The sequence below is a fragment of the Raphanus sativus genome, chromosome 4 (genome assembly GCF_000801105.2).
Source record: "Raphanus sativus cultivar WK10039 chromosome 4, ASM80110v3, whole genome shotgun sequence".
Taxonomy (NCBI): domain Eukaryota; kingdom Viridiplantae; phylum Streptophyta; class Magnoliopsida; order Brassicales; family Brassicaceae; genus Raphanus; species Raphanus sativus.
This window is the reverse complement of record NC_079514.1, coordinates 34,056,757-34,126,927: the sequence shown is the minus strand read 5'-3', so window position 1 is coordinate 34,126,927 and position 70,171 is coordinate 34,056,757. Positions and strand designations below refer to the sequence as shown.

General features: G+C 32.1%; 10 protein-coding genes, 3 long non-coding RNA genes and 1 pseudogene across 17 annotated transcripts in view; 7 read left to right on the top strand and 7 right to left on the bottom strand.

The window, feature by feature from the left end:
• Positions 1-590, bottom strand: part of LOC108849425 (cinnamoyl-CoA reductase-like SNL6) — a 2,276-nt gene extending 1,686 nt beyond the window's left edge. Inside the window, exons 1-2 of the mRNA XM_018622978.2 lie at positions 365-590; positions 65-222 (exon numbers count right to left, since the gene is read on the bottom strand). Of these exons, the coding sequence (XP_018478480.1) occupies positions 65-222; positions 365-488 (282 nt within the window). The 5' untranslated portion in view covers positions 489-590. The remainder of the gene's footprint in view (positions 1-64; positions 223-364) is intronic.
• A 1,423-nt stretch (positions 591-2,013) lies between these two features.
• On the bottom strand, positions 2,014-3,699 carry LOC108853614 (uncharacterized). 4 transcript variants are annotated; one of them, XR_008944695.1, is made up of 7 exons: positions 3,479-3,698; positions 3,219-3,385; positions 3,031-3,124; positions 2,886-2,958; positions 2,639-2,754; positions 2,508-2,552; positions 2,014-2,388 (listed from the first exon to the last, which is right to left on the bottom strand). It is a non-coding gene; the product is annotated as an uncharacterized LOC108853614 (long non-coding RNA). The 4 variants fall into 4 exon arrangements; XR_008944694.1 differs by having other exon boundaries at positions 3,053-3,124; XR_001949747.2 differs by having other exon boundaries at positions 3,031-3,385; positions 3,479-3,699.
• Positions 3,700-14,186: 10,487 nt separating this feature from the next.
• On the bottom strand, positions 14,187-16,151 carry LOC108852436 (probable polygalacturonase). Its single transcript, XM_018625943.2, has 5 exons — positions 16,090-16,151; positions 15,633-15,977; positions 15,416-15,536; positions 15,078-15,326; positions 14,187-14,933 (listed from the first exon to the last, which is right to left on the bottom strand). Exons 1-5 carry the CDS (start codon positions 16,120-16,122, stop codon positions 14,248-14,250), a joined length of 1,434 nt encoding a protein of 477 aa, XP_018481445.1. The 5' UTR covers positions 16,123-16,151; the 3' UTR covers positions 14,187-14,247.
• A 1,985-nt stretch (positions 16,152-18,136) lies between these two features.
• Positions 18,137-21,347, bottom strand: LOC108848851 (uncharacterized). Its single transcript, XM_018622305.2, has 14 exons — positions 21,170-21,347; positions 21,031-21,067; positions 20,757-20,963; positions 20,542-20,678; positions 20,328-20,477; positions 20,149-20,250; positions 19,919-20,083; positions 19,715-19,825; positions 19,523-19,620; positions 19,286-19,409; positions 19,112-19,201; positions 18,977-19,021; positions 18,487-18,807; positions 18,137-18,395 (listed from the first exon to the last, which is right to left on the bottom strand). The coding sequence occupies exons 1-14, from the start codon at positions 21,212-21,214 to the stop codon at positions 18,369-18,371; spliced, it is 1,659 nt and encodes a 552-aa protein (XP_018477807.2). The 5' UTR covers positions 21,215-21,347; the 3' UTR covers positions 18,137-18,368.
• A 1,057-nt stretch (positions 21,348-22,404) lies between these two features.
• On the bottom strand, positions 22,405-24,248 carry LOC108852023 (uncharacterized). The gene is made up of 7 exons (XM_018625508.2): positions 23,943-24,248; positions 23,397-23,521; positions 23,277-23,314; positions 23,083-23,193; positions 22,852-22,968; positions 22,712-22,753; positions 22,405-22,635 (listed from the first exon to the last, which is right to left on the bottom strand). Exons 1-7 carry the CDS (start codon positions 24,219-24,221, stop codon positions 22,562-22,564), a joined length of 786 nt encoding a protein of 261 aa, XP_018481010.1. The 5' UTR covers positions 24,222-24,248; the 3' UTR covers positions 22,405-22,561.
• A 478-nt stretch (positions 24,249-24,726) lies between these two features.
• On the top strand, positions 24,727-26,828 carry LOC108850785 (ethylene-responsive transcription factor RAP2-3-like; annotated as a pseudogene).
• Positions 26,829-28,152: 1,324 nt separating this feature from the next.
• LOC108852551 (uncharacterized) lies at positions 28,153-28,693 on the top strand. Its single transcript, XM_018626053.2, has one exon. It carries the CDS (start codon positions 28,218-28,220, stop codon positions 28,518-28,520), a length of 303 nt encoding a protein of 100 aa, XP_018481555.1. The 5' UTR covers positions 28,153-28,217; the 3' UTR covers positions 28,521-28,693.
• Positions 28,694-38,608: 9,915 nt separating this feature from the next.
• Positions 38,609-39,539, bottom strand: LOC108838782 (uncharacterized). 2 transcript variants are annotated; one of them, XR_001947571.2, is made up of 3 exons: positions 39,291-39,539; positions 39,134-39,206; positions 38,609-39,029 (listed from the first exon to the last, which is right to left on the bottom strand). It is a non-coding gene; the product is annotated as an uncharacterized LOC108838782 (long non-coding RNA). The 2 variants fall into 2 exon arrangements; XR_008944427.1 differs by having other exon boundaries at positions 39,134-39,539.
• A 5,522-nt stretch (positions 39,540-45,061) lies between these two features.
• Positions 45,062-48,066, top strand: LOC108852366 (ankyrin repeat-containing protein At5g02620-like). Its single transcript, XM_018625861.2, has 3 exons — positions 45,062-45,559; positions 45,644-46,080; positions 46,826-48,066. Exons 1-3 carry the CDS (start codon positions 45,127-45,129, stop codon positions 47,801-47,803), a joined length of 1,848 nt encoding a protein of 615 aa, XP_018481363.1. The 5' UTR covers positions 45,062-45,126; the 3' UTR covers positions 47,804-48,066.
• Positions 48,067-53,996: 5,930 nt separating this feature from the next.
• LOC108814483 (uncharacterized) lies at positions 53,997-55,386 on the bottom strand. Its single transcript, XR_001943657.2, has 4 exons — positions 55,189-55,386; positions 54,966-55,083; positions 54,600-54,822; positions 53,997-54,303 (listed from the first exon to the last, which is right to left on the bottom strand). It is a non-coding gene; the product is annotated as an uncharacterized LOC108814483 (long non-coding RNA).
• A 4,712-nt stretch (positions 55,387-60,098) lies between these two features.
• LOC108839194 (calcium uniporter protein 2, mitochondrial-like) lies at positions 60,099-62,429 on the top strand. The gene is made up of 2 exons (XM_057009339.1): positions 60,099-60,830; positions 61,678-62,429. Exons 1-2 carry the CDS (start codon positions 60,306-60,308, stop codon positions 62,134-62,136), a joined length of 984 nt encoding a protein of 327 aa, XP_056865319.1. The 5' UTR covers positions 60,099-60,305; the 3' UTR covers positions 62,137-62,429.
• A 1,445-nt stretch (positions 62,430-63,874) lies between these two features.
• Positions 63,875-65,128, top strand: LOC108829908 (uncharacterized). The gene is made up of 2 exons (XM_018603501.2): positions 63,875-64,015; positions 64,229-65,128. Exon 2 carries the CDS (start codon positions 64,249-64,251, stop codon positions 64,945-64,947), a length of 699 nt encoding a protein of 232 aa, XP_018459003.2. The 5' UTR covers positions 63,875-64,015; positions 64,229-64,248; the 3' UTR covers positions 64,948-65,128.
• A 1,143-nt stretch (positions 65,129-66,271) lies between these two features.
• LOC108829910 (lysM domain receptor-like kinase 4) lies at positions 66,272-68,356 on the top strand. Its single transcript, XM_018603505.2, has one exon. The coding sequence runs from the start codon at positions 66,300-66,302 to the stop codon at positions 68,121-68,123; it is 1,824 nt and encodes a 607-aa protein (XP_018459007.2). The 5' UTR covers positions 66,272-66,299; the 3' UTR covers positions 68,124-68,356.
• Positions 68,357-68,658: 302 nt separating this feature from the next.
• Positions 68,659-69,773, top strand: LOC108829911 (lysM domain receptor-like kinase 4; the record flags this gene model as incomplete). Its single annotated transcript, XM_018603506.2, has 1 exon — positions 68,659-69,773. A coding segment is annotated over one exon (978 nt), but the record flags the coding sequence as incomplete, so codon positions are not given.
• Between the last annotated feature and the right edge of the window lie 398 nt (positions 69,774-70,171).

Genomic DNA, 70,171 nt, shown 5'->3' with positions numbered 1-70,171 from the left:
CAGAAACAATATAGATAAGATTTTAAAGAAGTGCTTGAGTGATAATTAACAGTACAAAACTCACATCGTACCCTTCAGGATTATCCAAGCAACAGAACACAGCGTTACAGTTGTTGAGAGAAACAAGGATGCTCTGGTAATCCAACACATCCACATCGTAAACCACTAATCTCTCCTCTGTGGCTTGCATGTTCCTGATTTTCTCCTCAAGCATACTCTCCCCTGTTACCAAAGTCCTCATTAAATTAAACCATGAATTGACAATAGAAGAAGAAACAGAGCTCTTTCCCACGATATTCTCATATCAAATCGAAAAATATTAACTTTGATTGTACCCATAAGAGAATTGATTGAAGAATTTTACCGTTTTTACGGATGGCTGCACGAACAGAGTAGCCTCTGTTGAGCAATTTCTTGAGAATCCAGAAACCCACATAAGTGGAAGCATCAAGAACACAGCAACAAGACATGGCTTTCTCTTGACTCATCAGTTTGTTCTGATTTATTGTTGATTTCCTTTTGTTTTGTAAAGGGAGAATATGCAGATGATTGAATATGCCTTTATAGATGAGGAGAGACGTGTGGGAATGAGAGGTAGAAGGAGAAAGAAAGTAGTAAATAGAAGAAAGGTAGGTGCACTATTGCAATGTTACACGCTCCCCCAGCTACCAGCTTCACATTTTTACTGTGGATTGTTTCTTTTATCAAATACTAGGGTCGGCCCGCCCTACGGGCGGGATAGTTTTACCGTCTCAAATCCTGACATTACATTTATAGTGGTTGATTATTTTATGTTGAATAGTTCGGTAGACAACCCTCTTTCTTTGTGATATAGGGGATTGTTTGTGCTTCGTGCAGGATTGGTAATTTTATATTTGTGTTTTGGTTTGGTCTAGCTTATTTTACAAATGGGGTTATTCAGGTTCTCATTGTGTGACAAATGTGTTCCATAGAACTATATGTATATTTTGGGATGAGTTGTAACAGAACATGTGCTATATGAACATATTTTCAAACGTCTTTAGTTTGAGATGTTTAAAGTGATTGATCATAAGTAGAACGTGGAACATGTGATGAAAATTTATGCTCGAAATCTGGTTCTCAAATTTGAATAATTTGTCCATTGTATTTGTGTGGGTGTATTGAAGTGATGTTTTGTGTCAAATAAACCAATATGCTCGTGGAGTTTGGTGAGTTGTGTGGGCTGCTTCATGCATTTATCTATAGCTGATATTTGTTTGGGTCTCGTAATCAGGAATGTGGGCCATCCAATGCTTTCAATTGGGTTGTAAAACCAGTTGACTTGCATCGCAAGTGTAGAACATGAAGTTAAGAAATTTTAGTCTGCTATTATTTTATCAGTAACAGATATAAAGTGAAAGCAGAGAGAAGCAAATGCTGATTGGGGAGAATCTCGACGTGAGTACTCTGCAAAGTTGGAAGTTTTCTTGGAGGAAGAGTAAGTTGTAGAAGATGTGAAGATAAGGTGTGGAATGTTTCGAGAAGCGTTGCATCGAGAGAGAGAGTAATGTTGTGTGTTTCTAATACTTAAAATGCTATATAGTCATATACCAATCACTAATTTTTGAGCAAATGTATTAAGAGTGTTGTTGGTTCAAGAAGTGAAAATATAAAGCCGGATATGGCACTACGTAGTGTTCAGTGACCCCGCCACAGTTAGTGATGGTGGTCGCACATTTGAATTTGATATTTATAAAATTGTAAATGGGATTACCTCACAGTAGTTGTTTTGCTACGGTGGTGGTTATTTTTTCTTAACGCTGAAAGTTTATTAAGCCACCAAGACAAAGGATCTCACAAAAAGTATATATAAAAAACCAAGCAACACGAAATAAACACACCAGTAACAGAGAGAGATAAAAAAGAACAGGGTAATGCAGCACATAGTTACGGTGGGTGGTTAAGTTAACCAATAAGATTGAACGTAAAAAGGTGGATTGATAAATAATAAATTCTGAAATTTTTTAAAGTGCACATTACTAAGAACCTGTAGAACCTAATAATAATTTATATCTTAAAATATCAAAGGATTGAAAAAGCTACAGAACCAGAATTGCAACAAACGTATTTAAAGAAAATGGTGGACTAAGTGTCCAAACCCTTATTTGCCTAGACATAAAGTGAGAATCTAGGATTAAGCATGGTGGAAAGCATGGGTGGTTTCTTGATAATGCTTCACTGATAATACTAAGCTTTGCGGACCTTCTTGGCTTGGTTGATTTTGCTGAACCTTGTGTTTCAGCAGGATTGCGGAAGTCTGCTTTGTAGTGACTAATATTGGATGCACCCACTATTTTTCTCCACCTAGAGGGCTCTCAGGAGAAGCACATGTTGTTTCATATCATTTCCAGGAGTGTTATCCCCACCCTGTCCACAACCAACCAAAGTTATTAGTCCCAGTTGGATAAGGAGAATGAAGAGTGCGCTAGAAAACACTACAGGCCGTATTATAAGACATATTTACATAAAGTTTCTAAATCCATCACCTAGCTCAGGTTTGTTTGGAACTCCTCCAACGTTTACCGCAAAACCTGGCACAGTAACAACAAACGGTTAGTTAGTGTTCTGTGTGATGAATAAAACAGAGTTCTGAGAACTTTGGAGAGTTTTATACAACCTCTGGTGATGATTGATAGAGAAAAGAAACTTGATGGAAACAAAGGAGAGGTAAAAGAGCTTCGTGGAACATTTTTCTTTCACTCTTGGAAATACTTATTCTCCATGTGAAATAACCTGAGATGCATGTAAATGTTCAATCTTAAGAGTAGGTTCATGAAACGAAAAAGTTAATACATAGATAATGAGAGAATGCGAAGAGTGTTCTATAAGAAGGCTTGAGGATATATATATATATATAGCTTTACCGTCGCTGCAAGTTGACATGCTATTTTGGGAACCCTCTATCATCCAGCATCTGTTTCTTCACAGCAAATCCAGCTGTCGTCCAATAAGAAAATGACCATTCATATACAACTATAAAAAGCCTTCTAATAAAGGAAATCATTATACATCGAATCCACTTAGCTCATACTTCGGATTCCGAATGAGGAATTCTTTTAAAAGTGTTTAGCATGTGGTCGGTGACAGAGGCTTGGATGGGAGACTCATGTTGCAATGAAAGAGTTGATTATGATTTATGAGTTTGCAAAATACCAATCATTGTAAAGATATTTACGAAAAGACAATAATAGACCAACCTTATCACTCAGAAGTCATATCGACGCCCATGATTTCAACAGCGGAGGAGGAGGCGAAGACAACGATCTGAGAACAAATGCCAGGCTTCAAATCGGACAGCTATAGCCATGACTCTTCCATCTTTGCAGGAGTCTATTGAGAGGAAGAGAGGAAGAGTGTACTGAATCTGTGAGAATCATCGAGGTGGAGGGTGCTATTCATAAGATTATTGTGTTGTGAAAACGGAATGAGGAGATGTTTTTCAAGCAGGAAAGTATACCTTTTTATAGTAGCAATTCCACCGCCTCCCAGAAGCTAAGATCGCATTCAATAGAGATCATGGGGTATGGATTAAAGAAGAACTTGAAGAGGGTTAACCTGTAACCGGTATCATTCAAATCGATAGGAAGAAGATGAACGAATCACTCTTTGAATTCAGTTACAGAGGATGGCGGAGAAACACACGGGTTCAACCCTAATACCAAAACGCCAATTAAGCTGCGTTTTCGCTTAATCAAGTTATGGACGGGCCACAAACGATACGTGTAAAACACAGGCGAGCCCAACACGCCCCACACAGACGCATCTGCTACGCATCGTTTCATTAAACATGGACACATGTCACGCCGTCGACGCTCGAGTTTGTGAGCTGTCATCCTACGTGGCACAACAGGAGAGAAGGAAACTGTACTTTATATATAAAGATTTTTTTACTATGGATTATGTACTTTTATTATATAGGTATAAAACTGTTGAAAACGGAAGATGAACATCTTCAACGTCCATTCCATTTTTTTAAAATGGAGTTTAAAGTAAAGTATTTCCTAACTTTCAAAAGATTATTTAAAAAATCATTTTATAATTTCATTTTATTCATGATTTCATTTTTACTGTAAAATGATTATGAGTGGTGTGAAACTCAACTCTGTTATAAATTTTATCTATTTTAAATATAAAATATAATAATTCATTAGATATATGAAAAACACATTTTAAACTTTTTTAAAAAATATATAAATTTTCTTCTCAACAATCAATTTTAGGCATTGTTTTATGCATCTAAATGTAACATATAAATACAATTTTCAGATTTTTTTCTTGAATATTTTTTAATATTTAAATGTTATATCTAGATACATTTTCTTGATTTTCAAAACTTCTTTTTTGTTTTGAACTTTTAATTTTCAAAACCTAAAAGAACAAGAACTCACAAGAGTCTTCCAAAATGACAAAGACGAAAAAACTAACAATTCAGAAGACTCACGGACTCAACACTCTTCAAGAAGACAAAATACTTTCAAAAGTACAAAGATTCATGATCAAGAAGAGCAATTAAGCAAGATGGAGACAGGACTAACAACAAAATTTTCTTCCAAGTGAAGTGAATGATAAATTATGCAAAAACTAATCGACACATACAACATCCACGCATTCAAGACATGCATCACTCATTCAGGAATCAGGACTGCTCAAGACACGTCCAAAGTTCTCATGCAAGACTAAAAGAGTCAACAACTATAGAAAGTTTGCAGAGGGTAACAATATTCTCTTTAGTGCATTTTCTTCCGGTATATCAAGTAGTATTTGATAACTCATTTGTCATCATACAAAATTTTCAGTGTTTTCATTTACATATTTCGATTGTTAATTTAATATATACACGCCGGGTCGTTCGTAGCCAAGTGGCTACTGAGCTCTGCCTTCAGGCTCTGGCGTGAAGGATTCGACCCTTTCTTACTTCAGTTTGAGGATTAAAGGTCCAAAGTGACCAAAATTGACAAAAAAAAATTAATATATACACAATTAATAATTATTATTTAGCCTTGGATTTTAAGAAATAAATCCTTCATTTTTATAGGAAATATCACATATATATTTGGTGAACCTTTAGAACACTTTTGTACCACTTTCAACAGATTACATACCATTAGAACAATTCCAATGGCAAGTTGTAGAGGGATTTCTTACCAATTAAAGAAAACCAAAAACAATTAAAATTGGAAAAAGAACAAAGAAAAGTTCTTAACAAAATGTTTTTAACAACCGGTTCTAAAGTCCAAATGACATATGTCACTTAACTTATCTTCGAATTTGTATTGCAGAACTAAAACATAATCAAATTAACATAATCAGTAGCGGATCCAGAACTAATTTTTAGTGGGGTCAAAAATATTTAAACAAAAATATTATTAATTTTAATAGTATTTTATATAATAAATAATATTTTAAACTATTTATAAAAAGGAAATATCATTACAAAATACATTTTTAGACTTCGCTATTATTTGTATACACAATTAATAATTTTTTTTTAAACAGCATAAAAATATTGTTTTAGTTTGCTGCATGTTAATTTATTACTATATATATTTATCAATCAAAAATATATAATATATATGATGAATGGATCAATATTATATTAAATTATCCTTGTAAAAAGGTTTTAGTACGTATATTACATTCAAACAGTTAACTTTACAGAAAATATTTTACAGATTTAATTACTAAAAATAATTTAGTGGACAAAATATAAGAAAAACACGAGTTAGTGCAAGTAAATCTACTTGAGTGGACAAAATTTAATTAAAAAGAAACGTAACGAAGAAAAAAAAGAGCAGTGGAGGCAAGAGAAACATTTTATGTGGGGGGCAAGAACTTTTACACTTGATAAAATGCATTGAATATTTCTTTATTGGGGGTGGCTGCCCCCTTCTCAGCCAACGTGCATCCACCACTGATTATAGTAGTTTTTTTTTCTTTAGAAACTGGTAGAGGTTGTAACTGATAGTTTTTTTTTAAATATGATGTACATGTCCGATTACGATTAGTCTTCTCCATCGTTGTGCTTCCTGGTCCTAATCTGTGATCCCGATGAACCTCAGCCCAGTCTAATTACGGTTAGTCTTCTCTTTCACCATGAATCAAGACGACCAAACTTGTCCTCCTCCAAGTCGTGCTCTGTAACTCATCCACCATGCACTGTGACAGTATGTTGTGGTGGTTGTGATAGTCGGAATCTACTGTGGTGTCTCACGGTGAAACTCGAGCAACAATTGAGTTTTTCTCACATTTTCACACATTTGGTCTTTTGTTTGTTAGGTTATTAACAATTTGATTTAAACTATCAAATTTTCAGATTTATCCTTTTTAATTGTCCAATTTTTTTAAATTGTTCAATCAAATCTCTAAAATATGCAAATATGAATTTAAAAAGTAATATAACAAATATGTACACAAAATTGACATATGTACACGAAATGGACCTTATCCACATGTACAACAATTTACATGTACAATAGTGAAACCTTAAAATAGTACTAGATTTTGACCCGCCTTTCAAAGGACGGGTATATTTTTGTTTTATATTTTTTTTAGAAATTTTAATTTCATGTTTGTGTATTCTTTGTAAATCATATTTGTATTTTCTGTGTTCATATTTGTGTAAATATTACTTTTTAAAAAGCTCAGTAAAAGATTTTGATAGTTATATTGAATTTGTGATTTTTCATAACTATAAACACTTCTATCATAGTCATTTCATATATTAATTGTACTTTATTTCTAACAGCTATAATTTTTTTATTTTTCTTAAATAACAAAGTAATATTATTTTTGATCCACGTTTTCAAAGTGCAAATTTATTTGCCGAAAAAAATTAAATTTATTGAATATAAATTTATATTTCTGACTATTTATTTACATTTAAATGTTACAAAGAAAGCATTATATATGTGAATATTATAATAGGTTTAACGTTTTAATAAAAATAATTTTGATGATGAAATATATAATCAGGTTTAAATAAAATCAGAATATTGTGGTATTTATTAGCATTTTGAATTATACACGCAATTAAATATTCGTACTCGAAAAACCAATATAGAATCTATCCCATAAGTCTAGGCCTCGAATCTGATTAAATTGGACCTATATATTAAAATATTAATTTATTATATTTATCCAAATTTTGCTAAATTTAATTTATGATATAGTTTTAGTATATTTTCATATATGATATGAATCCACGGCACCAGTGGTAAATCTAGTGATCTACGTTGAATTCAGCTTAGATTTTGAATTAAATTATAAAATTTCTATTTAGAAATCCCATACGATTAAAAATCCATCAAATTTTCATTTATCCGTGATTTTGTAATGGTTGACCAGAAAGATTGAGATAAATTTAATTATCTTTTAATTATTTAATTTCATGATAATTATTATTTATCGGCAAAATCCTAATTTTGTAGATATATTTGTTAAATAAATTTGTATTTCATGAATTGGAATAAAAATCTAATTATTTTTATTTTATATTAACTTTTTCAATGGTAAATAATATTATATTAATTATTTATTTTATTAAAAGGTCAGGGTTAGTAAATATAAAGCATAAACTTAGATTTTAAATATTAGTAGTCATAATAGTAAGAATAAAGGTGGTTATTAATTTGGATTAATTAATGTATTATTGTTGATTAATAACATATATTTTCCGTAACAAAATGTGCATATATTTTCAAAAAAAGTGCTGTAATTATTATACATATTTAAATCGACATATATCAATAATTTATTTGTACATTTTCATAAATGTTGCAGTTATGGATCCTAGAATATAGGAATTATAGGAAAACAGTTATAAAATATTTGGTTTTTTTTAATAAGTCCCAACCATTATGGAGTTAAAAGGTGGTTACAAAATATTTATTTAGATTCAGTTATAGAATCTATGGTTTTTTTATTGTGAAAAAAATAATTGTTGGACATAACCTCATATCAATTGGACATGTTGAAGAATTAATAGTATTGATTTTTGGTTAAATCATATTCCCTAGTTGAAAATACATAATCCACAAAAATATCAAGTTTACGTTAAAATTACATTTGCTGTTTCCAAATTATTGTAATTTTGTTTTAGTTGTAATCTTGTATGGAATTGTGGTGCAATTTGTTTATATCTAAAAACAAATGAATTGTACACATATACACTTTGAAGTTGATGTACACTATAAAATAGATGTATGTATACAATATGAGCACTTGGACGTTACTATTGCATCTTAATTAGTTAATTTAGATTATTTGAGTAGCATTTAATTGTTAACATTGTATTTGCGTATATAATTCCATAACTAGGATCTGGAATAGATACATGTGTGCATGTGTACATGTTTACATGTGTACGTATGTATATGTTTATATATGTACATGTGTACATGTTTATATGTGTTTATGTGCACATCTTCACTTGTGTAGATTGTATATTATTAAATCAGAGAAAAAATATGTGTATCTGTAAATGTTTGGGACAAAATCATGATTAATCAAAAGTTAAAGCACCAAATCATAATAAGAAGAAAGTTGGATCAATCATGGCCAACGAATTGCGACTGAACATAGATTAATCGTGAATGAACTCTGGTGCGATTCGCCCGGCATAGAAGGAGCAGAGCACAACGGCGGAGAAGAAGACTTATACGGTGATCTCACGATGGCTTAGAGTTTTGATTATGGTGGATAGGAACTTCATGGAGGTTTTAATCATGGAGAAGGAGAGAATTGACTTGGAGTTGATCGATCCATAGTTGTTGACCGGAACTCGCCGCATGAAAGAGCTTCGACTTTGGCAGCGAATGAAAGAGTGAACGGAGACTGGAACTCGCCGCAACCATAGTCGTTGACGTCACCGTATACATTGCAATTACACCACCATCAGAAATATAGTTTCACATATCTTAAAAGTTAAATTGAATAATAAATGTCCCGATTAAATACATGTTTTCTATTAAAAAAATCTGAAAAACATCTATTTTATAAAAAAAAATTACGAATCCAAGAAAAAAATGGAAAAAATAAAGAAGAAAGAGAAATATAAAACCTATTTTATTTTGTTTGCTAGAAAAAAAACGCATAAGTTCATTGGAAATCAGATATAATACTTAATTAGGGTAAATATCATTTCATTACAAACTTGTTTAGTTTGTTTATAGCTAGAAAATGGTTTGATAAAAAAAAACTGTCTTAGGATGTAAGTTTGAAAAGTGCCTTAGGATGTAACTATTTCTTAATTTTAAGAGTAAATTCATGTCAATATTTTGTTGAGTAAGTAATTATTTGCGTATAAAGGTCAGAAAACTATTATTTATTATAGCAATTTAGGAATTGTTTATTTTACCCAAAAAATTGGAATTGTTATATGATACTAATAAAAAACAGATAATATCTAAAGCACACAAAAAGAACAAAAAGCAAAAAGGTAAGGTAGAAGTTGAAGGTGCACAAAAAAAAAGGTAGAAGTTGACACCCGACATTGACGACAAGATTGTTAGTTGGTTACTACAGCCAAGTAGTCGCCAAGTAGGTAGCGATTGTGGTGGGAAGATGATTTACGATGACATTCTAGATTCCACTTAGTGAGTGAAGACAGGGTCGAAGGAGTAAGATCAAACAATATAACAATTTTTCTTTTGCCAAATACAAAATTTACGTATTGTACGATTATCGAATCCCCTATATATTAATCTAATCATCGAGTATTATAACATGTTTTTGTAGCCAAATATCATTAGGTAGATGATTCTATGAATCCTTAGAAAAACAATTTGATCTATATAAATATATTATATTTTTATTAAATTAACTATCAAAGTGATTATTAGTGTACAAAAAAATACTTCAATTATTTTCTTAAATCAAAGTTACAAAATTACATAATATGATCAATTTATATATGACAATTAGTGATTATGAATCATACATATTTGATAACAATTTTTTATCATCTCTCTTTTTGTTTAATTTTTATTATTAAAAATAAATTAAATAATCACATTAGTGATAAAATAAAAATTTAGATTTTTCATATATTTTATATTTTGAATTTTAAAAAGACTATAAACTACTAAAATGGTTAAATTCCACACTGAAAATTTTATGATCAATGATTTATTTTTTTTTGTTCAAATAAGATACAAATGATCATAAATCATATGAATATGAAAATTTTCATTAATAGATATTCATATTATATACATATACATATCATTTAAGTTAAATTATCTACTATATAAAATATGTTAATTTCAATATTTACGCAAAATGATTGAATTCTTAATATTTTAATTTAAAAAATTTGTATTGAAAAATTTCACATTAATTTTTTTGTGATTAACAGTTTCAATTTTTGTTACAGCAAATATCTAAATGTTAATAAATTGTATGAGTAGGAAGTGTCAATAATAAATATTTATATTAAAATGTACTATATATCTATCTAGTCAATATCACTAAAGTTTAATTATATACCATGTAAAATAAATAAAATAATTTATTTATTATTTTCAAAAACATGATTGTAAATAAAAAAAAGTATTGGTTTTAATTTATGTGCTTACACTTCTTCAAACAAAAGGTATAAATTGTATACAAATTATTTTTTAAATATTTGATTTCTAATATGTTATTTGATCCTGAAAATCTCAGAAATACACTTCTTCAAATCGAAGTGATTTTTAATATTGGAAGCACTATATATATATATATATATATACATTCATATTAAATAATTTAGTCTTGATTTTTATTCCTAAAAAATTAATAAAATATCATAACAATATTCCAATTAACTCCTTTTGAGTTTGTTCGAAGGATGAGAGATTTGAACATTTGTCTAATATTTGTTTCTCCTTAATATCCTAGCTAACTATTATAATTGTAAGAATGAGAGATTTGAACTATTTATTATAAGTTTTTTGGTTTATCATTTAATAAATCAAACAGTGCTTAGTTTATACAATAGTTTACATATATTTTTATCCATGATTTTATGATCAATGATTTGTTTGTTTTTTTGTTCAAATAAGATACAAATGATCATAAATCATATGAATATGAATATGAAATTTCATTAATAGATATTCATATTATATACATATACATATCATTTAAGTTAAATTATCTACTATATATAATATGTTACTTTCAAAATTTACGCAAAATGATTGAATTCTTAATATTTTAATTTTTAAAATTTGTATTGAAAAATTTCACATTGATTTTTTGTGATTAACAGTTTCAATTTTTTTTATAGCAAATATCTAAATGCTAATAAAATTGTATGAGTAGGAAGTGTCAATAATAAATATTTATATTAAAATGTACTATATATCTATCTAGTCAATATCACTAAAGTTTAATTATATACCATATAAAATAAATAAAATAATTTCTTTATTATTTTCAAAAATAGGACTGTAAATAAAAAAGTATTGGTTTTAATTTATGTGCTTACACTTCTTCAAACAAAAGGTATAAATTGTATACAAATTATTTTTTTAAATATTTGATTTCTAATATGTTATTTGATCCTGAAAATCTCAGAAATACACTTATTCAAATCGGAGTGATTTTTAATATTGGAAGCACTATATATATATATACATATATAATTATATATATTATTTCATTCATATTAAATAATTTAGTCTTGATTTAATAAAATATCATAACAATATTCCAATTAACTCCTTTTGAGTTTGTTCGAAGGATGAGAGATTTGAACATTTGTCTAATATTTGTTTCTCCTTAATATCCTACCTAGCTATTATAATTGTAAGAATGAGAGATTTGAACTATTTATTATAAGTTTTTTGGTTTATCATTTAATAAATCAAACAGTTCTTAGTTTATACAATATTTTACATATATTTTTATCGATATACTCTTAAATAACTAAACCTCAAAAGCGTAGATTAATAAAATAAGTAATTTGTTTTGTTATTTTAGAATTAGATGATTTTTAGACCAAACTGGTGAACCTATAGTAGATATTTATTTTTTTATAACAGCTTGATATATTAGATTTGAACACTAATATCTGAATACAGTTTGCTGGTGATTTTCTTCAAAAAATTGATTTTTAGATATGTATCTGGAGTGAAACTATTTTTTTAAAGATGTCTATCTTTTTAAATTGTGACTTATGTAATTCACTGAATTCACAAAATAAGTTAAAAAAAAACAAAATCATATTAGTGAAACAAAAACGAGAACGAAAGCACAATTTTATAGATGTAGAAAAGGAAATCACTTATGGAGAGTTAATAGTAAGCAAATCGAAAACATAAAACATAATCCCTTTTTGCTATTTTAAAATCGATGTTGCCTATATGATTTTACATATATGTATGTTTAGAACTCCAATTAGATATCCCTATTGGAGGTGGTCTTATAATTTGCCATGTAACATACCTTTTTGCAGTCTGCTTCTTAACTTGCACCTTTTGCAATCTACTCCGTAACTTGTACATTAATTTGTAGTATGTTGTGTTACCTTAAATCTTTTGCAGTATGTTGTGTTAGCTTAACACAATTATGTAGTATTCTGTTAAGACTTGCGTTCCTGTAACTAACAATTTGAAAGTACATCAACAAGTGTTTTTCGAAAGAACTGGTGTTGTTAGAGTGAAGACTTAACTTTTCTCATAATATAGTTTCTTTTTGTTATACTCCAGATAGTGAATTCGTTTTTTTTCTTTTGATTAACATACTTTTGATTAACATAGTCTACTTATTGCTTTTGTATAGCAAGGATCTATGAATATCTAAAATAAGAGTTGCATAAATAGAAAATATTTTAGCAAAAAAAAAAAAAAAAAAAGAGTTGCATAAATCAAATCATGGTCTTCCCCCGGTGTGAAAGCAGTTGGTTATAAACAGTGTACTTGTCGAATTATTTCGGCCATAGAAACTCGAGTGATTATGTGAACAGTTCAATACTACCTAAATAGAGATGCACATCACCTTTTTAGATCACTTTTCTTATCTCACATAATAATTCGATCCTGGACAAACCAAGACCGCTGAGTACAGGAGGATCCGTAAATAGACGATGAACATGTTCTCAAATGTTTATAATCATGTATTAATTAATTAAGGAACTTAATAATTCCACAAAGCTAACTATATATAACTTCGTTTAGTATAGTAAAACCATTAATGCATGAACCTATCAGCTTTATACAATACAGTAGCAGCTGGGCCATGTTCTCTAAAATATCTATTCTATTAAAAGGGGAGTACAAAATTAGATTAACCTTTAGTTTTCCACTATATTTACTTTGTCATGCCGTTAAAGTATTAAATGAAGCTATATTTAAGTATGTTTGTCTTTTCCTAATTTAAATAATATATTTAGGCATTTAATATTTTTTCCTAATTTATACAATAGATTTCCTTAATAAAATCTTAACCAAAACGGATTTCCTAATATATTTCGTATTAACATATTAAATATTTTTGATATTTATTAGTAATAAATAATAAAATAAAATATCACACATCATAATCAATTTATATAACATATAAATAAAATATAAAATAATTTATTCATATATTATTAGCATAATGATTTCATAATATAAGTCCAATTAGTTATAAATATAAAATTTGCTTATATGATACACAGTGATATAATAGACGATTAAATCACAAAAAATATTTAAAGTAATAATAAAATAGTTATGTTTTAAAATATTATATTAACAGTTATGTAATACATTTTAATTTACAAATATATATATATATAGTATACTATTAGTACATAGAAAAAAAATTAAAGTGAAAGAAAATATTTATAAGGTCACGGGTCAAGCTCTTGAAATAAACAAAAACAGCGCAAGATTATTTTTCTTTAACAAATTTATTTTAATAAACATTATAGTTCCAAATATGTTTATATATTTTATGTATATATAAATTTATTTTCTTTGTTTTAGAGGGATGTTAAGATTTTGAATTGGAAAAGTTATGACCCAATTTTATATTATTTTAATTAAGAAATTTAAAATTTATATCAGAATATTTTATTAAAATTATAATTTTAATTTTTATTGTAACTGAAAAGATTAAATTTCAATCTAAATTTGTATTTAAATATTACAAATACATCATTGAATATTTAAATAATAAATAAATAAACGGGCGGGTCAAAATCTAGTATATATTATATGATGATGAAATTAAAAAATATGATATCCGCAACATTCTCTAAGCAGAGCATTTGTTCAGGACAACAGATTCAATAGGAATCTTATCAACAGGAAAAGCACAGTCAATGGGAGATTTCTCCGGTAACAAGCTACACGGTTTTGGCGTCACCTTGCTCGAAATTCCGGAGATGGCCGTACAATTCCACAGCAACTTCTTGGGCTCAGCAGCCAAAGCAATGTTTATATTCGACATACATATCTTTGTGAAAGGATCGTTGGTGAACCCATCGAGCCTAGCGGGCTGCGTAACGTTATCCGCGGTCATGTCACGGTAATTAATATTTGTAATCTCGGGCATAGCCTTGGGGTCATAACCCGAAGCAGGGTGTTGGTTATAGGCACCACTCATCCAGAAAACGTATTTCATTGTCTTCATTGTGAACCTTCGAGCAAAGATATCTTTAACGTAACCTCCACGACCAACAGCTGTTTTGATTCGGATAGCGGATTGTGTCTGAAGCAACGTTATGTCTTCCATCCTAACGTCTTTGATTCCACCGGACATTTCACTTCCGAGTGCTATTCCAGCACTATCAGGAGATATGCATGTGAGTCTTCGGATAGAGAGCTGCTGAGTTGGCATTCCGACTTTGATACCGAACTGATCCCAACCGCTCTTGACGGCGATGCAATCGTCTCCGGAGACTACGAAACAGTCTTCGATCAACGTGTTGGTGCAAGAATCTGATAAAAGAGTACAGTCAACAGTGAAACAAAAGAGTATGAAAAACAAATAAAATTATGTTAAAATATTATAATATAGAAACGCAAACAACTAACTATTGATAAAACTTCGATATTGCTATGCAACGTGGGACATGTACGTACCAGGGTTGATTCCATCGGTGTTAGGAGAATCGATAGGAGCGAGAATGGTAACACCTTTAACGATGACGTTAGTGCAATACACTGGATGAATATTCCATGCAGGCGAATCGATGATCGTGATGTTCGAGATCTGAACGTCTTTAGAGAACATGATCTCTAGTGTGTAAGGCCTCGTGATATTCTTAAATCCACCACTTCTATACTTCACCCACCAGTATTTTCCTTGTCCGTTGATTGTTCCGTTGTTACCTTACCAGATGAATATTAAACAACACACATTATTCAAGATGCTAAACAATGATTCTTGGGACTGATATTTTTATTATATTATTGCTTACCGGTGATAACAACATCGGTTAGGTTTGTGCCAGAAATTAAACTAGCAAATGTTGGCCCAGCTGCATCTCTTCCTTGTCCATACGATGGCAATGGCGCAACCACTGGATATTCAGATTCATCCTAAGGAAAAAAAAATCTTATAAATGAATAATTTCTTGCACAATTTTTTATCAAAATTATAATGACTCTTTTCTAGAATGGAAATCATAGTCATACCTGAGAAGCAAGAATAGTTGCATCTTTCTGGATGAACAAAGTAAAATGGCTGGTCAGGTTGAAACTTCCGGTAAGCCATTTTCCCGGTGGAACAATGAGCTGCACTCCACCGTCGGCCGCCTTAGGAGCAAGCTTGGTAATGGCTTCCTTAAACGCTTTTGTGTTTGATGTTTTTCCATCACCCACGGCTCCAAATTCGGTTATAACTGCGCTATGTTTTCGACAATTAATCGCGTTATATTGAATATTTGCCTGCACCTTGTTGGCTAGACCTGGAGATGATTCCATCATCTGAAAACTGCTGATTGCTAAAACTACTACTATGACAAAACTTGTCCGAGTCATCTGTTGGAAAAAAAAAATCACGTCAGATTCTCTCTCGAATTTGATATCACTACAAAAAGGTTTAGAAGCATGACATTGTTAAAATAGCATTGAATAAATCAAGAGAAACCACCTTTAGAGTTGAAGGTTTTAGAGAGAACTCCATTTTATTTGACTATTGTTTTATTTATTTATTTTAGATATTTTCTAATTCTTCTTAGCACAGTAATTTATAGAAGACAGAAAATAGTAAATATAGAAAAAAACAAAAATCCTACTTCAATGCTTGACCTTAAATTAATCTCCCAGAATAGGCAGAGCTAAAAAAAGGAGCCTATTATCACATACCAATCCTTTTCACGTAAAACAATCTAATATTCCCGTTTTAGAAGAAAACAATCTAATATTCTCTATGTATATGAATAATTAATTTTAAAAGATATTTTCACGTAAATTAAGAGAAAACATCTTTTAGTCAATACTTTCAGTTTTTCATTTATTTAATTTTTATTTGTTTCTTAATAGAGTTATATCATTTATATATTATATTATATTAGTATTAATTTTAGTCGAGGTAAAAAACATTCATATCCCTAAGGTATACTTGTCACCTTTTAATGATTTTTTTAGTAATTTTCCCGTTTTATGTTCTTTTGGTCAAAAATGTTTTAAAATCGTTTGGGGAGATTTTTTATAAAATCTAAAACATCAATTTTAAGAAAAAACAACAAATATAAAATTTAGATTTTGAATGGTAACGTTTCTACTTGCATCACAACGCAACTAATAGTAATAAAAAACTTTACATATCCTATATGTTTTTGACTATTAGAATCGCATAGTAGTTATTCTGCAAGTGCTTTATTATATCTTGCAAGTTGTTTTGGTCTAATGATAAAGGACTCACGGCTGTGAGTACCGTCTTGGGTTCGAGTTTCTTTGGTCACCTGGACTGCTTTAAATAATAAGAATACGCGGAGTATCGTGAATCTCATGGATTAGTTTTTGGACCTAAAAAATCTTTAGAAAACCTATAGTTAAAAAAAAAGAATTAAGTTGGTTGACTAGAGTAACTTTAACTTAGAACATGTGCATTGGTTCATCACCAAAAAAGAGGTGATGGAAGCTGAGAGATGGATTTCTTATTGGAGAGACTCAAACACATGTTTAAGAGATTTACGAAACTAATAGTAATAAAAAACTTTTATTTCACATGCTAGTGTCCCAAATACGGAAACAAAATATCACACTATAAAAATGTACCACCTAGTACCATGGGGGTTTGTTAAACTAAGGTAATGACTGTAAAGCACTTCTAGAGTTAACAAGTTTGTCAATAAAAAAAAATTATTTATGTATTTTTCTCCAATTACTATTTAGATAGCGTAAAACATACACACAACTTTACTTTTTCATATATAAGGTCAACATATTTACTCTAGTTTCTTCTCTTTCCCATTATTATTTTCTCTCTTTTTGACCTAATTATTTTTCTCCCATTTACTATAGAATATCTAATAACACTCTAAATCAAAAAGATAATTGACTACAATTAGCTAGTATCATGAAGATAATTGACTACAATTAGCCAGTATTATGTTGACTATATTACTTTTATATTAATATAGTAAATATTTAACTAATTTTAACCTGTTGTTATTAATGTTTTAATACTAGTCTTGTTTGCTTAATCAAACTGAACAATTCGGTTGACCACTGTAGCTGTTTTTCATCCTCAAGAGCTTGGGAACAGCTGAGGGTTCATAAGGAAGGGAGGTGGGGGTAAAGTTACTTGGTTTGCCCAAGGTGTCCGTCCGTCGCTTTGCCTTTATAGCTTGGCTGGCTGTTCGGGATAGACTTGCAACATGTTCTCGAATACCAAATTGGGGTTTAACACATGCTTGCCTATCCTGTGCAGGACCGATTGAAAGCAAAGATCACTCGTTCTTTCCATGTTCCTACTTTTCTTTGCTTGCTCCTACTTTTATCATTTGGATGGCTGTTGAGGTGATCTTCTCTAAGCGGAGTCTGACCCTGATCTCTTAACCACTGTGCTTGGTGTTTCAGACATCGATCTATGCTCATATTCATATGATTCTTTCTGTATATAGCCTCATCATATTTAATATCAATTTTTATTTCACCAAAAAATCAAAAATCCAAAAAAAAAATCAAGAATAGATTCCGTTATCATAGCTTCCTTTATTTTCAAGTGTTTGCCACCTTAATGTTATGCAAACGAATGATCTAATAATTTGACACAAGAATCATTAGCAAAGGCAGGAACAGGAATCCGAGATCTAATTAGTAAACCCTTTTTGCTGTCCTCTGCCACTTGGAAAACCTAAAAGTTTCTTTCTTAATCGATTCTTCATCGATTTGCAACTCTTCATACAAGGCTGAAACTTATTCTCAGGTGTTGAAAAGGCTTGAAGCCACCTGAAAGAATTGGTTTGGTTTCGGTTAATCTAAAGTTGGCAAGTAGAATCCATCAATAACAACTCAAAATGTGGCTCTTGCTTTTGCATACCTTGACATGATGTGGCATGATCTTGATATCGTAAGGCACGTGAAGCCAAGCTTCGGGCCTGTAGAACATAAAGTTCTCAGGCTTGCTGGTGTAAACGTCTGCGTATTGGTGGATGTGATAAGAGAATGCTGATTCTTGACCAGTGTCTGTCACAAATGTAGCTCCGAACGATCTGTTGAACATTTGTTTCATCGCCTCTCGTGCTTTCTGTCTCGCCATGTTCAGCTCATCCAAGAGAGATTGGCATGCCTCACTTCTCTCATTGTTTGATACACTCGCATGAAATTTACCGAGCAGTTCTTGGATAATATTGAATTTTGCCTGAATTTAAGCAGAAGCATTGTCTTGTAAAAATAGGTAACCAATAGACATGTCTCTGCTTTTAAATATAAAACCTACGTTCTAACTTATACTGCATCTCAAGTAATTACTTGTGGTAGAAAGCTAATTCTGAAAGACAACAAAGAAGAAGAGAAAGCTAAGGATATACCTGCTCAAACCGGTAGCCATCTTCATTTTGTATCTGTATCTCGCGCTGATCCAACAAGTGTCAAGAGAGTTCAATGTTAAGATCTTTTAGAGAATACAATAAGCTAAAGGCTATCATCAAGTATGGTAAACTAACCTCAAGCTCGTGAATTATGGCAACAGTTCGCCAACCAGCCTTTGAAGGACCTCTCAAGTCACTAAATAAGTGATCTCCAAAATAAATAACCTATGAAGAGAACATGTTGTAGTCCTCTTTAAATGCATTCCGAAGCTTAAAATTGGAATAATATCACCTTGGTTTAAAGCCTACCTCGGGGCCACGCCACTTCGTGATTTGAAGGAACGATTTAAGGCAACCATGGTAGTATATTTTATCTGGGTGAAATGAATCCACTTTTGTAAACGCCAAAGTATCCCTCTCCGCATCATAGCAACTGTAAGGGCATTACATACAAGTGCTTAAACCGACAGGAACATAGCAAAAGCGTAGCTTCATAACATATCTTAGTTTCTGTGAGAGAGAATTCAGGAGTGAATAAACACAAACCGGAAAGGGTGCTCAGATGTGTAAAAGTCTGGTTTATTTGCTTTAGCAATCACAACATCGAAAAGGTCCCGCCATGAGTCTCTGAGGCCAAAAGATTCCTAATGAAAAACGGAGCACAAACATATAGAGATTATGATCCATTTTCAATTGAAAAAAAAACATTTGAAAGGCTAAATGAATAATGTGAATCACCTCCATCAGATAGCGCATTCCACCATCGACAAAATGGTAGGGAGAGTTGGTCATCAAAAAAAGCTTCTTCCCTTTATCTTTAAGGCTTCTCAGGAAACGTAGTAGCTGACCCTGAAAAGTAACTTGATGTTCAGAAAAATATCATTCAAAGCAAAAAAAAAATGTATTCTTAGCTGAAAAGCAGGTTTAAAGACATGCACTTGCGTTTTTAAGCAAGTATCTGGTAGGATCAGCAAGAATTCCTCTATGGACCAAACCACTTCTATGGACATGTTGAATAGCGCGATTCACATCATTGTAGATGTAAGATGCATCAAACTCAAGCTTGGCGTCAACAAAGTATTGCACCATGTCTGCAATAAGACATGCCTGAAAACAAAAAAAAATGCAATCAGAGATGAACACACCACAGCTCCTTAATGATGGAAACTGACCTCGCTGAAACAGAAGAAGTCCATCAATCCCACCAAAACTCTCGCCTGCTCACGACCCATGTGTCTTGTCCCGTACATATTCTCTAGCTCCTTCCTACTAAGCTGCAAAATGCAGAGGGATCATCAAATCCTTTCATCCCATTCAAAAAAAGGAAAAGAATTTGATTATAGCAAAATACCTTACGACGACCAAAGTAACACCCATCTGGCTCGATCGAACCAAAGAAGTCGAGTTTCATGAGACATCCTTTCTGTTTGTCATAGTAGAGTCCTCGGATGGGGAAAGTAGGATCGTACTTAAACTTCATACAACCCTCAGGATATCTGAACTGCAAGATTCAAGATTTCAATACTCTATAAAAGAAAAGAAAAGTTTTCATACAAGATTATCACCTCATTGACCATGTGCTGCTTGGCGAGATCGTAGATCAAACTCTGCAAGTCAGAGGAGTAATGCGCCAAGGTGTAGTCATAATCGAATCCGTAAACTTGTATGTTATCCAATCTGAGATTCTTGTTAACATATATCCCTAACCAAGTATGGATCAACTAATATCAATATTTGAGAATCAATAAAAAGATGTTGAGGTTAAGTCAATGTTCAACACCTTGAGGATTCATCTTAGGCATGCTGCTTAGGGCTTCGGGGATGTTGATGAACCTCTGTTTCGCCAGCTCGAACTCGTGACGGATCTTGGAGATGTCGTCGTCGTCTGATGAAGAAAATTCCGGGATTGCAACGGCGCATTTCTCAGCTAGGTTGGCTAGCGCCGGGTCCGTCGATTTGATGGTAGCGAGTCCTCGGAAACCAAACCCTGAGATTTCGAATGATCATTTAATTCACCTCGCGATCGAGAAAATGCGATTTGAAGAAGAACTCACCGTTTCGGATTTGATTATAAGAAGAGAATCTCCCTCTCTGCAACGACGAGGACGAGACTCGATCGTCATCAATTGGTTAGTGAATAGTAAATAGAAATGATGAGTGTTCGAGGAGGGAGAGAGAGGGAGAGAGATTTACAGTGAGCGATGCACCGAGAGGAAGAAGACGGCGAGATGATGTCATTACTCAGTCAGCTTATTTCTATCAAAGGAGGGTCTCTCTTTCCTTTTTTCCGTGAGAGAGAGAGTAGACTAGAGAACTTGGTTTCGAGAAGAAGGAGATGATGACGTCATCATGATATGGCAACGTAGATAATGGCGGTTAGGGTTTTTAACTTTTTATCTGATGAAAGTCGCACTGGGCCTTATGGGCTCTATTTTCTTCATCGTGGACCCAATTACTTATAACGTCTGCAGTAAGAAAGGCCTGACTAGAATTTACCATTTCTAGGAATTTGGATTCCGAGTGTTCGAAACTACGCTAGGCGCGAGTTGGGCGGCCGGTCCGTGCCTAGCGATTTGTCATTAACTCGGAGATTAATCGTAGTTTAATCGGGGAGTAATTTTAATTATTATTTTAAGTTTAAAATAATTATGTGTCTAGATATATAAAGATATGGGAGGAAACAATTAAAAGTAATATGGTCCGTTGGTTAATGTGCTTGTGTCAGTGTATCCGAAGTTGGGTTCGAAGCCCACTAGACACATTTTAAGTTATTTTTAAGCGATTTTTAAGTGAGTGGTATAACTGTAATTATGTCACCTTCTTGCTCGTGTTTTTTTTAGGGTTTACTGTAAATTTTTTTTCCGCCGTCAAGACAAACTTGTCAAAATCCAAACATTTTTTGAGCTTTTCTTGTTGTTTATGCATCAAACTCATAGATATACCTTTCAGAATGCGATTTGTACACTTAAAACTTCAAAAATAATGACTTTTTTAATCAATCCGATTTCTTGGCCGCGGAGGTTGAAATCGCCACGGTGAACCACCGCCGAGCGTTGCACCGCCGCTTAATCGAACTCCGCGGGCGCGTTTTAGAACCTATACCTCTTCGACTTTATATTTTCGGATCAGATTCAATTCAGAATTTCGATTGGATTCTGGTAAGTGGTAACTTGTTAAAGTTCCCTTCTAGATCTGAATACTGAGTTTAGTTTGAATCCAAAAGAATTTATTAAACCCAAAACTAAACAATGAAGATTTGGATTTCGAGTTCATTGTCCACCTCAACTCGACAAAAGCATAAGCGACACTACACCATTACACTAGATATTATATTCGGATATGTTCAGTTCTAAGTTTGGTTCTCTTCTCATGTATAATCCGAACCTGACAACATGGACTCCATTTGGGTTTCTCAGAGGAACCAAATGTAATCTGAACTGACTTATTGGGTCGGGTTGGATTCGGATTTCTACCTCAAAGAATGTAGACTACATAAGTATTGTAGATCCACAGTTCCACATCAAAATATCTTGAAATGATTTAAAGTTGAAAGGAAGAGAGTATTTTAGCTCAAGTGAGAACTAACTAATGTTGTGGCTTTCTTCTTCTTGAAGCAATCTCCAACGCCCAAGCTTTGCCTATATCTGTCTGGAACTTCCCTGTATTAGACAGCAACAAGTTTTCAAGCCTTCAACCATACATGTACTCTGGATAATGTATATGAACTACATTTACCTGCGGTTGATTCGAAAAACTCTTCTAGATCTTTACCTTGCTCTACACAAAACAAGCAGAGAAAAAAGAGTTTTAGTTTCTGAATATTGTCAAATTAGGAATCATCAAACCATTTTTTTTTCTTGAGGTCATTACATTACCTTGTTCATATTCCAAAGCTTGTAGTATCAACTCGAGCTTATCGAAATCTTTAACAACTTTGGCTTCTGGTGACGCGTTTGCTTCATATTCTCTCCATAGCTCAGCTATTTCTTCAGCTGCAATCACCATATATATACATTCTTATAAGCAGGCCGCAAGTGCTATACAAATGACTACAAGATCATTGGAAAATGTAAATGTAGTCTCAGAATGGGGGAAGAGAAGCCAACCTCTTTCTCCTCCACCCAAAAGCTTGCACATGTGTTCAAGTGCTTCACTTTCTCTTCGATTTTTCTCTTCTTTAGAGACCCCACAAGAAGGTGTAATGTCTCCTACAATGGCTGCCCAACAACAATCATACGAATTTGAGATATTATGACTGAGAAAAAAATGGTGACTATATCTATAAGTGGAAAGTAGTAACCTTCTGCAATGTCATGAACAATTGCCATTTTAATGCATCTGAAAGAAAGACAGCATGGAAAGCTCAAAAGAATAGTTTTTAAACTTGAAGATAGATAGAGAAGCAACCAAGAAAACTTACTTGTCTCTGTTTACACCAGGAATATCTGAAGCGATAAGCGCCATAAGACCCATCCGGTACATGTGATCAGCTATTGATTCTGGATTCTTAACATCTCTTTTACCCCATCCAGCTCTTGGAGTTGTCTATTTTCAACACAAAGAAGATGAAACTTCACATATAATCAAAGAGAACATCAAAGCTTTTACATAGCTTGAAATCTTTCATTTCACAAACCAACTACAGATTACAATACAATCCACCAACAAGAACATCAAAAGAGTATGCAGCCCTCACACAAGATTCATCATAGATTAAAACCAAAAGTAATCAAAACTATATACATGGATGCAGGAAACAAACTCAGGTAAGCTTCACAGAGATTTGAAACTAAGCAGCCATGCGTATACAAAAACTCAAAGATTCGTCTTAATACCAAATATCCACATAAGCATGCATGATCATACACTGATAATTGAAATCAATTCTATGAACGAGAGAAGACATCACTGAGACCACCGGATCTTAGTGGACAACAACAATAGGCGGATCATTCGGTTGCATTACCTTGAGGCGAGAGCAGAGGGAGAGGAAATCGATGGCGGACGAAGCGGAAGGAGTCGGAGGGACGGAGACGGAGCCATCTCCGCCGGTTAAAGGCTGAGAGAGTGGTGAATCGTTGGCCATGCAGTGAATCGCTCGATTCGGAGATGAAGCTGCTGCTGCGGCGGCGGAGGAGGAGTAGCAGAGACGGAGGTGGGGAGGAGTGAGGAGGGAGGGGAGGATAGAGAGTGGTTTTGCGCAGAAGAAGAAGACTCCTCCACGATGAATCATCACATTCCTCATTTTTTTGATTATCTTCTTTACGGTTTGGGGGAATCGTGTTTGTTTCAATAGTTCATCCTCTTGGCAGTTAATTTGGGCCTTGTATATATGAAGACCCAATAATATAACTGGGTCATGTAAACAGTTGTACATGTAAAAATCATACAATAAACACTGTAATTAAAAATTGTGTTAAAAAAAACACCGTATTAAAAATTTCTATAGTTTTAATTTAAGATATTTCAAAATATAACACAAATTGATAAAATGATAAAATAATAAATTATTAGAACATCCTATGTAAATATATGTTCCCATTAAAATTAATCATTTATATTTAGACACATTTTATATAAAAATAAACCAATCAATATATTGTTTATTTTATATTCACGATATAATTATTTTTATATTTTTAATACTTAACATATTTTGATGAGATTTAGTAAAATTATATCTAAAACTACATTAAGATTCTATGAAATATATTTTATATACATCAAATGATATAATAAAACTAATACAAATGTCGAATTTCAAAAACATAATCAGTATATATACACCAAAATCAAATATATTTTTATTTAGATAAAATTATATCTTAAAATATAAAGATCTAAAAATATTTTTGTAAACTAATAAAATAATCAACATTATTAATTTATAGAGTTTTTGCCGTATATAATTTATTTTCTTTTTACAGAAAAACACATAGTACTCTTCAGAAATATTATATGGACATGATGATAACTCTGAATCACTATTCTTATGCTCCATGGATGATGTAACAACATCTTCTCGAACCTATATATATATATATATACAGAAATAGATCTAAATGAAAATATGAGATTATTTAATTTTGAATATAATGATTCAGATAAGTTTGATTACACTTTTCATATCCAGATTGCTTATTTATTTGTACAAGTTTACAAGTTCAGAAAAAAAATAAAAAAGTTTACAGGTTCCATTCGAATCAATTGACAATCACAATTTTTAAATTTAGTATCCAGATTGGTTATTTGTTTTAAAGTTACTTGCAACATAAATTACTTTTGATAAAATATATATGGTCGATATATATTATTAAGAATATTTTGTGTCATTTTAATTATTTGATGAAAAGTAGATTTATATTAACATACTTTATCTGCTTTTATATTTTTTATTAATGGAGATAATATTTTAAATATTCTTGAAATATCATTTTATTGTTAAAACAAATATCTAAGTTATTTTTGTTTTCTGAAATCATGTTCATATTTTTGACACATCAAGTTTATATTGACACAAACACATTTATGTGTATATATATATATAATTTGGTAGCTTTTATGTGGTTTTAAACATTATAATAAAAATAATAATGTTAAAGTATTTAAAATTAAATAAATTAAAATATACACTATCTATAATATTTTAGTTTATTAAGAATATTATTAAAATTTAGCTTTTTAAAATTAGTGTCTAGTGAGAGAAAATATACGTTTTATTCCTTAAGTATTTGAAATCAGCAGTTTTAATATTCAACTATTGCTCGCACATAATTATTCTCCAACTAATAGTGGACTTACAGAAATTGAAAATGACAAATAGTCAACCATTAATTAGTTGTAGAATAATATCTATATTAATAAAATTGATATGAAACTCTCCACAGTCAGCCACGTCACCTCTCATATGCCCAAATCACGACACGTGTCGAGCAGAGAACACAGCTTCTTTCTTTTCTCTCTTTTCCACTCGCGCATCTTCACAGACGAAACATAAACTTCACAGACGAAACGTAAACGTCTCACAACTACTTTAATCCGGCATTAATTCTGAAATTTTCCTTTGAGTAATCAACCCCTTTCTTTAAAATTGCTATTTGCTTCTTCGTTTCCACTAAAACCGTCTGAATCTCCAACTCTAAATATCAGACCTTCTACCCATATTTGAAAACAAGTAATTTCCGATCTCAAAACGTCAAATAATTTAAATTAGAAATTCTTTTGCATGACTAACGATGATTAGAGATTCTTTAAAATAATTATTTAGTTACAATGGCTGTATGTAATTTTGCACCTTTAAACTATAGAAGTGGCGTTAAAAGCGGAGGCCGTGGAGAAAAAGAAGAATGAGCCACCTACGGAGAAAGGGAGGAGGAAGAACGTTTACGGAGGGATACGCAAGCGTCCATGGGGAAATGGGCGTCAGAGATACGAGATCCAGTAAAGGCACCAGAGTCTAGCTCGGGACGTTCAACACGGCGGAGGAAGCCGCCATGGCTTATGACGTGGCGGCTAAGCGTATCCGCGGCGAAAAAGCCAAGCTCAACTTCCCAGATCTCCTTCATCCTTCTCTGCTGACATCAGACGATCTGCCTCCGGCGAAAAAGCTCTGTGTACACTCTCAGAGCGAGTTGACTCACCCGAGTTCGCCGGTTGAGTTGCTTTGGGTTTGGGAGTGGTTACGAGTTTCAGAATCCGAGTTACGGGTTTGAGTCTGGTTATGATCTTTTGCAGCAGATATCGAGCTTGGAGTCTTTCCTTGAACTGGACGGTACCACGGCGGAGCAGCCAAGTCAGCTGGACGAGTCTAGATATGTGGATTATTGATGATGTTATCTCATCGTATGCATAACTAAAGTTAAAAGTAAAATAAATTAAAAGTCAAATAAAGTCTGTAATATATAGAACATATGCATGTAACCACTGTTACTTTCTAAGGCTTTACCGTCATGAAACGGCATGATGGTGATTATGTGTTGTGGTTTGGTAATGTGTAGAAATAAGGTTCGTGGTATTGTTATTTTGTTTTCATTTTATATTTAAGCTGAAGTTTAAATGTTTTACTTTCAGATTTTCATTAATGGAATTTAAGCTTCTCCTGATAGTGTAAGAAAATATATCCTATAAATCTAAGAAAATACGCTATAGCAAAAATTCTAATAAAATAGGAAAATCAATCCTATAAATCAATTGATATAGAAAAACATTGTTTGGTTAAACTCTACAAATAATTACTTTAAATTTATAATTGTAGCTTCAACATTCACATTTTCAATCTCTACAAAGTCTCATTCTTGAAATTTTAAAATTACAATCCAATTGGATAAACTCTAAAAACCGGAACAGTAAATTTGTAAAATTAAAATTAAATTCAAAACATTCAACAAAATAGATTAAAATATATAAACAACCAAATTTGAATTTTTATCCGAATTCCGGCGCGTAGCGCCGGCCAACCACTAGTTTTGTAATAAAACTGTCCATTTATAATAGCTGGGGATAAAATACTCATCTCTCCTGCGAACGATAAGCAAAATATATAGATATATCATATGTTCATGCTTTTGATTCAAGCACACGTTACAAATGAGATTGAGGAACTAGTTATTGACTTTTTCTTATATCAGTGATTGATTTCACAGAGTAAAATCCACTACCACACCTCCACTGATCGTTGTTAGTGGGACGGTAGCCGCAAATAAATTTCTATAAAATGATTACAATTCACACTAAACTTCACATGGGTCTATAGTTAATATGCACTAATAACCTGTTCCATTTAAGCGAATTATTGACATGATCACAATGCGTCCAATAAGTACGTACTATTAATTGCATGAAACGAGCAACTATTACCATACCAATAATATACATCGATTGAATGAAAGATTAGCGTGATAAAATTTCGTTCTCTTAAATTAACAATATAAGAGCATTTACACTAAATATTATATTTTTGAAGACACAAAAAATAAACCTTTAACCAAAAAATGTTCAAAATACGATTATTTTTTTATTTGTCTAATATTCGAATAATTATTCCTTGTGTGAGTGAACAAGTCAATGATTTAAGAATAGGACCGAAGCAAGTTGGTCTAACATTTGAACTTAGTGGCATCCACTTCAGCGCTCACTCCCTCACAAAGCTTCTATAAATACGCTAACACAATACCCTCTTCTATCCAACAAACCATAAAAAGAGACATAAACGATAATTCTTAACTAAATAGAATATTTCAAAATGGCTAGGCTCCATGGTATGATTCTTCTCAGTTTATTGGTTATTTCGGGTTTACTTATAATAACCGAGAGTCGGGTTGCAAGAAAGGACTTGGGGATTGGACTGGGTGTTGGGTTGGGAATTGGTCTTGGTGGTGGCTCAGGATCTGGTGCTGGGGCTGGGGCTGGTTCAGGCTCGCGGTCTAGTTCATCATCGAGCTCAAGCTCATCTTCGAGTTCAAGTTCTGGTGGTTCAGGTGGCTCGGCTGGATCGTCTGCTGGTTCTTTTGCCGGTTCTAGGGCTGGATCAGGATCTGGTAACTAAATCCAAAGTTATGTTTGTTTCCAAACAAAGAGGGAAACTGAATAAGTGAATGTAATATTTTTATTGTTTCCTATAATGATGGTTTGAAGTGTACGCTATAGTAGCTAAAATTGTGTGGATTGGATTATCCATGTTATATGTCTTTTTTAATAATGAAGAAAACTATTTTAATTCTCCGCCTTTTTCAAATTTATTCTTGAGTGTAGAATTAACTATCATTAGGTTTTAGTAAAAACAATCGTTAAAAACCCATTGCTTAAAATTTTAATATAAATCCCTCAAGTGAATAAATGGTCTGACAGTCGAACAAAATTTTTTAGTTAAAAAAAATAGAAAATATGTAAAAAATCAACAAATGAAATCAGTGGAAACAGTGTTGTCAAAATTAACTAATATCATCTTTTCAGTTTTTTAAATATAGGAAAATGTTCCAAAAATGACTTAAAATTGATTTTAAAGGTAAAAATATATCTCAACTTCAATCAAATATAAAATTAATCTAAAAGGCTAGTAAAATTACAATCATGCCTCTTATAACCAAAAAAAAACAGAATAGAGTTTTAAGAATATAACATGTGAAAGTTTTATGTGGTTTTGTAGGTTTTCTTTTTCATATAGTAAAAAATAAAAATAATTTATAAATTTTATAAAAAGACAATTTTACTAGAAAAAACTGAAGTCATGTAATTATAAACATTTGTAAATGATATAAATTAAGATCTAGTAAAATTGAATTATTTTCAACATAGATGAGTGAATGTAACAAGTCATGGTATTCTTTGGTTTATGATTTGGTAATATATGTTGTAGTATTATTTGTATGTTTAGGGTTAGGTTTTAGAAGCTTAACATTTTTTCTGGAAAAATTATAATTTAGCTGATATGTGTTTAGCTTTGTGTATAATAAATATTTTTAAGTTTACAAAGTGTTTGTTTCTATTTATTTAGTTATTTGTATTTACGGTTTATATTTAAGGTTTAGACGACTTCTAATAAATCTTCTGGTGAATAATATTTTATCAGTTAGAAGATTTTTAGGAAATCTTCTTGTGTTTTTTTACTAGAAGACTTCAAGTCTTCTAAGTTGAAAATATTGAAAACTTATAATTTCTATAAAATATTTTAGTTTCCCGCTAAACATATATATTAAGTTTCCCGAAAATATTTAATTTTTTGAAAAATACTTAATCAATGTATTTCATTTTTTATCATATTAAAATAATTTATAAATTTTATAAAAAAAATTATGAGAGAAAATTAAAATTATGTAATTTATAAATGATATAAATTAAGATCTAGTAAAATTGAATAATAGATTAAGCCACATGGTATTCTTTGTTTTAGAGTTTGGTAACATGTCATTTTTATTTTACGTAATTAATGATATGAGATCACACGTCTTAGAGTATCTCCAATGTAAAACTCTATTTTTCCTCCAAAATGGAGTAAAAGTGAATATGGAGTAAAATTGCTCCAATCCAACTCCATTTTTCACTCCATAATGGAATCATGAACAAACAAAAAATAGATTACTCCATTTATGGAGTAAACTTCAAAATGGAGTGAGATATGAAGTTGGGTTGGAGCATTTTTTACTCCATATTCACTTTTACTCCATTTTAGAGTAAAAAATGGAGTCGGGATGGAGATGCCCTTACTTCTCTATCAAGCAATAACAACTCGTTACGGGCAGGTATCATAAACCATCAATACGGCCTAGATAAACCATGATCCCACAAAAAGCCTTGCCGTTAATATATGCCAATTGCCACTTCATCATCGGTCAGACATATAATATCGCTATATATTAAACAAACGAAACAGCCCGAGCTAGCTAGAGAGATGTTTGGTTTTGATGAAATGGAATCTCAAATTCTCTTTCTCTATCTATCACTCCTCGTTCTCTCTCTAACCTTCTTCCTTCAGAATCTCAAGCCGAGAGGCTAGGCCGCTTCTTCCAGCCTTCTTTTGAAAAACCGCCAGGAAAGATCAGCTCGTCGGAGAGCTGACGTAACCCAAGCTGATTGGTTTGGAGAAGTCTAAAGAATTCGTTAAGATATTGACGAAAGATGCACATCAACATCTTCAAGGGTTTAGTAAGAAAAAAGTGGCTCCTTTCTTACTAAACCCTTGAAAAAATGGCTCCTTTAAAGTGGTTCCTTTAGTAGTTTTTACTAATTTTGTTGCCAACAGAAACAAATAAAATGTCATGTCTTTTAGAACTTTGATATTTTTTGTTATATTTGTGTGTATCGGGCTTATTCCAATTCTATGTATTTCAGGTGATTGGTTGGATTTTATCTCCTTACTTTAGTTTTATTTATTTTTAAATTACTAAACTTTACCAATCAAGTTATAGCTTTATTTTTAGTAGTTAAATTCTACATTAAGTTTCTATAATTTTTTACCAATCGTGCTTTAGTTTTATTTTTAAAGCTACAGCAAAAAAAATAAAGCAAAATTTTTTCTTATGTATTTTAGGTACAAAACCTAAAGCTTTCTTTTATAGGTTGTGGAATCTGTAAAATAAAAAATTATCTATAATATCAAATAAATTAAATAATCATAATTAAAACATTTGTAAATATTTAATTTAATTTTGGGTGTCTTTAAAAATTAATTAAATATTTTAAATAACATCGTTATTATTTACATATCACATTTTAAATCGAAGTAAACTTTGATAATTTATTAAAAGTATTAATATAAATTCTTTAATTGATAAAAGTTAATTATTTTATATATACATTACATATTTCACATATTTTATTTTAAAATATCTACAGTCTATAACTTACAGCTACAACAAATTTATTTACATCAAAAATCTTTGCAAAAAAAAATTTACAGTAGCAAATTTACATCTATAACCAATTTACATACAGCTAAATTTTTAAAACCACAATCGAACCAATCATCACAGATATCTTTTTTTGGAAGGAAGAGGATGACTAAAAAGTTAATTAAGTTAAAACAAAAAAGAAGTTCGCATAACGTTTCGATCTACATAGAGATTAGTTTCTAAGGATAGAAACGAAATCTAAATCAAGCAAACACTAAATGAGAGAGAAGAAGAAAACAAAAATAAAATCGTTAAAAGAAAAACTCCAGAAGAAAATTTGAACTCAACAGGGTACCATTGAAAAAAGTGTACGGAAAATTTGAGTCGCTTCTCTTCAAAAGGTTACCTTCGTTGAACCGATTATTTATTACTCCCTTTGTTTTTTAAAAATAGACCTTTTATAATTTTCACCCATGCATTAAATCACTATAATTAAACTTTTTTATAGTTTTTAATTTTTAACAACTTTTAACCAATAATAATCCAATAAAACCAACTAATTTTCTTAAAGTTAGTAATTTTTCATAGAAAATATAAAACAACCATTTTTTTAAAACAATTTTTTTTCGAGAACAACCATCTTTTAGGAATGGAATGTGTAGAATTTTACAACTTAAAAGTCCAAACTAGAGTGTTAGGATCTTAACTTAGAATTCACACATAATCATATTGATTCTTTACGGACGAACACAAAACGTAAAGTAACTTAACTTTGACGCCAAAATTTAAGTTTCCCTCCGCCAGCCAGCATACATCTGGTGTGGGAACTTCTTCCCACAAACATCCACTATCTTATCAAAGATTTACACAACGCTCTAAACCGGCGTTTTCTTTGTGTGTTTCAGATACAAACCTTAGAAAGAAACAATAACAAAGACAAAGAAAAGAGTACTAAAGGTGGATATTCAAACTCCCACTTTCTATGGAGATCGTCTTCTTCTCTTTTTGATATTCTCTTGTTCTCTCTACTTTCTGAAGGCTTCTTAGCTCTCGTGCACCCTGCCGTGAACCTCAATTAGGTTAACTCTTTTGAACGTCTTGTGCCTTCTTTCATACGTAAGTGATATTGCTGACATGGATTAGTTAATGGGCTGACATTGTGATCCATTCACTACAAGAATAAATCTATATACGACAGAAAAATATCTCGCAACGTTGTCGGAATTCATGAAACCCGTGGTATTTCCGATGACTAACAATTAGTCGGAGTTTGAGCGTCGGTAAACAAAATGATCATCGTGATTTTGTCAGAAAATTACTGATGAAATTCTTTTTCTCGGGATATTATAGGAAACGATCGTCGGAAACAATCGAGATAGTTCCGATAAGATTAGCGTGGAACAATTTTGTCTTAATGTTGACGGTGCTTCCCAAGAAATTATTAACAAATTCAGTTAAAAACTAAAAAAAAAAGCTAAAACTTTTATACAAAAACCAGAGCTGGACTTTAGTTCAACGAAACCACCGGTTTAGTTTTATGTGCCGAGTCTAGTTAGATATCTATATTTTGAAAGATAAGTATCAGATAGAAATATCCCTTAGTTTTTTCATTTACTAGGGGTTAACCCGGGCTACGCCCGGGACAATTTTGATTTTTCAAATATTTTGTATATAATTATTTCGTTAGATGTTGTATTCTGAACTATATATTTTGTGAATTTATGAATATTTTATATTTATAGTATGCATAATAAATAATTTGAATTTTTTTGAGTATGAAATTATTTTATTTTACATTAATGAAAACATTTTTGTGATAGTTGAATTTTTTTGTTTGTATAATTTGTGATACTTTAACCTTTGAAAGTTTGTATATATTTGAACTTTTATTTCAATTTTTTTATGGGATCTAATAAATATTTTCCAACGGAACTTTATATTATATAATCAAAACATTTGATATTAAATATGTTTTTTTCTTTTGAGTAACAATATTTTTTCCTATCATTTTTTTTTGTTTTTGAAAATTGGCTTTCAGATTAACCAAATCAAATGTCAATTAAAAACCAAAAACATAAACCGGATCCCAATCTCCTATCCACATTAACCTAACTAAATCAAGTGTCAATAACCAAAAACATAACCAGATCATAATCTCATCTCCACGTTAACGGAAATGAATCGTGTCCGTAAATTAATTTTATATTTTTGTCACGTCAAGTTTCTCTATTATTTTACAAATCAAATTACAAATCAAAAATAGAATCATGTTTTTAAAGTTTGTTTTATTTTAGTTTCTAACATTATGTCACTTCGATTATTTTTAACAAAGAAACATATAACTAATAGTTGTATCCTTAATATAAATGTAATTTAGTTTTTCGAATTTTTGTTTCACTTTTATAAACAATCACATGCAAAAAGTAAAATAATATTATCATAAACTAATCTTGCCATCATTTGCATTTGTCATGAAAAGTCACCCTCTGTCAATGACTTGAAAAACCGTTTTTTTATAACAAATCATTTTCTCTTCTCTTATGTGTTTGCTTCTTGAAATTTTCCGCTAAAAAATCACCAATTTCATACAATCAAATTTTGAATTGTGAGATGTGTCAAAAAGGCTCTCTCTGATTGAATTAAAGACTTAAGGGTAAGGAACTATTGGTGTAGAGAATCGGTTTCAGCGCATAGTTTGCTCTTCTCCTTCACCCTTCTTCTCACTCCCAAGCTTGTTCATGTTCTTTTTCAATCATGGTAATCAGTTTCTTTCTTTCTTTTTCGTAATTGCTGCGTTGACTTCTCTTTTCTATAGCTAAAGATGGGATAATTATATGGATCAGTTGATGTACAGCTATAAAAATTGGATCCTTGTGTGTGTTAGCGATGTCTAAAGTAGAAGTTTTTATTATCATTTGGTTTTGTTTTTTTTGCATTTTTATATTTATACCCTTGTAGCAGTTTCGTGCCGTGATTTTTCGTGGTAGATTTCGATGTGTGCTCCATCTATAAAATCTTTTGTGATTATCACCTTTGCTCTTTGTTAGCATCATGTTATTTTGTAACTTTTAAAGTTCCGGTTTGTGGCAGTGGGATCCTTTTCATTATGTTTTGGCAACGCCACTATTTGTTGCTTTCAAGATCTTGCTATGTGTACATCTTAAAGATCAATATGGTATACTCTTTAAATTGTAATATTAATTGCGGCTGTGTTTATGGATGGTAAGTTTGTTTATGATAGATGGTTGTGTCCATCACTCTTTGTGTTGCAATTGTTTATGATGAAAGATTTGGTTGTGTCTTACCATTGCTTGTGTGTGTTTATGGCTGGTGTGTTTTCTTATGATAGATCTGGACTTGGTTTCTTAGTTATTGTTCAATAATACTTACCAGCATTCCAGAAAGTTGTAACTCGTTATGTTTTTTTTTTGTTCTTAGGAAAGAATGATTCTTGCTCATTTGTGTGATGAGCTGAAAGGAGAAATACTGGAAACAGTCATGTGCATGGTAAAAAAACCATAATTTTCATTCGCCATTCTCTCTATCTTACTGGTTTAGAAACAATATATTTTTATTTTCAATATGCAGTATCTACTCTATATTTTCTTTGCAAACACTATAACTGCAAAATTGAATGATGAGTATATTTTTTTGCATATTTACATTTTTCTGGAGAATTTGCAAGACACTTATGCCTAGAGATGAAGAAACTATGAGTGATGAAGCCGTATGGAAAATATTTCATGTAAGTTGATTCTTCACTATTTGCATGTGAACTTATAATTTTTTTGTAACACAAATGTGAACTTATCCAAACATATTTTTTGTATAAAAGAGACTTTTACTATATTTTATGTAATATTTCTATTTCTCTTTACGATAGAAGTTTAATGTAAAATTTTAATTTTGTATATTTACTTATTGTTTATTTTTTCTTATATTATATATTTACTTATTCTAATTTTCTTGCTTTTATATCAAATGATAATATTATGATGTATGTTTAATATAGTATTTATGTTTCTTATATTATCTGCTTGTTTTTCTTATAATGTTTATTTACTTATAAAATATTTGAAAATAATAAAAGTGTACAAATATACATTTTCAGATAGATGTTAATGTAGTTTTTCAATTTCTTATATTGTTTATTTAACTATTATTTATTTTTATTATATTGTGTATTTACTTATTCTAATTGTTTGGCATTTTATATCAAATCATAATATTTTATTTACAATAGATGTTTAATGTAATATTTATTTTTCTTAATTGTATATTAATTTACTTATTTTTTTATTTTTCTTATATCGTATATTTACTTACTCTAATTTTCTGGCTTTATATTGTATGCTTATTTTTCTTATATTGTATATTTACTTACAAAAACATTTGGAAATAATAAAAATGTAAAACCGTAAAATTTTAAGATAGGTGTGTAATGTAGTTTTTACATTTTTATATTGTATATTTACTTATTTTTACTTTTTCTTATATTGTATATTTACTTATTCAAGTTGTTTTCCTTTTATATTAAATTTTAATATTATGATAGATGGTTAATGTAATATGTGTATTTCTTATATTTCATATTTAATTATTATTTATTTCAGATATATGTTTGATGTAGTTTTTCTATTTTTTATATTGAAAATTTAGTTATTTTTTATTTTTTATTTTTTATTTTTTCACATTGCATTTGGAAATACGAACACGTATGTGAGAATCCTAATAGAAAACTTCAATTTATGCATATTTTCTTACTGCCATTGTAAGCAATCTTAATGCAGCTACTCTTTAACACATTCAACTAATCATGTGACCCATCAGATGGGCACCATAAAACGCCAAATATGTACTTATCAAATTATTACAACACTGATTATATAGAAAGGTTGCGAAGCATAATAGCCAAGTTATTTAGATTTGAAATCTATATTTGTTTGAGAAACTTAAAAATAGCTAGCAAAGCATAACATAACTTAAAAATCTAATACATTCTGACGTGATCAAAAAACAAAAACAGACTTGGCTAGAATCTTATTCTCATAAAAAACAAAGCATTAATGATAAAAAAACTTGGAAAGCTAAAACAATAGAATAGCATAAAATAGGTAGCATATCATAATATAATTAATAAAACCTAATACATAATTGAGATCTTGGTTCTGAAGAAAAACAAAACAACTTAGCTAGAATCTTAGTTCTGGTTAAAAAACAAAGCATTAGTGATAAGAAAAACTTTGAAAGCTAAAATTAAAAACTTCAATGCTGGGGAGCCTAGTTGAGACGTTGGCGCTTGCCATCCTTCTTCTCATCATTGGTTTGCAAAGTTTGACCATTCTGAATATCAGCATCAACAATGCGGGATACTGTAGCTGTCGTGCGAGCTGATTTGAAATTGAAGTCATTGACCTTCACTTGGAACGTGCACGTGCGCCACACAATGTCTAGGACACATTGAGGTGTTGCAGTGCCAGGATCTTCATTTGAACCGTTTTCACCAGACTACATGGTATAAACATTTGGTTAGTTAGACTGAATGATAAGCTCTGTTTAACTTTTTGATTGTTCTTACCTCACTCATCTCATTCATGACGTCAGGCGCCTGTCTTACCACCAATTTCAGTGCTTCTTTGTCAAAAATCACAAAGGTTGCTTCATTGCCACTGTCATCGCGAACTTTAACCTCGAACCGGTATATATACCATAGACGATAAAGGAATATGAGTAGTCAAATGGAAGCTTGGTAGCTCGTTAGTTGTGCGCTGACGCATATGTTCTGTATATTTGATGACTCGCAAAAAGCCAATAATATATGTCAGGGAATGAAAGTGTAAAAAGTGCTGAGAATCAATCTTATCTAAATAAATTATTAGAGCCGAAGATTTATAATGTTTAGAGAGTTACAAATACACACCGAAAAGATCATGTCGACAATGTCGGTGAACACTTGGAGATAAGGCATTTTTTTCTCTTTGCTGGAGTTCTCTCGAGTCTTTTTGGATGGCTGTGAGGTTGATGTTGCTGAGTCAATGGGTTTTATTATTTATAGGGAACTGTTAGATGTAAAAGAATATATTTTCCTTTTATTGTTTAAAGTAGTTTTTTTAAATGTATATTTGCCTTTTTAATCTTTTTTTACATTTTAACATAGATGTTTAATGTAGTATTTATATTTGTTTATCTGTATACTTACTTGTTTTCAAAACTAAAAATTTTCCTTTTATTTTTTAAAGTAGTTTTTTTTAAATGCATATTTGCCTTTTTAATTTATTTTACATTTTAATGTGGTATTTGCATTTTTAATCTGTAAACTGACTTTTTAGTTTTTTTTAAATGCAGATTTGCCTTTTTAATTTATATTACATTTTAATTATGGAATCGTGTAAAGAAATTATGGAAATGTTATTGTTTAATTGCTGAAGTTTAATTGCTGAAGTTTTTTGGAAATTTATTGTTTAAGTTTACTAATTAATAAACATGCCACGTGTCCTACAAATGAGCTATTATTAAACGATGAGGTGGACGCTTCCTGGTGCCTCAAAACTGTACTTTTAATAGTATAGATTTACACTAGAATGCCCCTGAAATATTTATTGAACATATATTTAAATATGCTTATATATATATATATATACATATATATATATATATATATTCCTAACTAAAATAATAGATTTAAGCATCAAATATCTTTTCATAATTTAAATAATAGATTTTCTTAATCGAACATAAACCAAATTAAATTTCCCTATAGATTTCTAAATATATTTCATAGTAATATATTAAATATTTATGAATATTTATTAGTAATAAATAATAAAGTAAAAAATCATACATCATAATCGATTTATATAATATATAAATAAAATAATCTATTAAGTTATTAGTATAACGTTTTCATATATATAAACCCAATTAGTTATAAATAACACACTGTAATATAATAGACAATTAAAATCATAAAATATAATTATTAAAATTAATAAATAAAATTGTTATTTTTTAAAAATGTTATATTAAAAATCATGTAATGCATTTAAATTTACAAATTATACTACACCATTTTGTACAAAAAATAATTGTGAAAACAATTTTTCAGACAGTCACGTGTCAAGTTCTAGGGATAAAGAATAACAGCGTGAGATTAATTTTTTTTAACAAATTTATTTAAATTCAAATTTCAAATATTGGAATTCGGAAGTATTATGACCCACTTCTATACTATTTTAATTAAGATAATTAAATTTATACCAGAATAGTTTATTTAAATTTTAATTTTAATTTTTGTTACAACTGCAAAAAGATAATTTTTTATCTAAATTTTTGATCAAATATTACAAATACATCATTTAATACAAACAAAAACTAAAAAAAAATAGATATTCGTGCGATCGCATGGATCAAGGTCTAGTAGTATTTTAAAATAATATTTATTGATATCTATACCAACCCAAACCGGAGAGATTATAAGTGGTTTACATAAACCAAAGTTCTACAATCTTTGGAAAGTCGGATCTGCCACCAAGATGCTGTGAAGAACTAGCAGTGCCAGGTATCAAACTTGCTTACAATCTAGTTAAGAAGAAGAATTGACAACCACAGAGGAGATGAAAGTGTGCAAGACAAACCATCCTCACGGCATCGAGACGACACTGTTAGACCACACACCAGAGTCGATGTTCTCCTCCCACAATTAACAAACAAAGCAAAATCCACAAGATCTGCCAAACAAATTTACTTTGTTTCAATAAATAACAACATCCTAACCCTCGTATAGTAAGAATATAAAGCATAAGAGAACTAAAGAAGCTTAACATATTCCTACCTTCGTCGGCAGAAAGGATTAGAGATGCGTGGTTAAAAATATCTTTGAGAAGATTAGATGAATATGGTGAGATCTACAAAAAATTGAAATTTTAATGTGGAGATGGCTGATTTAAGAAATGAAAACTAAATTGAACGCCAACAAAATTATCACAAACCAAGAAACTATTGACGCCGGTTGTCGTCGATGTCTTCTAGGAAACTATTGCAATGATAACACGTGTACGCAATAATTCTTCCGGCGATTTTCTGTCAATTTTTTCGTAAATTTCAGAGACTTCGTTGTTGTCGGTAATTCTCTAGAGAATACAACGAACATTCCGACAAAATGCAGAGATTTCGTTGTCGTCGGTAATTCCTGAGAGAATACCAACGAGTATTCCGACAAAAAACAATTCTTGGAAGATTCTAACAATATATTGTGACGAAATTCTAAATATTGTTCATCGGTAATTTCCAAGAAGTATCAGATGAAATTTATAGTTTCTCGGCAATTTCTAGTAAAGTTGAATCAAAATTTCCGATGATGCATATTCTCAGAAAACTGTTGTCGGATTTGACACTCTTTTCTTGCAGTGATTCTGGATTCGGGTCTAGAGATTAAATGACTGAAGTCCATAACTTACAAAGAGTAATTACGCACAAGTATAAGACTCAAAACTTTGGTTTACACATTGTATCTGAATCCCAACAAAATGGAAATATAAATGGTTGAAAATATGACTTGTCTCATGATTCGCTCAACATATGTACGTACTAGTACTACACCAATTTTCATGAGCAGAAATACGCCATTATTTTAATTTTGAAACTTTGGCAAATTTTTAATCCAAGATTCTTGAGTTTCCTGGTCGTATATGTGGACTCATGCATTTACTACGTGGTGGTATTATTGTCCTTTAGAAGATAGAGGTATTTAAAAGTCGCTAGACTCGACTTCAAACTTTAAATTAATGCAAGTCTCTAGTCAACGACTATTGACTGTTTCACTATATCACAAAAGAGAACCCAATATAATTCTGGACAAGACTTGGGTTCACCCCGTATGTTGAATCTTTAAATTCACCACCTCCCTAATAACCAATCAAAGTGCCAACTAGATTAATGATAAAATAATTTAAAAAATAAATAATGTCATATTTAATAATACTAATGCACTATTTAATCCATAAACTCAAACCGTATACCTTAAATCCAAATTCTAAACCCTAAATTTTAAATTATAAACTCAAACTCTATACCCTAAACCCAAATCTTGAACCCTAAACCCAAACCATAAATTATAAACAAAAAATTCTAAATTCTAAACTCAAAACTATACCCTAAACTCAAACCTTAGACCCTAAACCCAAATCCTAGACCCTAAACCCAAACCATAAACCCTAAATCCAGACCGTAGACCCTAAACCCAAACTCTAAACCGTAACCCAAACCATGAACTCTAAATCAAAACTTTAACTCTTAACCTTAAATTTCAAAAGAACAACATCAATATTAATCCAAATATTTAGGGTATATGGTTTGGGTTTTGTATTTATGTTTTGGGTTTATAGTCTAGGATTTGGGTTTAGGGTATAGATTTGGATTTAGAGTTCAGATTTTTGGGTTTATGATTTATGGTTTGGGTTTTAGGGTTTAAGATTTGAATTTAGGGTATAGAGTTTAGGTTTATAATTTAGAATTTTGAGTTTAGAATTTGAGTTTAGGGTATAGAGTTTGAGTTTATGGATTAGATAGTAACATTAGCATTATTAAAATTAATTATTTATTTTTTTAGTTATTTTGATTTTTGAAAAAAATATTTAATATTTTTTAATCATTAATCTAGTTGGCACTTTGATTGGTTATTAGGGATGTGGTGAATTTAAAGGTTCACCATAGGGGGTGAACCCAAGTCTTGTCCATTCTTTCTTTGTATGGCCCATGCAATAGTCTGGACACGGATCGGATATCCGGGTTTTTGAAAGTATTTATGATTTGTTTTGAATGTTACGGATATCTAATTTTTCGATTTGCTCTATTTCGGAAAAATATGAATATTCGGAAAAATGGATATCCGGAAAATAAAAAGATATTTACATATATTTACGAACATTTACGAACATTTACGGATATATCATTTGTTTTGATTAATACAAATAATCATAAAAATACAATATAAATATGTTTTGTAAAATACTTTTTTGCAGAATATAGAAGATAAAAATTAAAAAGATACAATGAATCTACATATTTGTAATTTTTAAAAACTTAATTTAACAATTATAATAATACAAAACTTAAGAATTTTTTTAATTATCATAAATATTTTCTTTTCTTTTTGTGTAATACTTTTATATAAGTAATAATGTGAATAGAATCTATTAAATCATATGTTAGAATAATAATTATATAATTATATACATTAAGATTTTAAATACAATCAAAATATACATATATTTATATATTGACGGTTCGGATCGGATATCCGTTTTCCAAAATTTAATATTTGTGATTTGTTTTAATTTTAACGGATATTGATTTTTAGTATTTGCTTTACATCGAAACCTTACGGATATCAGGAATTTTCGAATGGAACCGCAGCGAATAACGAATCGAATTCAAATTTAACGGATAAAATGTCCAGACCTGCATGCAATATTCATCATCCGACGGTTTCCATTCCTATACGCAATTCTTCTCGTCTAACATTAATTCGAGTCTGAGGTTTATTGCTAACTCAAGGTTTTGTTTAACATAATAATAAGTCTAATAATCGCCAGTAAGGTCTGTTTACATGACCAGACTTATCTTCAAAAGGGCATTTTTACATGACCAGTCTTAATCTTCACTGATGTCATAACCATTTTTAAAATAAAGTTTGGCTTTATAGTTAACTAGGGGCGGAGCCCCGCGCAAGCGCGGGGTCATTGACAATTAAACTTGTTGTGATACTTTAGAAATGTTATACTCTAGCTTCACACTTGATTCTTCCTCGAATATAACCAGAAGAATTTTCTTGGGCTTCAAGAACTACGTAGAGATGTGATACTCGACCGTGTTGACTGGTTCAAAGGAGATAAAATCGACATTCAGTATCGACCAACACCTTCCCCGTTAAACCCAAATCAAACCCTTTCCCTTTCCATTTCCATTCATCCTAATTGCTGTAGGACTTAGGTTTTCAGGCCCAAAACCATTTTGTTGCTGAGTTGTATAAGTAACATGTTTGATCTTGCAATAGTAAAAACAATAAATATAAATATAATAGTTATTCTGAAAATTCAAAAATGTTCTATAATTCTCTCAGGGTCGAACCTGATTTAAAATTAGACCTAGCTTAAACATTACTAAGCTTAAATCAAGTCAATCCAATTGGCATTCCCTAAACGTGAATGTAATAAAAAAATTATTCAGAACTTCCATGTGGGCATGGAAATATTAAGCAATAATTTGATATTTTGTCCAAACTAAGAGGACGAAAACAAACTAAGAGGACTTTAGCAAAGCAAATCTAAAAACGAATGTTGGATTGGTCCAAAAGAAGATATCATGTTTTACTTTCTATTTTTCTCTATATAAACAGCCTCAGATTATTCTCTTAAGTTTTTGTCAATGCAAATCTCAACAAAACTCTTTCTTCTAAATGAGACAAAAAAGTCACAATCACGTTCCAACCTGTAAACAACAGTGAACTCATAGAGAATGTGGGGGAAAAAAAGTAAAAATTGTTTCAGATAGAGGAAAGAATTTGTATACCATAGTCAAGTTTGTAGATGTTAATGTACAATATTTGGGTGGTGACAAAAGCTAGTACTGGGGGGATACCATGACTCTTGCAGCCTTTACCCGAACATCAAAGTTTCTTAAAATGGATACGATGAGTGAGAATCCGAGAACAGCTATTACATATGAGTAGTCCAACCTCTTTGTGATGTCATAGAAACCATGGAGACGGATCACCAGAAGATTGTGGATGATAAAAGCAATGTGTAGATGATTACCGAGTATGGAAAACTGCACTCCAGAACCAAGAGTTCATGGACAGGACACCGTACAAACCGTGGTATTCATAGCAACCCATCTTATCTTCTTTGAGAGGCAACTTATAGTATAGTGTAATGAAGGAGAGCCAGCCATGGAAATGCATCGCCTAGGCTTAACACAGCGAAAGCAATAGAAGCAGGCTCCTGACAGTGGCCACCGGCTCTTTTCATCATGGCTACCATGTCCGTTGCCTGAACAAATTCATTAATTATTCCAGTTCTCTAAACATAACATCTAAATGGTGTAGCTTCTCAATCTTACCAAGGTATTCTCCATTGAGCCAGACATGCGACGCGTGGCCAAGGCTAGCAATTCTAACAGTAGGCTTGCCTTCGTCATTCTTAAGGTCACTATCATCCATCATGAAGCTATAATATAGAAAATTAATCATATAAAATTCTTATGTTTTGTTTTGATGTTTTCTTCTTAAATTCTGATTCATAAAAAGAAATCCAGTTGTACGCTTACTTTGTTGTGTACCATCTGTAATCAGACTCTTCTTTGACCAAGCCATAGAGCTCAACGGAGAAAAAGTCTCACCTTAAGCTCATTTGGAACAGTCTCGGTGAACACCTTGAAATCAAACTTCTTATTTGCCTTCTTTGACTTCATATAATTCCTTGCAGTGTGATGAGAGACAATCTGAAACATACAGCAACGGAAAAAATGAAAGTAAATAATCTCCTAAGTTTTTGTCGATACAGTATGTTTTCATCAAGTAGAAGAAGAGTGATTCCCATGAATTCACCATGCTTCTTGATGTTTTTTGAGTCCCAAAAACGGAGAATCCGAGCAACGATGAACGCTTGATAAAGAAGATTAACTGACAGAGGTTCTGAAGATTCATCCAACCCTCGACCCTCTTCAATTTATAGGTTTGATGTGAAGAATACGGAGAGGTCAGCATCGCTTCTGAAGTAAATGACGAAAACATTAATTGGTAAATCAAGAGACATAAGTTGGGACTCCCATAAGTTGAACAACAGAGAAGATTAAAAGTTTGGAGAAAAACTGTTTCGTATTTGCAGAGAAGCCGAACAGGGACGGCGACGCTAAAGAGACGAAGGAAAAAAAAGCCCTGATTAACTTGAACACAAAACGCTGAGTTTAATAACATAACCGAACATTTTATTTCCAACCGAAATCATACCGCCTAATTACAAAAGACCCGAGAACACAATGTCCTAACCAAACCGAGTGGGTCCCACAAACATTAAAAAATCGCTGACGTGGACACCTTAGGAATAGAGGAAACTGTGGCATTATATATATGATTTTTTTTTTTAAAAAGCTTTATAGTGAATTTAAATGAGAGAAGAAGATTGAAGTTTAAATAATGAGTCTCTCATCTAATGTCAATTTCTAACATCTATACACAATTTCTAACGCCTAGACACGATCTTTTTTTTGTAACTACATAGACACATCTTTCATCCTCATCTTCTGAGGGAGATCGAATTTCTGTTATGTGGTCTCTGACTCTCTGGTTATTCCTTGATACGTTATATGTTGTTGAGTGATATCGAAAGTAACATGTTTTTTTTTTCACTTATAAAGATCATTTGGTTATTTAAAAATCAGTTTGAAAAAAAGATCAGTTGGTTATCTTATGATTTCATTTTTAGCTCTGTCACGTCAAAAATTTATGAAGATGAACTATTCTTTCGTGGAAAAGACAAGAAAAGAAAAAAGAACCAGTCAAATTAACGCGTTTGGGTATTAACGCGTTTTAGTCTGAAAGCATATGGCTATTGTCGAAATATTGGCCACAAAGTCAAAAAAAAAAGTGAAGATTCAACATCACACCAGAAGCCAAACCGAATGTCGATTCGAATTTATGTATTTTTGTTATTGTATAACGTCAACTCTTATAGTCTATGCTACGTCACTATAAAGAGATATTAACCACTCGGGACCTTCCTCGCTGATTAATTTTTTACTTTAGCTAGCAAGTGTTCTTGAGGAAAGATGCAGCCCATCTTCAATGCGATCATTCAGAATGACATTCCAGCTTTTCTGGGGTTGGTGGAAGAGAGAGAATCGTGGCTGGAGGAGAGAAACGTGGAACAAGACGACAACACGGTGTTGCACATGGCTGCGAAGCATGGGCATGGAGAACTCATCTCCAAGATTATTAAGCTCGAACCTTCCCTCATCCTTTCTCGCAACGCACACGGAAACACACCGTTGCATCTCGCTGCACTCCTTGGGGACGTAAACACAGTTAGGACGTTGTTAGAGTTTGGATCGGAAGCGTGTTCCGCACGGAACAACAACCACCGAACACCCCTCCATTTAGTTTGCCGCAGCATTTCCACGGAGGCTGCCAGATTATTTGCTGAAAAGACACATTCTGTCAGCCCCGATGAACTCAGATTTGCCATATTAACAGGATCCACTTGTAAGTTTCTTGTGGACACTCTTAACATTTTTTGTAATCTTGTATAAACTCACTGGCTCACTTTTGTGTTCGGACCACTGTCAGGTGTCACAAGGATACTACTGGAGAGATTTCCAGATCTAGCTAGGCAATTAGCCTGGTTGGTGGAAGGTTCGCTAACAACGCTATTGCATTGTGCATGTTATAAAGGAGACCTTGAACTGACAAGTATATTGCTAGGGCTCGATCAAGGATTAGAAAAAGCTCGTGACACCAACGGTTTATTGCCTCTGCATCTGGCGGTCCTGAGAGGCCCGGTTGTACTCTTGGAAGAGTTCCTAGAAAAGGCTCCATCGTCCTTCAGCTCTCTCACGCGATCGAAGGAGTCAGTCTTTCATCTAGCTGCACGAAACAAAAACGTAGATGCCTTCATGTTCATGGCAGAGAGTCTGGGAATTGACAGCCAAAAACTTCTGCAGCAAGTAGATGTTAATGGCAACACTGTCTTACATATCGCTGTTTCCATGTCTTGTGGTACTCCGGTGAGTAGTTTTCTATGTTGTTTTCAGCTTTATAAACCCAAAGCATTTTAGTCTAAAAAATTAAAAAGCGACACAAACAGTACTGGACACAAATGAAATAGAACGATTATCTAAATCTGATTCTTTTATACAAAATATATTATAAACATCATTAAATCTGATTGTCTCTCTTGTGTTTATGATAAAATAGATTATTACAATTGATAGGAATTTTCCATAGTATTATTTTGATATTATTACAAGTATATATAATATTATTAATTTATTATCATTTGATATTGCAATTTGTTAATCAATTGTTATAAATACTCCCTCCGTTTCTTAATAAGTGTCGTTGTAGAGAAAAATTTTCGTTGCAAAATAAGTGTCGTTTTAGTATTTCAATGCAGAATTTATTAACTTTATTCTATATTTTATTTTTCTATTGGTTGAGATGTATGGGTAATGATGTTTTTATATGGAAAATATGCAAAATTTAATGATTTTTTAATCTGTGTGCACAACTCTAAAACGACACTTATTCAGAAACAGAGGGAGTATTATACAAACACACAATTGACATACTAATTGTACAAATTACTGAAAAACACTTGAAACCACAACTATAATCACTGCGTAGACCAGTCAAAACCTTATTATCATGTTAGATATACCGAAGAAAAAAAATCACTGCCTTATAAGTTATTGTATTTACATACCTTTTTGGTGGTGTCTGCTCTGACATATTTCTTATTGCAAACTGCAGCTGCTACAATACATTGTTGGCAAGAAGATAATAGATATCAACTATAAGAACAAGATGGGTTTAACAGCTTTCCACCTTCTCCCTCGAGAAGCTGAAGACTTTGAGTTATTATCAACCTTGCTGAGCTTGGATACCAAGCTGGATTCTGATCAGAGCAGTGAAGAGCAAGATGAGCACTCTAATTCATACAAGAAACCATCTAAAGAAGGTGTTAAATCTTTTAATATCTCTGGAAACTCAAAAGAGAATGAGGTAATACAGATTCTTAGGTTAATCGAAACAAACACATCAAAGATAGTACATATAAAACGAAGCAAGAAAGGGGCAGTTGAAAGAGGTCGTAGAAGCTTAGAACGCGAGATGCATATAGAAGCATTACAAAATGCAAGAAATACGATTGCAATAGTGGCAGTCCTGATTGCTTCAGTTTCTTATGCGGGTGGGATAAACCCTCCAGGTGGCGTCTACAATGATGGGCCATGGAAAGGGAAATCGATTGTAGGTAACACAACACCTTTTAAGGTTTTTGCAATATGCAACAATATCGCACTCTTCACCTCATTGTGCATTGTTATTCTTCTCGTAAGCATTATACCTTACAAGAGGAAACCATTGAAGAGACTATTGGTAGTCACGCACAGGATGATGTGGATTTCCGTAGGGTTCATGGCAACTGCTTATGTTGCAGCGTCTTGGGTGACCATACCACTTTTGCGTGGAACAAGATGGTTATTTCCGTCCATTGTCTCTGTTGCTGGTGGATCTTTGATGGTACTCTTTTCCTATCTCGGAGTTGAGACCATCGGTCATTGGTTTAAAAAAATGAACCACATAGATCTAGGCTGGTCCTTGCAATGGCGTGCAAGAGAAATACCTCCCATTGCAAGGACTAGTCCAGATCAACCCCGAGTGTCTTCTTTTGCAAGGACTAACTCTGATTTAGCCGCTTCAGAAAATTCGGGCTATTTCACCTATTGAATAACTGGGAACATTCCCACCATGGCGCCACCTATGATCAAAATCTCTACAAGCTGATTAATAAATTCCAATCAGGTGGTTTTGAGCCATGCTCAAAAATTATAAATTAAAATCAAAAATTTAGATTATCTTTTGGATTGATTTGTTTTTTGTTTCTTTAGTATCACGGAAAATCTTACGCTATTCTGTAGTAACACTACATTATTACTTCTTCGGTTTCAGCAATATCTATATTCTAGAAAAAATATTGTTTCAAAAAGATATATATTTTACTTTTCCAATGTATGGTATAATGAAAAAATGTAAATTTCACAAAAGTTAATGGTTTATATTAGATTTCTATTGGATAAAAGTTATGAAAAATTGTTATTCACAAAAATAATGTATTTATAATCAAAATTTAATAAGATTTCTTAATATACGTAAAAAACTAGGATATGTATCTTTTTCAAACGGATGTAGTAATATTTTCTGTGATCCGTAAAATAATGAGTTATAGATTATTCAAACTGAATCAACATGGAGAACAGACCATATAAATTTTCACTGATATTTTGCCTATCTCAAAAATGTTATGTATTCTAGTTTGAGTAATACTTGGGTTCACCTCCTAGGGTGAACCTATATGTTCACCAATTCAATCATTTTAGATTTGATATCTTTTTTAAAAAAAACCAAATAATAAGAATTTTGTGAAATAATATTATGTTTTTAAATAAATAAAAATAGTACTAATTACCAAAAACATTATTTTATTATTTATAAATCCGTCAGCAAATACTAAACCCTAAACTCTAAATTCTAAATAATAAATCCTAAACATTTGGGTAAATCATAAACTCTTGGACAAATCCTAAACCCTAAACCCTTAATCATAAATCATAAACAAAACCCTTACTTCTAAACTATAATATAAACCCTAACCATAAATTCTAAACACTAAATCCTAAACCCTAAACCCGTGAAAAAATCTTAAACTCTTAATCATAAACCATAAACTATTTTGGAATTTAGAATTTGGAGTTTAGTATTAGGGTTGAAGATTAAAGGTTTAGGGTTGATTAAGAGTTTAGGATTTAGTTACTGATTTAGGGTTTAGTTTATAGTTTATGATTAAGGGTTTAAGATTTGCCCAATAGTTCATGATTTACCCAAAGATTTGGGGTTTAATATTTAGAATTTAGGGTTTAGGGCTTAATATTTTCTGACAGATTTTTTAATATTAAAAAATAATATTTTTTTGGTAATTACTGCTATTTTCTATTTATTTAAAAACATAATATTATCTCATAAAATTCTTATTATTTGATTTCTTTTTTTTAATATATTAAATCTAAAATGATTAAATCATATTGGTTGGTTAACCTAGGAGGTGAACCCAACTATTTCTCTTCTAGTTTTTCATAAACATCCGATTAATAATGAAAACGAAAGTCAACAGAAATTCGGTTGATTACTGGAGAGTGGAGACTGGATAGTACCAGTTGCATACTCCCTCTGTTTCATAATAAGTGTCACTCTGAGCTCATTTTCTTGTTACAAAAAGAGTGTCACTTTACAATTCTAATGTAAATTATACTAACTTTTAGCTGAAAATTAATTGCAAACTGCTTTGATTTTATAAATAATTTTATTTATCTAAAATACTATTGGTCAAAGAGGTATAATTAATTACAATTTACATAAATTTCAACAACTTTCTTAATCTGTGTGAAAAATATCACAACGACACTTTTTAAGAAACGGAGGGAGTATAAGACTACAAAAGTGGATTTGTAATCGTATCATTGTTTGACAAATACGGAGTAAGCATTAAATGGGTCTATTAGTCAATTAGCAACTGCCATTTGCTGGCATCACCAATTAGCCAATAATGGATTTGTAATCGTATCACTAATTAATTACTTGTTAATCGTATCATAGATTTTTTTTTTCTTCTGCCAAACTAATTTGTCATTTTGCGGGCATTTGCTTGTCGTCAGTCGTCACCTCCAATAAGTTCGTAACTGGTGGCGGTAATGTTATCGATGTGTAACTATGTGTCTCGCTGATACTCTAATAATTTTACCATATAGCTATCACTTTCAAGAAACAATTCCCCCATAGGACATTTTCAAGTTTCTAATTACAGAATAGAGCAGTTTATGCTCCTGAGACATTTTTTCTTAATTTTTTTGTGCTTCCATTACATTTACTAGTTGAAATCAAATGACTAGCACTGGATCCATATCTTCTCTCTCATTATCTTTTTTTTTTCTCTTCCCTCTTTTTATCTTCCGTCTTCTTCCTCTTTTATTCTCTATTTTTTTTAGAAAATTCAAATCTGATTCTTAAATTTCTTTTCTCAATTTTTTTTATGAAATCTTTTTCTTCATCACTCGATCTATCTTTTAAGATCTGTGAAGGTGCATCTCTGATGTTGGTGTACACCTTATTTAATGTACACATGTTATTTTGTGTACGCTTTTGATATATACACGTGTACATTCAAAATGAACCAATATATGTGAATAAGTTATACACATAAGAAAGAGAGTACCGGTGGTTACTTATTAAAAAAATATCAAACTACATATAGTTACATGTACACATATATACTGCTATACGACTTGGCTGTGTACACAATGTGAGGTGCATCTCTGATGTTGGTGTACACCTTATTTAATGTACACATGTTATTTTGTATACGTTTTTGACATATACACGTGTACATTCAAAATGAACCAATATATGTGTACAACAATATGGTAGTGCACATGTGCACAACAATATGGTAGTGTACATATGTACATCACTGGACTAACTTGTACAATATAAATATTATATTTTTAGATATTTACATGTACACATATGTTTGTGATACATGTTAGATGTCCAACATGTTGTAAAATTGTGTACATATGTTAGTGTACATATGTTAGTTAGATTTACACATTAAAGGTTTGTGGCATATATGTGTACAACAATATGATATGATAGTGTACATGTGGACAACAATATGATAGCGTACATGTGTACAACAATATTGTAGTGTACATGTGTACATCACTGGACTAACATGTACAATATAAATATTATATATTTAGATATTTACATGTACACATATGTTTGTGATACATGTTAGATGTCCACTATGTTGTAAAGTTGTGTACATATGTTAGTGTACATATACACATTAAAAATTATGGTTTATGACAAAAATATAATATATAGCTTTAATATATTTTTTACAATGTGTACATGCGACGCGTACACTAGTGTACATAAGAATTATTTTGTACGCGTGGATAAATAAATTTTGTGTATATAATGTCATGTGCATATGATATTTATACAAATATTATTAAAAACAACGTACACAAGAAATGAATTTAAGATATTTATCATCTCATTACCTCATTTTATTCATTTTAAGATGTTTTTGGAAGTATGGACCAAATAAAAAGAATTTATTTGAAAATCAGAAACATATATGGTAGAAACAAAACAAAACAAAATGGCTTGGACCAAATGTTGTAAAATAAAAAAAAAATTCATGGTTTGGACTGCACAATTAAAAATACCAGGTCAAATTGTGGATAAATTTGAACAAATTGAAAACTTGAGATAAATTAGAGAATAAACAAAAATTGGAGGACCAGATGTGCAAATAATGTAAAATTCACCATTGTTGTTCCAGAGAAGCTTTCTCTTCCATCTGCGACCAAATCCGATGATGCTCTTCTCGATCTACGACTACAAAGAGGAGAAAACAACTTTACTCTAACACCGAATTAATTAAGCTGTAATTTGAGATAGCCGACAACGAGCTCTCCGACTGCTCCTTCACGTCAATCATGGCTTGAAGATGAATCGAGATGACGAAGTCTTCTCCACACCACTGTTCTTTTTATTATATGGTTAAATCATTGTTTCACGTTTCCAAAAAAAATAGAGAAGAAAATGGAATAATTAGTGGGTCCACTTAGTTGTATCTAAATTACACTTTAGTTAGAAAAGAAGAATAAGTTAGAAGAAAATGTCTAAGGAGTAATAACTGCCCTAGACTGTAATAAAAAACTCAAAACTGCCTTAGAATGAAAATAACTCCACTTTCAATAGGTTGACCCCCTAACTTCCGGTACTTCTTAACGCTTCGGATCATATGCCAAAAGTATAAATTATGGGCTTAACTGAAATGAGCTGTAGTTTTATACTCCCTCCGTTATCAAATACTCCCTCCGTTTCGTTTTACTTGTCATTTTATACTTTAACACACATACTAATAAAATATTTAATTTTGTATATTTACTAAATAAAAACATCATTACCAATACACATAACTAGATTTCAACCAATAGAAAAATGGATCAGCATAAAAAGTCAATAAATTTTATATTGAAATCATAAAACGACACTTAACGAAAATTTTGTTTTAAAACGACATTTAATTCAAAACGGAGGGAGTAAATGTCATTCTAGAAATTTTTTTGTTGCAAAATAAGTATCATTTTCAACTTCCAATGCAAAATTTATTAATTCTATGGTGTAATTTTTTTTATTAGTTAAAATATGGTTAGGTATATAGGTAATTGTGTTTTTATATAAAAATACTAGGGTAAGTCCGCGCTTCGTGCGGAAAGTTTGTTATCCGTAAACTTTATTTTTAATATTTTGTTTTCATGTTATATGCAAACTGATAGTTTGTGGTTGATTTTCTTAATTTTTTTAATCTATTTCCATTAAACTTTTTTATTATATACAAAACCATTTTAATCTTGTTGTGCTTAACTAAATTCATATTCAAATTATTGAAATAATTTGAATAAAACAAAATTCTGTTTTTATATGCTAGCATATATCCTTTGAATTGTTTTTAAATCATCTATTTTCACTTCTCTTATGATATATTTTTTTGTTAAGTTGTTTCAGATTACATCTCTCATTCAGACTGTTTATATATATCATTTTTATTTTTATATAAGTATTTAATTATGGTTTAGTTTTTTTTTTCCAAGTTTGGTATGCAGATTCCTTTTTTCTCCATTTATTCAGATGCAATGATTTTATATCAGTATCATAAATTAATTTTCATTTGTTTGGAGAAGTACGTAGGTGGCAATAATCATCTTTGGAGAAATAGGTGGCAATGATGTAAGTAAAAATCAATAGAATAAAACGATTTCTGATATATTATATATGTTTAATTTAATAATATTTAGTTTATTCTCAATTGAAAGTAATATTTACATACCTTTTAAAAAATATTAACATACCTTTATTATTATTTTTATTTTATTTTAGCTATCAATAATATGTTTATCATAAAAAATCATTTTAATTATGTAATTATTTTTACACTTTTATCTTTATTTTGTGTTTACTATAATGATAGAATAAAATTATTTAGAATTACGGTTGATATTCAACATATAAATTGTGTAAAAGTGTCTCTTTCTTATACCTTTGTTTAATAGGGGTGGATTGTGCCATAGTCCTCGTGTAATTTTCAAGGCCACGTTCCTCCGGGTTATGAATTAACTTCTTATTTTTTTAATCATCCTGAACTAACTTAATGTGTTTGACAATCATCATCAAATAATCGGAGAACCTATATTTGTGGGAAAAGCAATAAACTGCATGATTACCTTTGTTTCCTTTTTTCTCTGTCGTGATGGAAAGGCGAGTTGCCCATACCGAGGCTACGATCTTTTGACGCTCAGTGTGTTTGAAGCTTTGAGTGAGTGAGCGTCTGCTGCAGGAGGTGGTTTCTTAATTAACCATATTGTGAGAGAGATGGTATGCTTGTAGTGAAGGTTACGAAAGTTTATTCTGACACAGTGACACACATATAAGCTGGTTAATGGAAGAGTTAAGAGTTTACATATTCGCTGGAATCCTGTGGGATTGCCTTTGTTAATTACTTGTAGCGTTTTCTGTGTGGCAGGCTGTATGCTGCTGATACAATGATGCTAAATTAAACTTTTATTGATTCCAAACAAAAGCATCACAGAAGTCGTATAGAACCATTTTTTCTAACTCATTATTTTTTTGGTTGGTATTTCACAGTTTGTGTTTAGCGTTTTCCATTGGTTGAAGAGCAGTAAGAGTAAGACTGTCACCTTCACTAAAAATTATTAAACTACATATATATATATATATATATATATATATATATATATATATATATATATATATATATGCAGTATAAGTAGAAGATCTGGAAAAACCTTTATTTTTAAAAGCTAAACGAATTATTCTCCCTTTTAATAACCACAACTTGAAGGAAAGATTATATAAATTATAAACACAGCAGCGACATACAAAAAAATTATCATTCTCACTGGCCAAACAAACAATCATTGATCACACACGTAACAAAATTCAACTTCTAGTGATTAACGTTTATATAGTACTTTATATGTTGCAACCTGTCAATATTCAAGTTAACAATTATACGTTCTGTGGTCTTATGTCATCGTTGAATACAGTTTTGATGCCTCTCACTTCACCATCTACATCTGCAACAAAACAATGGTAGAGGATGTAGTTCTTGTTGGAAAACATAGATATTGAACATAAACACAGTGTTGAATAGGGTTGGAGACAGAATTGGTAAATCGGTGTTAGTGTTTGCAAGCATGAGCAGCTGCTAACACAAATCATTATACAGAACATGAGAAACAAAATCATATTCATATTCCTTAGAAGCTAACTGAGTGTATCTGGCAACCAGCTTCTATGCTGTTAAGATTTTGTCAGAATGAGTCATGAAGAAGCCACCAACAACAGAAAAAAAAAAGAAACTGTGACTCACCTGAGGGACACTTTGGTTGATGAGGTCAGTTCTCCAGATTCAGGGGACGTGACAGTTATAAGCTTCTTCTTGCAGTATCTTTTGACTGAACTTTCTCTCAAGACCATCTTCTTTGTCCTCATCATGGAAATGGTTCCTTCGACACATGTATTTAAATATACATATTTTCTGATTTCGTCGAAGATACTTTGTAGGTAATACTGATTCAAGACGGCGGAAGCATCTGGCAAAATAACTTTGTTTATGAACAAAACTTTTTAAAAATAAATTTGACTTTATTATATGGATTCAGGATGGTGGAAATGGCTAAATAATTAAACCACAAAGACTATGTTTATGAACGAAAGACCTAGTTAAATAAGATACCTGAGAGTCCAGAAAATCATATCCATTGCCGTGAGCTCTCCACCACAGCAGATATTCCGAGCATAGCCTCCCCTAAACGGAGCAAACAGACTTTAACAGTGGAGGAGGAGCAGCCAATCTGCAAATCGGAGAGGAAGACCGAAACGTTAGTCATATCTCACAGAATTAGTTTACTGGTTAACTTAAAAGAATGAGAGGATGATTCTTTACGGGGAAATCATACCTTTTTATAGATGAATTTCCATCGCCTTGCAGATCCTGAGATCGCATTTAATATAGATTGTGTGAGAGAGAGTAATGAAGGGTTTCAAGATGATAATTTGGTAACTGGTAACGTTTTGTATCTGAGGAAGAAGATGGAAGAGCGATTTGGACGACCTAATCGTCGTTTGTTTAGGAGAGGCGAAGGAAAAGAACAGTGTGTTAACCAACCCTAAACGACAAAAGACCCAATCAAATCTATTATGGGCCGAAGTAAAGACAAAGACCAGCAAAAAGAAGCCCGATCGAAATGAACAAATGATTTAATGAAACGCAGCGTAGAAACCAAATGGAACAGGTGTCACTGCGAGAAGAACCCACTTAATGACGTGGCAGGCTGAGGAAGGAGAGAAACCCAACTTTATATAAATAGATGTAATATTAATTGTTTCCTTAATCTTTGTGTACAAAGCTAAAGTGACACTTATTTTAAAACAGAAGAAGTATATAGCTTTATATTTAGTGTATAATTATTAAATCAAGTTTTAACACAATAGTTTGTTATTTTCTTTGATAATACTGTATTTCGTATGATTTGTTATCAACAATATCACATTACCTTCTAAAAACGCACAAGTAGAATTTCAAAAGAAAAAAGAGAACGCACAGTTACGCATGTCTTTGCCAGCTAGTATTATTGTAAATAAAGATTTTTTTTACGTCTGGATCGATTATTATCGATTAATTATGCTATTACAATGATGAAAATATTACAAAGACGATTTTACAGCCGATAATTCTACCACCCTGTGAGAATACAGGCCTGACTGCAACACTCTGAGCCGTCCTATGAGATCCATGTTCGATGGTACGCCATGCACCAAGCTGAAGATCTCATGTAACCTGTTTCTCCATAATCTGCATAATTTGATATTTTCTGGGGTTTGAACCCCAGACCTCCGGGTGTAGAAGCAATTGAACCCTTAATCAAACCACATGATCAAGGGGACTTCCACATAAATAAAGATCTCAAAAGACTAATCTATTATATTAAAAGAGAAATCATGATTTTAAATTCATGTGTGATTTTTTTTTTTTAAAATGAACCCCTACTAGAAATCACTTACCATTCATTTATTAATGATATAATGGGTTAGTAATATACTCCCTATGTTCCTAAATATAAAATGTTTAGATAAAAACACATATATTAAGACAAAATCACTTTTCGTTTAGAAAATATAATTAAAGCTATAAATTAATGGTAGTCAACCAATAATAAAATAGATTGTTAAATATGATTGGTCACACAGTTTTTAACAAAATAAAAGTTACATAGAAAAAGAAAAACATCTTATATATTAGAACATCAAAGTTTTTTAAAACATCTTCCATTTAGGAACAGAGGAAGTACCATTCATAATATAACAATCAGATCCTATAACTGGCGGTGGTTTTGAAACCCAAATTTGTTTCCTTAATTAATTATAAACTATATTTTAACCCGCCCTGTTAAAGGGCGAGTATATTTTTTTGTTTTAATTTAGTTTTCATATTTGTGTTTTTTTGTGATTATATTTGTATTTTTTTTGTAATCATATTTTTGTATATAACTTAATTAAAATATATTTTATTAAATAATAGCAATTTAAAAATTGATCAGGTATATTGCCAGTCGAACCCGTTAACCAGCAGATTTCAGTTTTGTTTTAGTCAAAAAATATGATCCGTACAACCTACAAACATTGTACCGGCACCAACCCCATTTAATTTTCGGATATCCGCGGGTTATACATTTTTAAAAATAATTATTTAATTTAGTTATTATAAAAATATAAAAATATATTGATAATAAAAATTATATATTTTAAAATTTTAAATTGTTTTTTTAAATTACCATATTTTTAGAAAGTGTTTACTTTTTTCTTTTTTTTAAAAAATAATTTTCTGGTCGGTGGGTACCTATAATCCAAAATCTACCAACCCGTACCCACTCCAAATAAAATACTTATAAATGGCACCTGCAAATCAATTTTTCAAATAGTTGAACCAAATTTATGATCCACTCTTAAAATGACGGATATATATATATATATATATTTTTTATTTAAATATATAATTTTTATAAATTCTAGGTCGTAACCAATTATATCTGAATATAAAAAATAGGATGTTTCGAGTATTTTAGTTTCGAAAGTGGGATTAGTATAATAGATTTAGTAACTGGAATATATATTTTTTTTTGTTGTTCAAAAATAACTGGAATATTTTAGTTTGTTAAATAAATGTTTGTTTCCAAAAAAATAGGATGTTTGGAGTATATAACTTCCGTAATCAAAAATTATAGATTTAACAGTTATATTAGAAATATTTTAGTTTGTTAAATAAATGTTTGTTCCAGAAAAATAGGATGTTTCGAGCATATAAATTTCGTAATCAAAAATGAAGATTTAAAAATAATAGGATCAAAAAATTTAGATTTTATATACGTAGTGTGTGTAGCATAAAAGAGTTGTATACTTTTGTTTTTTTTAATTTTACCAAAAAAATAGGAATGATGGTCGTGATCCAGCAGTTACATAAATGTTGGTTGTATATAGATGCAGTTATCAATATCATACGCATAAGCAGTTACGTATAGCATTGGTATATTTTTTTTTTGGACTCAACTAATATCAATGGGACATGATCCAAATTAATAGTATTGATGATCCGATTTAACTAAACCAGCGTCATCCAATAAACATGCTGAGTGTTGACCTATTGAACTAAACCAACCTCATGCAAATGCAATACTGACCCGATTTACTAACATAACCTACCCATTTATATAATTCACGTAATTAACAAAACCAACTCTTATATGAAACATTTGTAGACAGATCATACAGTCGGTTCGTCATTAACAACTCGACCATCTCACCGTAAATGATCCATAAAACCTATGTTTTAGAAGGCTGTATAGTCACTTACACATCTATTCTATTTCATGTGTGATTTGAAAATGGATCTATTTTTATTAAATATATTTTTTTTTTTTTTTGTCATCAAACACACAGATTCATATAGATTCTGCGGACCAAACTGGGAACTCTGCATCCATGTGAACGACGAAAGACGATTGCTGTCTGGCACTGCGCGCTAGACGATCCGCCTTTAAATTCTCCGTCCGTGGTACATGTATAATCTGTGAGCTCGAGGAACTGTCTTGTAATCTCTTAATATCCTCCAGATAACTTGGAAAGGCTGACCACTCTTCTGGTTCCGAAACCATCTTTACCAACTGAGAGCAATCTGTTGCAAACGTAACCTGATACTGTCGTAAGTTCTTCATACATTCCATTGCCCAAAGTTCTTCAAATATATTTTAATAAGACTAATAATATATAGAATCTTTGAACTATTTTAATCATAATATCTTTTGATATCTTATCATTTATAAAAAAAAAAATATATATATATATATATATATAATTTTCGAAAAAATATGTTAAACAATATCTTGACAATATCTTAATTTTCAAAAATTAGATGTATATATTTTCACTAATTTCATAATTAGTTTTCAAATTATATTATACATTAATATATTCAGTTGCCTTTTATAAAATGAAAACTAAATATTATATCAAATTTTTTATCTATTATATAATCACAATTAATGATATTAAATTGATATTTATTATGTTGATCTAAAGATTTTATCAATATCTTAACTTTCAAAAGGTTTCTGAAAATATTTTAACTAATTTCTTAACTAGCAATGAACTATTATTATGTATTAATATATATTCAGTTATTATTTTATAAAACAAAATAAAAATCTATCCTCTTTTTATCTATTTTATAATAATAATCAATCATGTTAAAACAATTATTATATTAAACTAAATACAATAAAATTATATTAAATTGATAAATTTATAAATTTCATTTTCATTAATATAAAAATTTATGTTAAAAATATAATATGATGACAAAACAGCTTACATTAGCAGACTATATATTACATATATAAAAATTAACATATCTTAGACTTTTTATATATAATAATATACTATATAAAATGAATAAATGTAAAAAGAATATTGCCAAAGGAAAATCCATATTTGAAGTGCGGGTTAAAAGTTAACATAAATTACACATATTAATATGTTTAATAACTAAATGCAAATACAACAAGATAAATATATAATAAGAAACAACAAATACATGTGACGGGTTTATACAATTAATTATTTACAACATGTAAACTATAAATTATTGTATTTGAAATAATTTTATAAACATTTAAATATATGGTTACAATTAAAAATGTAACCACTAATAATCTAACTAAATATATATGGATATAAAACTGAAAATAACATATGCGCGTTTGCGCGGATCAAGATCTAGCTAGTATAATTAACCCACTTGTCTATCTGTCCCACTTGGTGGCATATTCGACCTCTATCTTGTGCTCCTCAACCATTGGAAATTTGGAATACGGAACCCACAATTATTTTTTCTTCATATTTTTTTATTTATATTTTATGAGAATTGGCTTTCTAGTTTATTTATTTTATCATGATTGTATAAAGTTTGTTTAAAAGTTGTCTCTAAAAACATATGTTTATATGAAAAAGATAGAGTTTGAAAACAAAACTACTTAAAAAAACAACCTAGTAAATTGGTTTTAACAAAAAGACACTAGTAATAAAAATTAGTTAGGTGAAACGAAATAATAAAAACAAGAAAAACACGTGGATCCAAGTTTGCGTACACGTAAAAGGACTTTTGTTTTCCTAATTCTTCTTTGCCGTTGTGAACAAATTTTAGGTTCTAATAATTATCAATTTGACATGATCGGACGGCTATAAAACCATCACAAGCTATCACCACGACCAATCTTAACACGTGGGGACAGCTAATAGCTATTAACAATCTCCACATCTCTCGCGAGAAGTTGGGTTGTAATTCGTATTAATGAATATCTCGTGTACGTCCTGATATACGCTGACGTGTACGAGTCCTTTTCTATGTATTTTAGGAATTCAAGTTACTATATAAACCCTTTTTAGTTTCTGTTTATATTTCATTAAATTAAATATTTATTTTTATTTTTCCGATATTTCTCTCTTCTGTTCATCATCATCAATGGCGATGAGGAAGCTTTTATCGAAGCGTCTCTTCAACATCTCGAACCAAGCATCGCAGAAGAGCCTAACGAATTGCCGCACATCCTCCTCCTCGGTATCCGTCCGAACCAGAATCGCTCCGGAGCCCGGAGACGCCGGGATCTCGCGGCGGTTCTTCCACAACAATACCATGATACGGCCGGAGATCATGCAGATGCCCCTGGGAGAGAGCCTGATCGAGAAGCTCCGCGAGATCGACGGGAGCAAGGATCGAATCCGATTAGACGGGATCGCTCCGCCGACGACGGAGAAGCCGAGTTTGACGGTGGAGGATACGAGGAAGGTTCTGAGAGCGGCGCAGATGGAGATGGTGAAGACGAGGCTTAGGGAGACGGGGAGGAGCTGGATGACGTATTCGGAGTTTGTTAGCGTTTGCGGGGAAGCTTCGTCGGATCCGGAGGATGGAGGTAGGATCGCGAAGATGCTTGACGATTCGGCGAACGTCATCGTTTTGGGAGGTTCCGTTTGTCTAAGACCAGATCAGGTACTTTCCTTCATCTTGTCTACCGTCTACATTAAAATCAATTGTTACCTGTGAAATGAATCTCTGAGTCTGCAGCTGCTTGATTAGATTGGGAGAGATAAAAGCTCTCTGAAGACAAAAAAAAAAAACAATTTGGTTTCCCAAAAAAGTTTGTTCTATCGATTTTGATACCGAAAACTGATACCTTTTTTTCGTGGGTTGTATCTTTTTTCTTTTGCTACAAATTCAACAGGAAAAATTCAAAACCTCTGTTCACCAACAGAGTATCACGTAGGAGGTTCCCAAGTTTGACGTGGTGATGAAGACGAACAGCTTCTACAGAGACCACCATATCTTTTCTTTCCCCCCCTCCCAAAACAAAACCATTGATACAAAACCCAAAATGAAAAATTTAAGAGAGAGAGAGAGAGAGAGGGAGAGGGAGTTGGGAAGCTTTAGAATCGTTTGCCAAAATATTTTTGGGGGTGTTAGGATTTTGAATGTTGAAATCTTTATATACAATATCATGGGTTAGGTTCTTTGTGTAGAGACTAGTGTTCTCTGGGCAGTAGTGTTCAAGATCTTGAAAAGAAACTGGGTATTGGGATGGGATTAACTGACCATAAGTTTATTGTGTGTTTTGAGTGCTAACTGTGTCCCAAAGTCTTTTTTTTTTTTTTTGACTTATGGGGTTACACAATCCTTTGAAGGATTGCTCGTTGTGTGTGTGTGTGTGTTTTTTTTTTGTTGAAACATACTTTTGTGTGTTTATTGTGTCTGATTTACTGCTAATTGTGTCCTAAAAGAAGGTGGTGGAGGTCTTGTTTTACCCAGACGTTTTCTGTTTTTCGTCCTTTTGTCTGATCAGGTTACAAAAACCATTGAAGGCTTGCTTCCTTTGCCAAAGATTCATAACCCAAACGACCCAAGAAGGATCGAGCTGAAAGAGCTGGAAGCAGTAAAGGCTGTGATCGATGTGAAAGCGCACTCTTTGGTGCGGAGAGAGCTCTGGGCTGGTCTCGGTTACTTGGTATTACAGACGGCAGGGTTCATGAGGCTAACGTTCTGGGAACTCTCTTGGGATGTGATGGAGCCAATCTGTTTCTACGTCACGTCCATGTACTTTATGGCTGGGTACGGTTTCTTCCTCAGGACGTCGAGGGAGCCTTCTTTTGAAGGGTTTTACCAAAGCAGGTTCGAGGCTAAACAGAGGAAACTGATGAGTCTTGATGAGTTTGATGTTGAGAGGTATGAAGAACTGAAGAAGCTGTTTTGCCCTAAGGCTTCACATCGTGTTTCCAAGATTCTTGGAACTGTCGGGAGTTAAAATTTTGATTTTTACATAGAAAATGGTTTTGATTCAATGTTGTTGTCACAAATGGTGTCTGATTTTTCCTAACTAGAGGAATCCTACCAAGAAAAGGAGAACAATAGAAAAAGAAAAAAAAAAGGTAGATGAAGTTCTCAAGTTTTCAGTTTTCCCAAAAAACGTTTGCGGCTTTTGTAAAATCAGGGAAGAGTCATGTTTCAATGTTTTCATTATGATCAATTTTAAGTGTAAAACATCTTGTAAATAAGTGTTTTAGTTGTAATAGAAACTATTAATACTTGACAAATGTATTCATATCTCCATAAATTTAAATTAAACTTAATCGGACGTTGCCCGTCACCAGAAATCCTGACGAGACTGTCGGTGAAAAACGAAAAAAATATATTTGCAAACAAGGAAAGAAAATATATTTTATGAAAATAAATTTTATATATAATGGTATTTCACAAAATGAAAAGTTCACAAAAAAGGTTTGATCTTAAAAATAATCATCAGTTTAAAAAATAACATCATAGCATTATATATAAAGCATATTTTAAGGCTTAAAATATGAAGTCTATTTTCTTTATATACTTTATAGTTTATATCAGTCTATTTTTTCAGGTTATTTGAAAATTAATTTAAGGCTTCATATTTTTATTTTAGAATTTTTATATATTTGTACAACACAATATACCTATAACAAAAATACATAAACCAATATGAATTGGCATGATTAAGATTATTTCTTAATTATGTGAACAAAATAAATTTTTAGTTATATTTTCTACATCTAAAATATAAAATCACTTAGATTTTTTTAAAATTATTTTGTAGATATTGATATCCATTAATGAGCTTTCAAAATTTTATCTTCATTTATAAAATTTTGTACTAACCATCAATTTGTTTTTTTCTCTTATTTGAATCCATAAAAATTAAATTATACAAAAGAATTTTAAAAATATATATGCAGATTTAAGATGAAAACTGAATTAATGCAATAAATAGAACTAATCAAATATAGTTAAATACAATCATGAGCGATTGTGTTTCGGTTTGAAAAAATATGTTTAACTCAATATAACTCATAAAATGAGTAACTTAAACTATCTAAATTTTTATATTCAAAATAAAAGTGTAAATGCAAAACAATAATTAATTAAAATTTTGATTTTTTTAGCACAAAAAGTACTATGATTAAATTTGGAAAATTAAATATAATTCAATATATATAAGTAATAACCAAATAGGCTAGATATTATATCCAAATTATATGTCTAATTAGAATAATATAATATCACTTAAAATAATCATAAATATAAACTATAAAATAACTAAACTAAAATTAAAATATTAATAGTTTTATTATGTATTTATTTTAAAATATTTTTATCCGTGCATGAACACATAACGTTCAAATAAGAAAATAGCATACTATAAAATAACTAAACTAAAATTAAAATATTAATAGTTTTATTATGTATTTATTTTAAAATATTTTTATCCGTGCATGAATCAAATAAGAAAATAGCATATAAATAAAGATAAATAAATCGAGAAACTATTTGATAAGCTCTGCATTCTATTCCATCTATGAAAGAGATTTCCAGTTGGGCCCATATAAATAATAGGGCTTATTTAGGGCCTAATTTCCCTAAATAATAAATCAAAATGTCCAGACAAGAAAAAGGAAAAACAAATATAAAAACTAAAATTTCAGAAATAGCCTCGAACGTTCTCTCTCCCTCTCTCAAGGTAACACACTATTTTCCTTTTCTTTTTGTGTAAGGATTCTGTTTTTTTTCACGATGTCATGTCTCCTCTTTACTCTCGTTCGAATCTCTTCTGTCTAGCGAAGTTCTCGTCTCTCTGTTCCTTGTCCCTTTATTTTCATGTAAGTTTCCTCTTAATTTTGATCTAATCTGATAATCGGACTAGATTTGGATCCGAACTCCAATCTATTTATCTTTGTCAATTCGAATCGCCAGATCTGAGAGACAAAAAATTTAGGGTTTTGGTTTTGGGTTTTGTCCGAATAACATGATCCACGGCTTTCAATTGATTCTAATTCTAATTTCTAGGTCTTTGATTTGATTTTATTTTGCAGTAAAACAGATCTTCCAATAGATGGAGAAGGGAGAATCAACAAGCACGTCCTACTCAGACACAAACGGATCATCACCAAACGAACCAGACCACGACTTCGAATGCAACATCTGCTTCGAGCTAGCTCAAGACCCCATCGTCACTCTCTGCGGCCACCTCTTCTGCTGGCCTTGCCTATACCGCTGGCTCCACCACCACTCCCACTCCCAAGAATGCCCCGTCTGCAAAGCCCTCGTCCAAGACGACAAGCTCGTCCCTCTCTACGGCCGCGGCAAGAACCAGACCGACCCTAGGACCAAACGTTACCCTGGGATGCGGATCCCAAACAGACCGGCCGGTCAGAGACCCGAGACCGCCTCTCCTCCTCAGCAGCAGCATCCTCAGAACAACGATGCGGCTAGTAACTTTTTCAACTACGGTATTGGTTTGATGGGTGGGTTTATGCCGATGGCGACTACTAGGATTGGGAACTTCAGCTTTGGGGTTGGTGGGTTGTTGCCTTCCTTGTTTAACTTTCAGTTCCACGGGTTTCCGGACGCGGCGATGTACGGCACCGCGCCTGGTTACCCTTTTGGTGGCGGTTACCATAACGGTTTCCGTGGGGTTCCTTCTGGTAACAACAATGAAGCGACGCCTGGTGGAGGGCACCCAAGCGATGCAGCTCTGAAGAATATCTTAATTGTCGTTGGAATTTGCGTGCTCTTATTCCTTTTATTGTGAAAACAACAGAGATTCAGTTTGGTTTTTTATTTCCGGGTATGTGGTTTGAACAATGTCTGTATATACGGTAATAGCCTGAGAATGTGTCTGCTTTCTCCTACGTTTGTTTTTGCTATTTGAAGAAGAAACTTGGCTCTTCTATACACTGACTCGTTTTTATCTTATTTGCTTTTGTGCTGTCTATGCGTCTTATGAAAACCAGCCGTTGTGGAATAAATGTTACATATGATTAGTCAATTAGATAAAGGTTGGATATGTTCTTGCTTATAGACAGACTTTGAGATGCCTTTTGAAACTGATTTCTGCTTTAGTACTTACTGATAAACACCACTTACTCGTCCATGCCTTAAATCCAGTCTCTTTAGAACCTTTTAATAAGTCATTAATCTTCTATTAACACCAATCCTGATCATACACTTGTATGGGATGTTTAGTGAATAACTCTTTTTGTTTTTCTGTCTGCCTCATGCTCTTTCTTCCTAAACTAAGTAGCTGTAGTAGAGGCAGTGCGGTATGAGCTGGATGTAATCTGATTTCAAGATTCCGGAAATATTCTGTAACTATCTACATAAACTTTTTTTTAATCTGCAGACAACAAATGTCTATATAATAGTGGAGATTTGCTTTAGGGATGTTCCATTTGATCGTGCAGGCAAGAACGCAATGATCTGTTTATGACTGGTGTTGATTTATTAAAGTGTTGGGGACCTAGTGTTATAAATTTATAAGAGTAAAGATTGGAAGTATTTGTATTAGACTCATCAGAAGAATTAAGTTACAAGATACGATCATTTGCTTATTCATAGATTTAAAGCTAAGTTCTTGATCCTAAACCCTATGCTTCCGGTGTTTATCACCGGTTACCAATCTTGGTTGGTCTCCCACCACAGTGAGAATCAAGGAAGGACCAACCTTTTTTCCACTTTTGACAACTACTAGTTGCGAATGAACATAATCATTTTTCAAAGATTGAAGTTGTGCGTCGGTGTTAATCACGGAAAGGAACTACTAGATGACGTCCACTAGGCTTTGATTAGTTACTGTCATAGTCCCTGAAAAGTCCCTGAAAAGAAGAAGAAACCAAAGGCTTGTGTCAGCCTCTTTATGTCTTCTTTGGCGTTCTGAAAACAAAACAAAAATCAATTCTGTCAATGATAAATAAAAACTATATAAAAAGTTGTTATCCGTTCCACTTATGTAACGAGACTAAAATATTCAATCACCTCCATGAAGAGACCATTTCCCACTTGTCTTCCTTTTGACATTCAACAAACAGTTGACTTTTTCCACACGTTTCCTTTTAAATCCCCAGTCATCAGCCTTTTCAACGAGATCTTGCAGAATCACCAACGATGATCCTCTTCATCATCATCCTTCTCCAATGTCTCTCCTCTTTCACAACCGCTCAACAGCCTTATGTCGGACTATCAAACACCGACTGTTCCGTCATAGATAACTCAACCTCTGTCTTCGGCTACTCCTGCAACGGCCTCAACAGAACCTGCCTCACTTACGCCATTTTCCGGTCAACTCCTCGTTTCTCCACCGTCTCCTCCATCTCTTCCCTCTTCTCCGTCAACGCCTCTCTCCTCTCTTCCCTCAACAACGCGGCAACAACAACCTTCCCCACCGATCAACAAATCATCATCCCTATAACTTGCTCTTGCTCCCGCAGCTACTCCCAATCCAATCTCACCTACACGATCCGACAAGGCGACTCGTACTTCGCCATAGCGAACGACACTCTCCAGGGTCTTTCGACATGCCAAGCTCTGGAGAGACAGAACAATGCTTCGTCTCAGTCTCTGTTTCCCGGTATGAGGATCCTCGTTCCTATCCGTTGCGCGTGTCCCACGGCTAAACAAGTCGATGAAGACGGCGTCAAGTATCTCGTGAGCTACACCGTGGTGTTCGGAGACTCGGTGGATGTCATCAGCCAGAGATTCGGCGTCGAGACGAGTAAGACTTTGGAAGCTAACCAAATGTCTTTTGACGATGCTGAAATTTTCCCTTTCACCACTGTTCTGGTTCCGTTACAGAACCCTCCTTCAGATCTCAACTCCATGACTCCTCCTCCTCCACCTCCACCTCCACCTCCACCTCCGTCAGTTTCTCCTCCCCCGAGTGGTAAGAAACAGACTAGAACATGGGTTTATGTTCTTGTCGGAATCCTAGGAGGAGCTTTGGTTTTGAGTTTGATTGGTGCAGTAATGTTTTGTCTGATTAAAAATAAATCAAGAAAGAAAGAAAAACCAGAATATATAGATAGCTTCACGGCCAAGAAATCATCAATCTCCTATCAAGAATCTAATATCGATCCGCTAGATGGTTTATCAGGCATGGTGGTTGACACCTTGAAGGTCTACAAGTTCCACGAGCTGCAATCCGCAACGAGCGACTTCACATCTTCCAGCTCGCTCGGAGGGTCAGGGTACATCGGTAATATCAACGGCGACGGTGCGATGATCAAGAAAATGGAAGGAAACGCATCGGAGGAGATCAACTTACTGTCGAAACTAAACCATTTCAACATCATCCGTCTCTCCGGCTTCTGTTTACACGAAGGAGACTGGTACTTAGTCTACGAACACGCTTCTAACGGGAGCCTAAGTGATTGGATCTACGCGAAGAAGTCTCTCTTGAGCTTGACTCAGAGACTGCAAATCGCTTTGGATATAGCGACGGGGCTTAACTATCTACACAACTTCGCGGACCCTCCTTACGTCCACAGGGATTTAACCAGCGGGAGCATCTTTCTTGACTTCGAGTTTCGAGGAAAGATTGGTAACTTAGGTTTAGCTAGGTCGACGGAGAGAGATGGGGATTACGTGTTGACCAAGCATGTGGAAGGGACGAGAGGGTATTTAGCTCCTGAGTATATGGAACATGGGTTGGTCTCGACTAAGCTTGATGTTTATGCTTTTGGTGTTGTGGTCTTGGAGATTGTTACCGGTAAAGAAGCTTCTGAGTTGAAGAAAGAGATCGATGAAGGTAAGGATTTGGAGGCGTTTTTGGTTAGTGGAAGCTTCTTGCCTGAAGGGCTAGTGGGTTTTGTGGTGAGGTTAGTGATGGATTGTTTGAAGAGATATCATTTGAATCGTCCATCAATGGATGAGATTGTTCTGTCTTTGTCCAAGATCTTGACGGCTTCGAAAAGCTGGGAATCGTCTTACTAAGTTTAAGGCCCAATGGCCAATATGTTTGTAGCCTTTTTAGGCTGCATGTTAACCAAAAGGATTTTCTTTTTGTTTGTTTTTAGAAGCTTATGATCTTGTGTTGGATTTGTGGTCAGGAAAATGTTGACTGGTTTTAAGTATGAATGGGCTACACTTTGGGTTAATGAATTTTGTAAATATCAGATTTTTTAATAGTCTTAGAAAAGGCTGTAAATTCAAAAATTATTAGAAAAAACTATGAATAAAAATGTAACAAAATGAAAAAGGAAAATTCTATTGTAATGGTTCTTTAACTAAAAATTGTGATGGTTATAACTTATAAGTGTTGGATAATTAGGTAATACTTCAAAATAATTCGACAAAGCTCGTAAAAAATTTAAAGTATTACCATCGGTGTATGAAATACACTATATTTTTTTTGTTGTTAAAACAATTCTTCAGAACGATAACAATTTGGAGGTTATTGGAAAACGAATCTCACGTTTTTTTTAAAAAGAATCTCACGTTTAAAAACAAATTTTAATTCCGAATTTTGAATGGTGCAGTTATGTTCTGTCTGCTTAAGAAGGGCTCAAGAAAGAACCAAGAACAAGAAAATATAGATAGCTTCACTGCCAAGAAAACATCAATCTCCTATCAAGACTCTGATATCGATCCGCTAGATGGTTTATCAGGCATGGTGGTTGACACCTTGAAGGTCTACAAGTTCCACGAGCTGCAATCCGCAACGAGCGACTTCACATCTTCCAGCTCGCTCGGAGGGTCAGGGTACATCGGTAATATCAACGGCGACGGTGCGATGATCAAGAAAATGGAAGGAAACGCATCTAAGGAGATCAACTTACTGTCGAAACTAAACCATTTCAACATCATCCGTCTCTCCGGCTTCTGTCTCCACGAAGGAGACTGGTACTTAGTCTACGAACACGCTTCTAACGGAAGCTTAAGTGATTGGATCTACGCGAAGAAGTCTCTCTTGAGCTTGGCTCAGAGACTGCAAATCGCTTTGGATATAGCGACGGGGCTTAACTATCTACACAACTTCGCGGACCCTCCTTACGTCCACAGGGATTTAACCAGCGGGAGCATCTTTCTTGACTTCGAGTTTCGAGGAAAGATTGGTAACTTAGGTTTAGCTAGGTCGACGGAGAGAGATGGGGATTACGTGTTGACCAAGCATGTGGAAGGGACGAGAGGGTATTTAGCTCCTGAGTATATGGAACATGGGTTGGTCTCGACTAAGCTTGATGTTTATGCTTTTGGTGTTGTGGTCTTGGAGATTGTTACCGGTAAAGAAGCTTCTGAGTTGAAGAAAGAGATCGATGAAGGTAAGGATTTGGAGGCGTTTTTGGTTAGTGGAAGCTTCTTGCCTGAAGGGCTAGTGGGTTTTGTGGTGAGGTTAGTGATGGATTGTTTGAAGAGAGATCATTTGAATCGTCCATCAATGGATGAGATTGTTCTGTCTTTGTCCAAGATCTTGACGGCTTCGAAAAGCTGGAAATCGTCTTACTAAAGTAAAGGCCCAATGGCCAATATGTTTTAGCCTTTTTACGCTGCATGTTAACCAAAAGGATTTTCTTTTTGTTTGTTTTTAGAAGCTTATGTTCTTGTGTTGGATTTGTGGTCAGGAAAATGTTGACTGGTTTTAAGTATGAATGGGCTAGACTTTGGGCTAATGAATTTTGTAAATATCAGATTTTTTAATAGTCTTAGAAAAGGCTGTAAATTCAAAAATTATTAGAAAAAACTATGAATAAAAATGTAACAAAATGAAAAAGGAAAATTCTATTGTAATGGTTCTTTAACTAAAAATTGTGATGGTTATAACTTATAAGTGTTGGATAATTAGTTGATTTTCAAAAGGTGAATACTTCAAAATAATTCGACAAAGCTCGTAAAAAATTTAAAGTATTACCATCGGTGTATGAAATACACTATATTTTTTTTGTTGTTAAAACAATTCTTCAGAACGATAACAATTTGGAGGTTATTGGAAAACGAATCTCACGTTTTTTTAAAAAAGAATCTCACGTTTAAAAAAAAAATTA

What these genes read in the sequence shown, in the direction of transcription:
- LOC108839194 (XM_057009339.1), top strand. Translation starts at nt 60,306, where the DNA reads ATGGCGATGAGGAAGCTTTTATCGAAGCGTCTCTTCAACATCTCGAAC. An exon ending in TTTGTCTAAGACCAGATCAG is followed by an intron (nt 60,831 to 61,677) that starts GTACTTTCCTTC and finishes TTGTCTGATCAG; the next exon opens with GTTACAAAAACCATTGAAGG.
- LOC108852366 (XM_018625861.2), top strand. Translation starts at nt 45,127, where the DNA reads ATGCAGCCCATCTTCAATGCGATCATTCAGAATGACATTCCAGCTTTT. An exon ending in CATATTAACAGGATCCACTT is followed by an intron (nt 45,560 to 45,643) that starts GTAAGTTTCTTG and finishes GACCACTGTCAG; the next exon opens with GTGTCACAAGGATACTACTG. An exon ending in CCATGTCTTGTGGTACTCCG is followed by an intron (nt 46,081 to 46,825) that starts GTGAGTAGTTTT and finishes TGCAAACTGCAG; the next exon opens with CTGCTACAATACATTGTTGG.
- LOC108852436 (XM_018625943.2), bottom strand. Translation starts at nt 16,122, where the DNA reads ATGGAGTTCTCTCTAAAACCTTCAACTCTAAAG. An exon ending in TAAAACCTTCAACTCTAAAG is followed by an intron (nt 15,978 to 16,089) that starts GTGGTTTCTCTT and finishes TTTTTCCAACAG; the next exon opens with ATGACTCGGACAAGTTTTGT. An exon ending in AACCGATGTTGTTATCACCG is followed by an intron (nt 15,327 to 15,415) that starts GTAAGCAATAAT and finishes TCATCTGGTAAG; the next exon opens with GTAACAACGGAACAATCAAC.
- LOC108848851 (XM_018622305.2), bottom strand. Translation starts at nt 21,214, where the DNA reads ATGACATCATCTCGCCGTCTTCTTCCTCTCGGTGCATCGCTCACT. An exon ending in TTATAATCAAATCCGAAACG is followed by an intron (nt 20,964 to 21,030) that starts GTGAGTTCTTCT and finishes TCGAAATCTCAG; the next exon opens with GGTTTGGTTTCCGAGGACTC. An exon ending in GTTACTTTGGTCGTCGTAAG is followed by an intron (nt 20,251 to 20,327) that starts GTATTTTGCTAT and finishes TGCATTTTGCAG; the next exon opens with CTTAGTAGGAAGGAGCTAGA.
- LOC108829908 (XM_018603501.2), top strand. Translation starts at nt 64,249, where the DNA reads ATGGAGAAGGGAGAATCAACAAGCACGTCCTACTCAGACACAAACGGA.
- LOC108829910 (XM_018603505.2), top strand. Translation starts at nt 66,300, where the DNA reads ATGATCCTCTTCATCATCATCCTTCTCCAATGTCTCTCCTCTTTCACA.
- LOC108852023 (XM_018625508.2), bottom strand. Translation starts at nt 24,221, where the DNA reads ATGAGGAATGTGATGATTCATCGTGGAGGAGTCTTCTTCTTCTGCGCA. An exon ending in TGTTCATGACATTGCAGAAG is followed by an intron (nt 23,194 to 23,276) that starts GTTACTACTTTC and finishes GTTGTTGGGCAG; the next exon opens with CCATTGTAGGAGACATTACA. An exon ending in AGCTTTGGAATATGAACAAG is followed by an intron (nt 22,754 to 22,851) that starts GTAATGTAATGA and finishes TGTTTTGTGTAG; the next exon opens with AGCAAGGTAAAGATCTAGAA.
- LOC108852551 (XM_018626053.2), top strand. Translation starts at nt 28,218, where the DNA reads ATGGCTAGGCTCCATGGTATGATTCTTCTCAGTTTATTGGTTATTTCG.